General features: G+C 36.7%; 1 protein-coding gene across 1 annotated transcript; it reads right to left on the minus strand.

Annotated features, from left to right (window-relative positions):
• Positions 1–42,027: 42,027 nt before the first annotated feature.
• On the minus strand, positions 42,028–48,387 carry LOC145681535 (uncharacterized). The gene is made up of 2 exons (XM_081753182.1): positions 47,955–48,387; positions 42,028–42,305 (listed from the first exon to the last, which is right to left on the minus strand). Exons 1-2 carry the CDS (start codon positions 48,385–48,387, stop codon positions 42,028–42,030), a joined length of 711 nt encoding a protein of 236 aa, XP_081609308.1.
• Between the last annotated feature and the right edge of the window lie 23,702 nt (positions 48,388–72,089).

Below are 72,089 nucleotides of genomic sequence, written 5' to 3' on the forward strand. Positions count from 1 at the left end.
GCGAAATTTTGGCAGCATTATCAACTTCCACGACATGCTCAAGTTTCATGTCAGATGAGGCCTGTTTTCATCTCAGTTGCATCGTGAATAAACAAAATTTCAGATATTGGACTCTTAAAAACCCACGATTGGTACATGAAGTACGGTTACTCAGTCCAAAATTGACTGTGTCGTGTGCAGTGTCTTTCCGCTATGTCATAGACTTTTTTTTAAAAAAAAATGATAATGGCAACGCAGTGACTGTCAATTCCCAACGTCATGTTGTTATGATCAACAACTTCTTGGCTAAAGAACTAAATCGCTTTCTACATATTCGTAACAGTGTGTTATTTCAGAAGGTTGGCACAATATCACACACAACTCGCCAATCAATTTTGCAACATTTGAGACAGTTGTTTGACAATGGATTGATTGCTCGATTTGGTACTATTTCAATGCCCCCAAGATCCCTAGATCTCACAATCTGTGAGTTTCTTTTTGTGGGATCACTTAAAGACAAAAGTGTACGAACATCGACCTGTACCTGTTAAGGAGACTGAAGACACGAATCATAATGAAAATAATCAGATTCCTGTGGACATGTCACGTCATGGAATGCACAATGTTCGTGGACAACTTCAGAAATTTTTACTTGAAAACGGTGACTTTATCTTCAAGACTTGACGCCATCTTGTAAATGTATATGAATTAATTCTTTATTGGCATACCGTAGACTAACCATGAATACACTTAGTTTGAAATTCATCCTCTTCTTATATTACCCATTTCAAAAAAAAAGTCCGTTATTTTGAAACACTATGTACAATCAATTTATAAATTCTTCAAGTCTCGTGTAAATCAAGTGATCGCATATAAAATCTTTTGTGATTTTCTTTTTAACATTATTACTTATTACTTTCTAGTATTATTACTTTTGTTGTTTATTTAACATTATTACTTTTGTTATTTATTTATTTACTGTATGTACTTTTCAAGTATGTTATAACATAGCGGATCTGCTCGTATGTATCTTCATCCCATTAACGCAATGAACCCAAAAAGTACCCGAGCCTCAGCATCTCCGAAGAGTCTAATTGGTTACTCTCGTTTGTGCCATGACTGTTGGCTCAAAACATTGCTATCTTATTGGGCGAAGCGGGCAATGTGGGGTGATGAAACTGTGACGTATGGCCTCACAGTTTTGTTGTATAGGCAGGTCCTCTATTTTATAACATCCTTGGTGTTTTTAGGAAAAGTATGTTATTAAAAATTATTTTTACTTCTTTCGAGCAACAATAGGAGAGAACTAAGTATGGTGAAAGTACTACACGCAGAACCACAGACGCGTTAGTTGACACAAAAAATGCATAGCTTTTCTGATTTCAGCAAAACGTTTAGATGCATAATTTTTAAGCATGCAACTAAATGTATAATGAAAACTGCGTTAATTGATGCACTTGTGTGCATAAAATTCATTATGCAGGTAAAGTTTTGCTGAAATCACAAAATCTTATGCATTTTTTGTCTCCTACTGAAGCATATACATGCATTAATTAAAACATTGGTTTGTATCGCTGGTTGCATATTTCCTAATAAATATACAGGATTTTCAAGGATGTGGAAACGATTAAATAAATTTAGAATACTACTAAAAATATGTAATCGAGGCTTTTTGGGTGATGCAGGACAGAGTGCAAATATTCCATATTACATGAGAGCCTCTACGGCCATTTTGGAAGTTGCCATACTGGATTTGAGTTAATTCAGTGAAATATGGACTTTACGATACGCTACTATCTTTGAAATAAAGTGTGATTTTTAAAAACATTAATAAGATTGTTTTCTATATTCTTTGTTACCGAAATTTTGATCGCATAGGTCTAAAACATATACAAAAAGTTGTCATTGTAAATTTATGATCATAATTTCGTTCAGGATGCAAACAAGCAGAGAGGTAACTACCATACCATCGTTACAAAATCACACCCAATTTTAACAATAGTACCGGATCGTAAAGTTCCCATTTCACTGAATTAATTAAAATCCAGTATGATACCTTCCAAATGATCGCAGAAGCTCTCATGTAAAGTGGAATATTTTCACTCTGTCATGCATCACACCAATAAAGCTCAATTTCATAGTTTTGGTAGTGTTTTAAATTTATTCCATCGTTTTCACACCCTTGACAACCCTGTATATATGAGATGTGCAATATACAATTTAAACCACTCAATTTATGAGACCAATCTAAACTACGTCCCAACAATTATGAGAAAATAGTTACAAACATAAGGCCTTCAAATAGTATACCTTACAAGTCAAAAAGGAAAAGAACTCAATTTATTATACCTAGGTACATAGCTTTTTGTTTTATAGGTTGCTCTACAAGAGCAGTTTTGCCATTTTCACTAAAGCTTAAAACCCCAATTATCTTTGGTAAAATAAAAGAACTTGGGTCAATGTTAGAAAAATCGTACCGATAGCAAATCTAGCGATGGGAAACACAAAACGTTACAGAGAGAGAGAGAGAGAAAAAAAAATGGAAATTACCAACTCAGATTCTATTTTGTATTATAAGTCAAACTTTGTATGTCTATGTTCTCTGAATCTTTCTATCGCTTTTTATATGAATGTATTTTAGTATGCTAATTTATGCCCATTTGGCCTTTTCCCGTTTCGCCTTATGTCGTCAAAACATTTTGACATACAACCGATAAGGATGTTATCTTAAGGCGGAAAGGGAATTCCCGTTTGGCCTTTTTCTGCTTGACCTTATAACATACAAGGGAATTTTCATTTTGTATCTGTAACAAAGAGGGATTTATCTTATTCTCAACTGCAACGTCTCTTCTATTCCAGACAAATTAAACTCAAATATCTTAGAAGAACATACATTTTATTATCACACCCGAAATAGCATATCAAGTTTCTATGTGGATATAATATGAAATAGCATCAATATATGAAATTACATCAATTTCACTGTTCTTAAGTCTATCTTTAGGCGGTGAATCCTGTCGTCAAACTGTCTTTACTTTAGCTTTCTAAGTGTTCCCTGATTACCCAGTTGAAGAAGTACTCGCAATCTTTCATTTTCACATTGCTTGTCTTTCATTAATTCAATGAAAGAATTTATGTATGTCTAAGTGATCCCTTGATGTCTTTCTTCGTAATTTGACGTGCCACTGTCCTGCATTGTTAGTCATTCGTTCTTGATCGTTTTCAAAGTGATTCCACAAGTCACTGCAAATAGGTAAAAATACATCATTAGCACATTAAACATTCAAAGGATTGCAGGAGAATCTACGTTGGAAAGTCGATAGCAAAATTTTGGGTGAACCTAATTTATTTCTTTTGTAAATCAAAAGAATATGTTCTTTTGATAATTTATAAATCAGTGAATGCAAAATCTTCAATACATGCACGTCGCAAGAAAATCTATATTACAATTTACATGAGGTGTTAATGGAAAAAATGCTATACTGTAGAGTTCTGGGAATAGCTTAATTAATGATTTAACACTTAAAAAAAGCCATCTATTTATGTAGGAAAGAAAACATACTTACAGAGAAAATAACGTGTCACCATCATCCAGACAAGTGTCTACAAGATAATCATGGAACTCCTCCTTATATAGAACGTCAGGTGCATCTGCTTGCAAACGTACAAACACTACATCTAAATGGGAAGTTGGTATCAGAGGTAATGCTGCTGCATGTCGAATCCATCTTTTCCCTTCAGTGTTTTCTTTGTACAATTGAGAAAGTTCTAACTGCTGAACCTTCCTCCAAACAGACTGAGAGAAGTGGAAGGAACAACCTCTGATTTGAACCGGAAATACTTTATTTATAGCATTGATTGCTACTTTCTTAAGATCAATAGAAACTTCTTTCAATTTGAAATGCAGTCCAAATTTCTCAGCTTCTTCCCTGATTACAGCCAGTAATCTTACATGTGTGTCTTGCTTTTTACTGGGAAATATGCAGAAGAGGAGAACAAATACCTGGCCGAAATATTTTCCGTGCAGGGTGTACATTTGGGAGAAAAGGCGAGGTAAAGTCTTAAGTGTCCCATCCATTACAATCCTGTCGCACTGACACAGAATCTCCAAAGTTCCAACAGTGCCGAAAACCTGTTGAAGATAGAAAGTAGAGACCTGCACGGGCGGGCCGGGCTTGGGCGGGCTGACACTGTTATTTCTTTGGGCCGGGCCGGGCTTGGGCTGGCCGACACTGATTTCTCTTCAGGTCGGGCCGGGCTGGGGCCGATCAATTGCAATTCTTTAATAATTATAATTATAATTATTGACTTTCGTTAAACGATAATTGAAATAAAACCAAACGTTGAAGAAGTGTGTCCGTGAAAAATATTACAAAGAATGCAATAGCTATTTACAGTTTGTGTTGCTTAGCGGCTCCCTATCACTATAGAGGATTGCAGGCATTATGCGGTAAATTGATTCTCTGACCTTGACCTTCACTGAACTCAAAATATAAAAAGAACGGGTGGGAATGTTTTGCCTGTTGCTAAACAATATTGCAATCTTCACTTTATGCTAAAAATCAATTAAGTTAGATTTTTGTTACAGGGAATGGTTTTTGTTCTCTCGATGACAGGCAAAGTTCTAGAAGGCAATGGTACCATTCGGGAGGCAAGCGTCAGGTTGTGAACCAAAGTTTAGAAAATGTTTCTGAGGATTAGGTCAAATTTAGTACTAAATTTTGAAAAAGATTCGGGCTCGAGCTAATTTTTTAAAAATTTATCGGGCCGCGGTCGGGCCAAAAACTTTTAAAATTTATCGGGCCGGGCTTGGGCCAAGAATTTTTAAAAACTTATCGGGCCGGGCCGGGTTCGGGCCGAAAATCTCCAAAACTTTTCGGGCCCGGGCTGGGCCGGGCCTAGGTACGTTCGGGCTGGATTGGGCTCGGGCCGAAAAATTCGGCCCGTGCAGGTCTCTAATAGAAAGACTAGAATAAATAACACAGACATTCTAAAGAAAATGTTTTAATATTAATATTCTTACTCCTATTACTATTGTCATATCAGATTTTCACGATTTCAAAAAAAAAAAAAAAAAAAAAAGTAAGAAATGATAAACTATTTTCTTGGTTACTAAAATATAACTTACAAGAATTCTACTGGTATCAGCACCTTCATCCCCCAATAAAAGTTTTTGTCGTTGTGCGTTTCGCTCCACGATCCTTCCACCTTCAATTTACTCAATCTTTGCGATAGTGGTGCCCGGTTCATGCTCGTACGTTATATAGAGCGTGTTTGACGGCGCCAAGAATAAGGACAACAGATGCAGTTTCACTATGGTAATTTCCCTTAGCAATCTTCTTCCTGGAGAGAAGAAAATAAATTCATTTTCAACGTCAACAGAAAAAAAGAATGTCATATTTTCCCTCGAGAAAGAAAGACAGACGGAATATTGCTTAACTACGACCGGTTAATTGTGTTACACTATAATTAAAGAAATGGACTATGTATCTGTGTGCTAGCTAGGATGCCATTTAAGAAAAGTTCCACATCTAAAGTTCTAAAATAACTTTTGGAGAAGTTGCAAGAGTAAATATTCGAAACATGCAGAGAAGCTTCAGTGTCAAAATTACTTATACCTTATTACAACTATTATATATACTTACCTATATTTACCTACATGTCTTAGTAATTGTTGAAGTTCGTTCTTCCGCCGCTCTCTTCTTCATATGTGAGGTACAAATACAAAGCTACATGAGCAATTTTTTAAACAGTGACTCAAATAACACAAAATTCTGAATACTTGCTTTGATTATATGCTGTTCTGTTCGTTCAAACGTAAATACTCCTAGCATTACAAATGTTTTCCAAAATGAAACTATATTTCCCTATCATAACTTGAAAATTCCCTTCGCTGCTGCAAGGGGAAATGGAAAGGGCAAACGAGAATTCCTGTTTCGCCTTACAATCAAATTAGCATATACTATCTTAGCATCATAGCCTGAAGTAATGAAAACAGGCACAAGACGAAACGGAAAAAGGCCAACGGGAAGACACTCAAAGTTTCATTTTAAAATCATCTGAAAGAATTGTTCACTTAAATTTTCCTGTGTTTAATTATTAAAGATATATTTTGCAAACGGACAAATACGTGGAAGTTTCGAATTAAGTTCAAAAATATGAAAACTGCTTTTGTGATGTATAATTACAATGTTCTAAAAAAGTTATACTTCTGGGATAAAAGTCTGTAGGTATATAGTAATTTACCATGTTAAATTCAAATCTCAAATCAGAATTTCGCTATCAGGGTTACTATCTCAGTAATATAGGATGTTACGTAAGTACACGACACATGTTCTGAATTTAAAAAAAAACTAAGAATGGAACAGTAACTAAGACGTTGCTGGTTTCGCCTGTAGCATATTTTCTAGTGTGTGTATCTCTTGTCTCTACTGACACATCATCAGTAGCCTTCTGACATGCTGAGTTATGTTTCGTTCATTTCCCATTCATGAAACTCTGAATTTTAATTAAAAAGAAGTAACAGTCAGTTTAAATCTCATAATCAAATTGAATTCATTGGAAGAACATAACACTAGTGGAAAATCCTGTTAACCTATGAAAAGTTAACCTGATAGTGCTGCCAGAAATTAGACTTGAAATTTCCTTTCCTTATTATACGCTGTGTTAAAACGGTACCATTCACATTTCCTTACCATGTCCCTGAAACGGAAAGTTTGAAGGAAAAAATAAGGCTTTTGGTAGATTTTTTTTCTGTTTTGGGTCCCTCCGGAACACCCTGTGTTAACACACAGATCTCAAAATCTACTGAAAAATACTAAATGGTGTACGAAACGTGTGTACAAAATTTCAAGCTTTTATATTGAACAGTAAGGATAGGAGAAAAAAAATTACCTATCAGCTAAGAACATCCCACAGTGGCCCAGATGACTCAAAAAGATTTGGATGCAATATAAAAATTTTCTGAGACATCCTAGGGTCATATTTTACACTTCATTCTCTTCAGAATAGAACAGTCTTTCAAACGGTACCATTCATATGTTTCCATCATGTATCTGAGGCGGGAAAAATTGCAAAAATGGGATTTTTCTTAAAATATCCTTTTTCCTTAGCACCTCTGGACCTCTCCCCCCTTTGTTAACACACAGATCTCAGAATCAACTGAAAAATGTTAAGAGCATAGTGAATATGTCTACAAAATTTCAAGCTTCTATTTAGAACAGTAAGGTAAAAAAAATATTAACACATGTGCTATGAATATCCCCACAATACCCCAAATTCCCGCATAAAACGGGAAATTTTCTAAGACATCCCTATTTACCCTAGGATAATGGTTTGTACCTCATTCTTTTCAGCATTGAAAGTACTTTCTAACGTTAACAATCACATGTCTTCATCATCTATCTGAGGTGGGAAAATCTCGAAAAAGGGATTTATTAAAATATCCCTTTTTTGAAAAACCTTTTTACCCGTTTGAACACAACTTGGGGTAACCCAGAAATCTGCAAAATACTAATGAAGTACACTGAATGTATGTGCAAAATATCAATCTTCTAGGTACAAAAGTAAGCCCGCCAAAAATTAACATGCCCACAGTACCATAAATTCCCGTTAAAAACAAGATCTCAGTTAAAAATTTCCTGAAACATCCTTATTTATGCTAGGATTATGGTTCGTACCTCATTCTCTTCAGAATAGAACAGCCTTTGAAACGGTACAATTCGCATGTCTCCGTCAAGTATCTGAGCGGGAAAATCGAGAAAAAGGAAATTTTTGTTATAGGTGCAAAAGTAAGTCACCCAAAAAATAGTAAAAGTAGGCCTAACAAAAATTCTTTTGTTTTAAGTTATGAAGCCATCACACCCCATGTTTCGAACCAGAAAGGCGTAAAACCGTACGTAACGTGTTCTACAATGCTTCCACTGTAGAAAATAGAAAGCTTTATTAGACTAGTACTTTTTAAATCGAATAATGAAAATACAACCCTAACGTATAAACATATCGATATTTATATATATAGGGGTTAATGCCATGCTACTCTTTTTAACCTTCAATTTATTTCCTGCTCAATAGTAGGCATACCCTGTTTTGCCAATATTTATTTCAATATCACGAAATCGGGGCTTTTTGGCCCGATACTCTAACCAAAACATCACAATTACATGACCATGTGTGATCTTTAGTAGATACTCTATATACTATTGGTATGTGCAGGACAAGGGCGCCGTTTTCTGTGTAACATTGCAGGGCCCTATGAAAGATATGCATTAATAGAAAGGAAAAAGGAATGACCATGTACTGTAGAAATAGGAGAACCTGTTTCAACTTAGCAATTTGGGCCTATCGTTAGAGGGCTATTCGGAGTTCACGCATGCATTGGATATATTTAATGAGAACCTAGCAGCCGGCACCATTTTTGTTTTAAAGCTGAAATTATTTTCGAAAACATACGTACTTTTATGTAAATTGGTAGCATGAGTCACTTGCATGCACTCGTCACCAATTACTGGTGTGTTGATACTATGATTTTTTCAAGTGATTTTTTTTTCACTTCTTGGAAATGAATCACAAGCAAGTGAGATTCCTTTGAATATACAGTATGTACTGTAGTTACCCTAAATATTTGTTCACTCCTTTGTGGATTTGTGCAGGAAACGAGTTCCTTCTGAGAATCCCTTATTCCCATATGGTTTTGTCTTTTTTATTGTTGCTATTTTTGTTTTGCTAACGGTACTTTTCTTAATAACTACATACTTCCACTACCTAACACAGTAATATCGTATTTTAATATACACTTACATCCGTTTTTCTTAGCAGTTAGCACTAGACAAACGAACACACACAATAACAAGTCAGAATTCGCTCCATAACAACACGAAAACCAGTCAAGCATGCACAGCAAGTGCCGGAGACTAGCTTCAAACAAAACACAACAGGTGACGCTCTCATCAAGAAATGCATCAGACTAGATGCAAAAATCTGCATCAATCGAGTAATCTTAAAGCAGAATGCATTTACATGTCTCAAATGACCCGTTTTTTATTTTCGATCGTTCTCGCGGGTTGAAAATGCTGCGCATCAGTGACAAAAACGAAATTTATACATATTAACGAACCATTTGATGCACGTAAATGTTTCAAATTTCCTATGATGCACTTGTAGTTCTGTGTGGAGGTGTTTTTCAAGAGAACTAAGTATGATCTTGAAAAAGACTAATTCGTGATTCAATAGTTTTAACGTTTCATGGCCCGCACATACTATAAAAGGTAATTTCTGAATACCTATCCATTCATCGTTCGTCTCGATGTAAGTTCATTCCCCTGTATGCAGAGCCGTAGCTAGAGATTTCGGCGCCCGGAGCGAAGTAGAATTCGGCGCCCCTACACTTACCTTACCAAACTTTTTTTTTTTAAATTTTGATTTTACATATAGCAGAAGTAGCTTTTGTTGTTATGCTACTTTTCGTTATACAAGCTGGTTGGACAGACCGTTTAACGAGAAGATCATTACAAATAAGAGCTGTTTTCAAGAGGCTTATTTTGTACTTTCTGTTAAACTTGACAAAACTACCTTTGGTCACGGGCTTCAATCCCACCGGTGACATCCCCCCTCCAATATTTGTAAAATAATTTTCGTTTCCAGCCCCGCATATTTCAAGTGTCTTAGGTTTGTGTCTTCACTGTTTGCCTTTTCCCGTTTTGCCTTATGATTCTTATCCCAGGAAACGTGAATGAAAAATTGATACATAATGATTTGTTATCGTAAGGCAAAGCTGGAATTTCCGTGTCGCCTTACACTAATTTTCATATATTGGTAGTCCTGCTAGAGGAAACATAAATACAATTAAAATATTCAACAGAAAAATACTGAGAAACTGGAAAGAAACAAGTTTCATTGAAAAAGATGGTAACAATGTGATTTATTGGAATCCAGGACTTGGAATTAATGATCAGAGGGCAGAGGTGGACTAGCAAACTTCGGCCGACCATCAAAATTTCAACACACAAATCCGACCATCATGGCTCAGGAATCCGGATTTTCGACTGCAATTCTCTGAAACAGTTATATCTAATCACAAAAATAGAAAAAGAAAAAGAAAAGAAGAAAAGAAGAAAAGAAAAGGAAAACGGGACAAACATAGTCCTACAAGTCCTGGTGCGCATAAGTGCTTTGGTAGGTATAATCTACATGCAGATAATTACAGCATGACATTTTCCTGCTTCGACAAAACCTTTTTCAGAATCAAAAAATTGGTCAATTGATGATGTCATGAGGCACAAATATGTTCTTCTCGTTTCAACTCGCAGATTCAAACAAATGTGTTTGCTTCGAATCTGCTACCACTATCTCAAATTCAAGTTTTCATTTTTCATTTATCGTTACCGAATTTATTTTTTCCTCTCGTTGTATATAAAACCAGTAGAACCACTTTTAACACTATCCCATTACATGTACTTTATTTCTTTTAATCTCAATGACAGTCGTTTATTCTATCTACAAAAATAGAATTGAAACTTCTCGAATGCAACTGAACTCGGATCAGGAGTGCAGAAAAGTTATTTAGCGTGAAAAAATATCCTCGCCGACGCTCACTACTTATGCGTAAAGAAAAACTACGAATTAAAATGATAATTCTCTTAATCAAGTTTCATTTATTGCGTAATGAAAATATTTTTGCAGAAACTTCAACTCACAAAACTTCTCAGGCATCAAACAATCTGAGCCTAATGATCATTAGTAGGGATGCGCACGAGACGAGTCGAGACAGAATTTTCCTGAGAAAATTCGAGTCGAGACACAGCTATTCCAATAGAAAAATATACATTTTTCGAGTCGAGACATCACTTTTACAGCAGATTTTCGAGACGAGACAGCCTCAAATCTTGTCTCGTGCGCATCCCTAATCATTAGTGTGCAAAAAAATTCCAAGTAAAGTACACAACTATATTTAGGTAGGGAAAAAAATAAACTTTTCTACAACGCAAAGGGAGGATAGTTTTATTTAGTACAGTTAACACACACACACACACACACACACACACACACATATATATATATATATATATTTACATGGGAGCAAGAAGGAACTTACAGTAGCGATATATACAGCGTTGCCGAGGAGGGGAATAGAGTTGGTTCTCCAAACCATATCCTGTCAAAAGGGATTCGCTTGTTATATTTTTATTAAACTTGTTTAATATTTACAGCCAGGAACGTAATATCTCATTTCGGGGGGGGGGTCTAAATTCAATGTGAGGTCAAATTGTATTAAAATTTGTAATATCGCCCCTAAAATTATACAAAATTTACAGAAAAATCGGTATTTCTGGGAGCGAAGTTCGGACCCCGAGGAACCACCTCTTGCCTACACCAAATGAAGAATGTTTGTAACATAAAATGAAGTATTTTTTTTTTTAAATGAACAATGCTAATACGTTAAAAAAAATTAAAAATGTAATTAATTATCTGCTGTGATACTCTGCTTTACCTAACTGGATGTACAGTTTCAAATTTATTATACATAATACAAATTATATAATGGTGTATGAGTTTAATCTTACATTTTCTTCGGGTTTTTCTTTCATTTATATTCATAAAAATATAAAGTAAAACAAATTGACTTTCATAAATGATTTTTGGTTCCTTACTAATAGTTTATAGGTATATTTTGCACAACCTATTATTCTAAATTCACGTACTGAGAACAAAGCCTCCATAAGATACGATACCCAACATACAATAATAAATGTATATAAGTAATAAGTATTTAAAATAAATATAAAAAATAATTACTATTCTTATGCATTTTAACATTTTATATAATTATAATCAAAGCAACCCTTCTTTGATTTTTAAAAATAGTATTAAAAAATCAAACATAATAAAATAGATCAAATCAAAGAAATCAAAGACAAGAAAATCAAAGAACAATAGTGTGCAAACAATCTAGCACTAGAAGACGTTGAAAGCACCTGTCGAGCATTAAGCGACTAAGGTTAAATTTTCAAACAAAATATTTTTCCTAGAAATATATACTTTCTTATTCATCATGTTGGAGATTGCCAGGTAGCCAGGTGGGCAAGTTCGCTCTTGTCATTGAGATAAATTATTGAAAAGGCATAAGAACTATTGTATTGTATTTATTTATTTATTGTAATAACGTAACAGGCATTCTGCCCATTTACAGTGTTTGTTTTACATATATGAAGTAATGAAGTTTACATATATCAAGTTTACATGTAATTAAATCATTTGTATGCATTTGAGCAGGGGGGAAAGGAATTTTGAAATTTTTGTGTTACTTCGATTTTTGAAAGATGATTGGTTGTTAGGAGCCAATTATGGAACAGTTTTCCGATTAGATGTCTCATTTCAAGATCTGTATATTGCTCAAGTAGTATCATATTGAATCGGATGAGTTGTATACATATGGAAGATAAATATCATCTCGTACAGATGTTCTGTACTTCTTGTAGCTACTGTACTTATTTTGTTATATGAACAAACATATCTGGAAGTGAGCGCCATGAAAATATCTGGAAGTGAGAATTTTCCTTTTCTGTTTGTTATTTTATGAACAAATATTTTATTTATATCCTCAACACGTGGCACGTCATTCGTGTAAAAAATCTTTAAGAAGTATTTTACTTTCTCGACTGACTTTCGTATAACCAAAGTTTTTGCAAAAAAGTCTTATAATTTTGTTCGTACTACATAGAAACAAAATGTTTTATTAATAAATTCAGCATAACATAATCTAGTTTATAAAAATTGTAGCCCATAGATTAGTACTTTGGTCCGTGCTATTTATTTTAAATTTGTAGTTTGTACTATAGTTATTTTATTTATTTTGTTTCCCCCGACTTCAAATATATGCAAATTTTATTGTTTTGCTGAGTTATTTTTCAAATGTGTTATGAAAGTTGTGAAAATTTAAACTTTTGTTCGAACTTCCGAATGTTAAGGCCAATCCAGCTTTAATAATGAGTAAAGCTTATTCTATATCAATATGTTAATATCGAACTTTAAAATTATTTTATTTCGCTTCCATTTGATTTTAGTGTTCCTTTCAGCAGCGAATTTATATGAAATTAAATCTATAGCTTAACGTGGGTCCGAACCAAATGAGTTCCCGCTGGAAATAGAATGTTAGTCTCCCACGCCAAAGGCACGTACTGTTACCGCTTAGCAACGAGGAGCCCACTTTTAAAATCAAACACGAGGTCTTAATACTTTTAAAATGTTCATGGTATTAATGAACTAAATAGGACAAACTCTAAGAGGGATTTCTTCACATCAAAGAGAGTGAGTATCGTTTCACAGTTTGAAACTAAGATTTCCAAACTATGCGAATTAAAATACCTAAACATGAAGTAATACATCTGTAAGTAGTGGTTGGAATATAGTAATAGAATCGCAGATAAAAACTATTTCTCGCACACTTACTTAATCCATATAAGAAAGCCATTACTTGGTTTCCCATACATTTTTTTTGTTTAATGGTGATAAAAGTTAAAACTAAAAATAGTTTATTTCAACCACTTCCCGTTTGAATAATGGGCTAAGGAAGAAAAAATACAACCTATATTTGGGACACTGAATTGATCGGAAAGAGCTACTTCTTGGTATCTTTTGCACTACAGAAATCATTATTGAAACCGGAAATAATACTAAATTAGAACTACTTCCGATTTTGACAGAATTGTGGGTAGTCATGACGTATGTCTTTAGACGCTGAATTGTTTGCAAAAAACGCATCTTGCTATTTGTTACCATTTTCATTGTATGGTGATAAATGTTGAAGCTCTTATTAAAACTGAAAGTATAATTATAAATTTGAACCACTTCCAGTTTCGATAAAGTGTTGTGGATAGTTATGATGTGTTATTTTGAGACGCTGAATACTTTTCAGAAAATCACTTCTCGCTATTTGTTACCGTTCTCGTTCTTTGTCGATAAATGTTCAAATCGGAAATAGTTAATTTGAAAAATAAAATGAAATGAAATCTTTGAGTTTTACGTCCCACGGTTATGCCGGTTAGGCTAAAGGAGACGGTGATGATGAGAAATGAATGAAATGGTGGAATGAAGAAAGTGGGAGGAAACGGGAGAACCCCGAGAAAACCCACGCACACGGTGTTTGTCCACCACAAAGTTCACTTGGCGGGGGCTGGGATCGAACCCGGAACCTCAAGCACCAGAGGTGAACGCTCTACCACTGAGCCACCGCGGCCCCATAGTTAATTTGAACCACTTAAGCGGCTTGAATACAGATTTAATATAGGAGATAGAACCTATTCTTGAGACGCTGAGTTGACTGCGAAAAAAAAAAAAACATATCTCGATATCTCTCAATGTTTTTGCTCTAATTTTTGGCTATCTGTCAACAAACGGACGGATACTCAAAGCCGTTCTCTGTAAGACTTCCGTCACTTACGCATAGCACAGTTTGGAAGTCTAATAAGAAAAAAATAGTTCAGATAGATCTGTTGTGAAAAGTACACAGTTTGGAAAACAAAAGTGGGGAAAACCTCCACTGCAACACTCATTATTTCGAACGTGAAAAATACTGGAGTGGCGTTTAATAACGTTGTAGGAGAAGTGACACAGAGACCATTAAAAATTCAAATTTCATCAATGTGCAATGTGTGGGCGAGAGATGCCCTTCGAGGCATAATTTTCAGTCATGCTCCAAAGAGAATTTTCAAATTTATGTTAGGGTTATTAATGAAATATTTGTTGTTAATCTCACATAAGTGGTATTTAACAAAATTGTAACAAGAAAGAGTAAACTACCTTATGTATGTAGATATTCTCATGGAAGTTATTTATGCAACATTATAGGAATAATAATGAAACAATTATTTACGAAGTATGACATAAATTGCCCATGTCGTTTTTGACAAAGTAGTCTGAAAAGAAACTGATCCCCCAAAATAAATTTCTCCTCGTAAATTTTTTCCAGCACAAACAAGTTATGCTATATTGTTAGGTGATTCATGAAAGATTTATGAAATATGAACAAAATTGCCAGAGTCCTTTTTGAGAAAATCGACCAAAAAACTCGTGAAGAATAAACTTTCCCTCATATTTTTTTAAAGAACAAATGAATTATACTAAAATACAAGTGAAAGGTTTATTTATGAAATATGAAGAAATTTCCATGAGTTTTTTTTTCGAAAATCGCCCGAAAAAACAAAAGAAAAAAAAAGAAAAATAAATTAACCCCACTTACATTTTTCAGGACAATTAAGTTATGCCATATTGTCATGTTATTGAGGAAAATAATTCTTTGTGATGTGTGTACAAAATCGCCTGAGTCATTTTTGTGAAAATCCTCGGGATAAAAATTCACCCCAAAAATAAAGCCCCTCGTAGATATTTTTTTTGGGGGGGGGCATATGAGTTATACTATATTGTCAGGTTATTAGTGACATTTATTTACAAAATATGATGAAAATCGTCCGAAAATACTCCCTCCAAGTATAAATTCTCCTCGTAGATTTTTAAGGATAAATTTCTTATGCCATATTGTCTGGTTATTAATGATATATTTATTTACGGAATGTGGACAAAATCGATTGAATTATTTTTGAGAAAATCCACACATCGGTCAAAACTCCCACACAAACGGTCATAACTCCCACACAAATGAACAAATCTCCCAAGTGTGGGGGTTTTGGCTGTAGGAGTTATGGCCGTGCATTTGGGAGATGTGTCCGTTTGGGTGGGAGTTATAACTGATCATGTGGGCGTTTTGACATTTCTTGAGTGTTGGAGTTTTGGCTGTGGGAGTTTTGACCGTTCGTGCATTTGGGAGATTTGTCCATTTGTGTGGGAATTATGACCGATTGTGTGGGTGGTTTGACAAGTGCAATCTTTATTGCGAAAGCGAATGATCCGTTTGAAATGAATCTTGGAACATTGTATCTATCTCAAACTGGATTCTTATCCCACACGCCTCTAAGGAGAGAGGGGTAGGAGGTTATGTAATGTGAAAATAATCGAAGTGAGAGATGTTAGTGTCCAATCTATAGTTTTTGGTGTTGCTAAGATGAATAGTGACACTTAAGATGACGTTCAAGTATAGATTCAGCTCCCAGTGGCATGTTAGGTGACAAAGAATGAAAACAAAATGAACAAAATAGATGTTATTTGTTGTTTGGGATCGTGTTACACGCACACACACACATATATATACGCAAAAGATCTGAATAACTTGAAGTTAGATTCTTATCATACTACATTTTGATTAATGGGCGTATCCTAAGTGACTAGAGAGTTTCAAACATTTATGCGAAAATAATTATTTCACCGTTTCTTTTTTTATCATGAAGAATAGGAAAATAATGTCTGCCGTCTTTTCTTCTTTGGAAATTATAAAGTTATGGTGAGGAAGAATAGTAGTAATGTAAATCGGGACCATCGTTAAAAACGATGAGACAGCCTCAACTTGAAGAACGTTTCGTGTTATTTTCCTCATTGACGAAGGTTTATATCACTTGTTTTTGAGTTAAAGAAGGAATCCCGGAGTAAGTCACTGTGACACTCACAAAAGGAACGTCTCCTTACACGAGCATTAATATCATGCAACGATTTTAATTAGCTAATAGTTTAGGTGGAAGATGAAGTAACGTGGTAGGTAACTGGTTGGCGCATTGAATTTGTAATCGACGGACCGGCCAGGTTGAAACTCTTGCAAATGTTTCGATGCATACTCAGTGTGACAAGCAAGATCTTCTCTCCAGAAAAAAAAAAAAAAAAAAAACGTTGGAATGAGAAGAATTGGAGAAGGTCTCCCAATGGAGTCAATCATTTACAAACTTATTTCCAGAAGTTATTCTAGACTTGATATTTTCACCTATTTTCAAGCATTTTTTGATTCATGCGTGATCAATATTTTTATTTCTCTGAACATACAATATATAACGAAAAATACATTACATACACAACAATATTGAGAGTAATATATAATGTTTATCAGGGACGGATCCAGGACGGACTTCTGGGGGTACGGTGGGTTGTGCGTCATCTACTCATAATTTTCCTTGCATAAAGACCTGATTCAGTGCTACCAACTTCTGTCAGTGCCGAGAGAAGTTACGTGTATGTTGGGTTGCAGCTGTCCAGGCGTTCTCACAACTGCAAATTACCTGAATTCCAGGTAATGGAATTGGAGCATTTGAGGGGAGATATTTTTGCTTGTAACTGTACAATATATACGTATATATTGTAATTGATATGCATACTAAGCATGATTGAAATAGGTCCAGGTATTTGAGCTATTTATGTTCCCGCGTAACTCTGGAACGCCAACAGCAATTTCGACGACACTTGGTACACACATGAGTTAAACGCTGAACAAAATAATATGGTGTAAGACAACCCTAGGACTATTAAAACTTGGAATACAAAAGGATGATGTGTTAAATTAATCGAGTACTGAAGTCAGTGTGGATTCCATAGATTTCAGTGTCGCTGAGAAGAAATAGCTAGATTCTTCATGATGTTTAAACTGAGTGGTGATAATCCCGAATAAAGGATGTGTAAAAAAGACCCCTGGATTTGAAGCTACTATAAATCGAATTTATTTATTTGAAAGAAGCAAACAAAGCACTTCTCTTCTGGATGCGTTGAGGTTTAAACGTGAAACAGCATATCACCCGCATCTGCTAACCTTACACGCGATCGCTACACTGAGAGAAATGCATACTCCAGTCGGCATGTAAATGCTGTTTTTACCAGGTTACGCGCGTCACCTCATTAAGTAATGTTGTTTCATCCGTAGTACTGTCTACACCACCGTCCAGCGAAAATTTTGTATTGTAGGACCACCATTTCAAATCTAGAATTAACGCCATACCCATTCCGACGGTGGTAACTTACGTATATAATGTTGTTACCACCTTCCTACGATTGTTCCCTCCTGCTTCTTTCTAAATCTGTGACTCCCTACCTTACGAGAGTAATAGTTTTCAACACGAAACCAATCATGTGAATAAAATTATCCAATCACAGCGAGTCTAGTTCGACGCCGAACTCCAGACTTGGCATGGTGTTCCCACCTGCTGTACTTTTATACATGAAATTACATTACTTAAGGAGCGCACCCGCGTAAATACGATGTATCCACACGGAAATCCTAGTCCTTTTTTTCTCAGTGTAGGGTCATTTCCCGTTCTTACAGTAACTAAATCACGCACAGCAACATCATGGCGTTCGATGGCGTTCAGATCTTTTGATGTCTACTGTTGAACCTGTTTGTTCAAATTTCTTTATCATCCTACGAAGAGTGGATTGATTTGGTGCATTGTTGTGTCAAAGAATCGTACGGAGTTTCCGAACAGTTTCTGCGAAATTTCCACCATTTTTGTAGTGTGATTTAACAATTAACACACACTGTTCCGTTCTGTATCTTTCCCTTACTCCACAAACACTGACCTGCAAAACAAAAGTACAGTATTAAAACATAACGTCAAAGATCACTGATAAGAAAACATGAAAAAATAATGTTGTCAACAAGAATAAATTAAAATTACTGGTTTTTCAAATCCGATGTTATTTTTGAAACATTCAAGCTCAATTTTAGTCAAATAGAAAGTTTTTGCATATTTTTCCGTGCGAAGAACGGACAATGCATATTAGAAATTTACCGCCTTCTGAACCAAAAAAATGTTTTCAATTTATCCATTTTTTGTCTGTGTTAGTGTGGAAATATTCATGGTTTTTAAAGATATCAGAAGTGGCTGAATAGTTTCCCCTATTTCCAGAATCATTTAAAGAAACAGCAGTGATTACAGTAATTGCAATGTATAATTTTTCTTAATAGCTCAAAAATCTTAGCAATCTGTGAAGCTAAGTTTGTCACTAGATGAAGGATAATGACCAGGGACGCCTGTAGGATTTTTGTCCAAGGGGGTTAAAATTCCGTTCCAGAAGGGGCAAAAGGAGCGACAAACCAGAAAAGTCGCGAACACACACACACACACACGTCGATGTACACGTTCACACGATCTTTACAGAAGTCCTGAATGTCGGACTGATCAACGTCAGGCCAAACCGTGTACGCCAGAAACTATAAATTTTGATAGTGAAGCTGATTTCTGACGTACAGTACCATTAAAGTAGGATTTTTGGAAATTCGACCGGGAAATGGAGAAATGCAGATTTTTTTCCTTTTGGGCCAAATATCAGAAAACGGTGAAACAAGGGTCTGAATTGAGATACCATAAACAAAATTTCATGATTTTACCCTTCTGAGATTCAGAGATATTCTTACAGACATCATCTTCTGTAACTATATATCATATAAAAGAAATTGTTCTGAGTGAATGGTTGACTGAGCAACGCCGAAACCAAACTGCTAAAGCTAAAAATGTGAAATTTTGAGTGTGCACATGATTTACGGGAGTTTTTTTTTTTTTTTTGGAAATTTGATAGTGAAGGGGTGTAAATGAGGATGGGAATTATTGTTATAGTAAAATAATCTACCTATCTGTGAATCTCTTAAGGGCACAAGTATTTTTGTGGGATAAATAGAAGCAAAGGCTGAAATGTGAGGTGCGAGGTGTTATTCTCGTTATAAGGATGGGGCGGCAGTGGAAAGGAACTATTTGAAACAAATTTTTGAACACAACACTGGGGCCGACATGATTTTTTTTTTTTTTTATCATTTCACTTCGATAGAAATGGATATCCGGTTTATTTGGTTTATCATAAGGACAAGATTATGTCACGTGATCAGAACAAAAGTCACATTGCATGCTAGATCAAGTCTGGAGTTTCCAAATCTAAATGTGAGATAAGTCAAGCATGTAACCTCCGCGTGGGGAGCCCTGGGTAATTTGCAGAAGATGTATATACTTTATCATTATTATTGATTTTACTCAAACAACTTGATTTTTGACAATGTTCTATCCATATTTACCTTACGTACTATACATTGTTTGTAAGCTTTTCATTATGTCTTTGCAATAGGCTTTCAATTACCTATCTCCTTATTACAGTTTTTAAGGTATATGGACGACTTCACTTTTTAATTGTTTTTCCATTGACGTTAATGTTCATGTTTCGTGATTTTTTTACTACGTTCCATCCATTTTAGGACAATTTGCTTTCGGAATATAGAATCTACATAGCCTTCCCAGCGGAATTGATTCCCAGCGGGAGCTAATGTGGTTCGGATTCCACGTTAATCCGTAGGTCCACGTCTCATATAGCCTCACTGCTGAACGGGACGTTAAACTCAAAATCAACTCAACTCTGAGTTAGCACGGTACAAATAACGGATTCTTACCTCTATTGAAATTAATAACGTCCCAATAATAACGTTCGTCCGTCGGAACTTTACCGAGGTAAACAACACTGCACGGCGTGGCGGTCTCAGGTCTGCCTCCCGGATTATTCATCAAATTGGACTTATCTATGACCGTGGCACATACTGAAGGCATATTCTAGTGGATTTCGTCGGAAACTTCCCAGCACTTCGCGTATTTAGCTGCATTGGTGTATATTCTGCAGTTACCTTATTTGTTTCTCATTGATTTTTCATTGACATTAATAGAAAAATATTTCGTGCTTTTTTTATTTTAGGACAATTTGCTTTTGGAATATAGAATCTACATAGTCTGTTCTACATTTCAGCTGAATTTCAGCCATTTTTCCGAAGTCTGTTCATATCATTGCAACAGGATAGGCCCTTTAAGGTTCAGTGCAAGGGCGTCGATCCTGGGGGGAGCAGGCGGCCCGGACCCCCAAAGCTCATGTGGGCCTCCTATTGTATTTATGAATATACAATATTTGGCATAATTTTAATGCAATTTGTCTTAAAATCCTCATATATATACCTTCTGCAACTGAAGCCCTCCCCAAATTTATATAGAAAACGGCGCCCTTGGTTCAGTGCACGGAGTTCTCAGGAATTCGAAAGCTAGTACACCGTATAAAACAATATTTATTTACAGACATATCTTTATTAATTATAGTAAGTGAACTAAAACTATAATATTAAATAAAAATATATAAAGTATATTAATATGTTAGTGAGAAACTTAGTACGTCTTGATACGTATTTCCAAGATCTGGACGAGCAACCAGGCCTGTATCCAGAGGGGGTCTAGATGGGCCGGCACCCCTAAATTTTTATTGGCCCCCTAAACTTTTCACGGCAGGTTTGCAAATGAACTATAATATGGTTGGTTCGCCCTCCCCCTACATTTTTAGGCTGGCTATGGGTCTGAGAGCAACTCCTCCTCCTTCATTCCCTCTGCAGGCAGCCATGATATTAACCTTAGTCGCAAAATGCACGGAAAGGATTAGGTGGAATGATGGTGACGAACGAGCGTTAAGATAACAGGCATACATTTTTTTTTTTTTTTGTCAGGGTTGGAGGTTTGGTCTAACTAGAAGACCAATAGATGTCAGTTTATTTTGTAACCGTGTTTTAACTCGTGTTATTTAAAAGTGAGGGAATAACAGTAGATTGTAGATTGCAGTTTAAAAGAGAAAATTTGAAGTTTCTCGAAAGCTATCACAAAATTTATTTTTATTCGCGAAATAAAGAAGTCGATTTATAAGAAGTGCTGATATCTCTTGAAAAAGTCAAAGCAGGGTGTCATAAAAGAGGAGAACGGAGGATCTTTGGCGATTATAGAATGGTGCTAGTTTTTTTTATGAAGCAAAGTGAAGATTATAGTTCTGATTTCAGAAGTTCAGAACGTTGGTTGATAATCTTTGAATGTGGGTCTCTCTAATATTGTGAACGGAACTGCCGTTGAACACTAATTACAGACTTGCTTCCATGATAATCAAGCACATAGATCTCTGCTCCCCAGTCAATGATATTTTCCGTAACTACTCGCTTCTGACTTTTACCAGGAAGTGGAAACACTACGTGAAAACTAAACTTTGAAACTTAACCTTACGAAGCATATTTCTCACAAAAACATATGTATCAAAACATATTAATTTCACAAAATAAATTTCTAAAATCAGGTCCATAATTTTGACTTATCCTGTATACAGAAGAGAATGTTAGGTATAAATATTTATACTGCATTTTCTATGCATGATCGTAGCATGGTTCATAATAAAGTTCTCTTGGTTGGGCACTCTGGTGGGAAACGACCTATGATGTAAAGTTGATCATGACTCCCTTTTCTTTATAACCTCGAAGTCACATAAAGACGTAAACACATGAACTCGAGCTGCATATTTGACAATACAAATATAATGTAAATTTCAAAACTGTACAAAACATCTTAGGTCAAATCAGTATGGCGTGAAGCCCTCTTGTAGTACAATCTGCCTGTTTTTTTTTTTTTTTCTTTGAGTTTCACATTCGACGATTAAGCACCGACACTAAGGAAAAAAATGATGATAAAATGGGTGATAATGGTGGAATAAAGAAAGTGAGAGGAAACGGAAGAACTTCGAGAAAACACTCACACGGATTTTGTCCACCATAAAATTGACTTGGCGAAAACTGGAAGCGAATCAGGGATTCCACACGCTTTACCTGTGAGTCACCGAAGCCCCAGACAGTCTCTACTGGTTGCTGCAACGTATCAAATAGGTTTCCACCTTTTTTCAAGGACTCTCCAGCCACATTGCTTGTATGAAAGTCTACAAGACCTCGGTACTCTATGCTCAGAATAGTGATGAAAAGGGTAATGGGAAACTATATTCCTTCTATGTTCTATGTGCAACATGTCAGGCGACCATGGAGGCCAGGGAAGCAACAGCATCTGTTGTCCTAATAGAAGTATTGCACATGCAGGTGTATTGTATTGCTGATAAATTTCGTCCGGTGGGCACCTTAAATGCACTGAGAAAAAAAAAGCGTACGTGGCTACATACAAACGTAGGTTATTGTAAATTCTGTAGTTTTTGGAGTTTACATACAACGTAAAATATAGTTTATACATATTTTCCGTATAACTGTTCCGAATAAACGTACTTTCAGTACTGTAGATTAATATGTGATCCGAACCATGTGAACCACAAGGACTTTACTGGGTCGACTCAAGCTCTACCCTGCTGAAATCGAAATTTTTTGTAGATCCCTATCATGTGTTACAATATAAATTTTGAGCTGTGACACGATCTGTAATTTATTTCTTAATATTGCTATTTTGCACTGACAATAGTATAGACTATTAGATTTGATCTTGCACTTGATCTCTGCTCTGTCTATTTTATAAAAAGAACGTAATTGTATTGTTTTCTAAGAAAATAAGTAAAACGCTTAGAGGATAAAGTTGTTATGTAAGAAATTGAATAGGACGGGAAAATTGACTTTCACAACTTTGTCCGTATCGTTTCTAAATATCTGCATTCAGACGATGACTCACTAAATAATGTGTTAAGCACAATGATTAACATATAACACCTGCATGAACCGGCAGAATGCAACGTCCCACATAGCACAAGTACATCCACGGGATGTCCGAGACTGAGCCCGCAACGGACGACGGGACATCCCGGGATATCCGAATGTGCTCCCGGGACATCCACATGATTTCCGCGGGAGATCCAGATGTCCGCTAATATCTCGGGATACGCGATACTCACTGGAACCACGAAGGCATGTCTATTGGTTTTCCCTCGGACCTCCTGACCCATCTGGGATGTCCCGTGGACATCGTACATGGGAATCCTTCAGGACGTCCCATACAGGAAGTCCATGGGATGTCTTCTCATTGTCCCGATAATCCCGGGAACCGAATGGGATGATTGGGATCAAAATGGGACATCCCAGGGACGTAGTGTGCTATGTGGGATGTAACATATCACCTTTATTCTCTAAGCGCTTCAAATGTAATTCCTTAAAAATTACTTATGGTCTTTTCGAGTCCAGAATAACACAGGGTCAATACTACATAACGTAATGTCTTATAGTATTCCACCCCCCAAAACTTTAGTGCCCTTCCAGCGCGCGCCTGACCCTACACACCACATATAGCACTACACTAGTCTTGGCAAAGAAAGCTGTGTGGATTGTATTATTGTCATGCTGTATGCAAACCCAATACACAACGATTATACTGAGCGCGAGGAATCGTGAAGCTTGACCTATATTTATCAATTTCAGCACCCAACAGAACTTGAGGATGTGTTCCAGTTGTCAACCAATGTCCATGAAATTTTGCCAGTATCCGCTCTCTCTCTCTCTCTCTCCACTAATATCTCCTAAGGATAAAGTGTTGTCGGAATGCCATCTGTATTGGTTTATAAGAATAATTGTTACTGTTCTTTTTTTAGTTTCTTAACCAGGCCCGTATCCAGGGGGGTTCTGCCGCCCCCTAAAATTTTTGCTTCCTCCCTAAAATTTTCACGGTAGGCTTGCAAATGCACTATAATATATTGATGAACTATAAATGGTTGGATCGGGCCCCCTAACTTGAGCTGGGCCCCCTACATTTTTGGGCTGGCTACCGGCCTGTTCGTAACTGCTGTTTTCGGTTGTTCGGTCACCATGTTTTCAAAGTCTGGCACCGCCGTGACACTAAACATTACTGTGATTGGTGTAGAGCCCAAGCTCCACGACTCGTTAGGGCTACTATAATTCAAATGACTGCCTTCAACGAACTAGCAAAGAGAAGCAGGTGAAACTAATACATTATTTCTTCGATAGCTAGCATTATATGCCATAAATGGCTTATCACCAATAGCTTTATATTTAAGGGTCTGGCAGAAAACGTTTGGAAATACTCTTGTACGTACGAATATAGCAAGGGCGCCGATCCTGAGGGACCCGGGGGGCCTGCACTCCTAGTGCTAATGTAGGCCCCATATATTTTTATGAATATGTAGTTTTATTGTTATATGAATTGTAAAAGTATCTTTATGAATACAAACCGGATGTTTAGGCATTAAAAACTTATAAAATAGGCAGGCAATTAGGCACTTAAAATTTAAAAAAATAGGCACTAAAATGTGACTCGAAATAATGAAGATGAATACTCAATACAATTAAAAAATAAATTCAAATCATAGATAATGTTCAAAGAATGAAGAAACATACTTGATCGTTATATTTTCTTTTACTGTATATAAAAACGAAGCTTGACATATATTCCGTGTATATTTGGTAAATACATTCTCTACAGCACTTTATCAGTACACATAAGAGTCCAAATTTTATACACTTATACACAGAACAGTTCCAAGGTTTAAAACACTTTATCTGTACACTAAACAGTCCAACATTTTACATCTTATCATTAAGAAACACTTATAGTTCTCTGAAGATTCAGAATCGTTTCTTGAAATACTAAATTATATATTTTCCCGAATAAAGTCTTAATTTGAAGAAAATCCATAGAACATCCAACATTAGGTACTAAAGCAATTATTTAGGCAGGAATGGGCGAAATAGGCAAAATAAAATTGTCTTAAATTGAAACTATAACCCCAAATAAAAACTTTAAAACATTATTTTTGATCATATCTTCAATATTAAAAAATAGGCATTTTGTCTAACATCCGGTCTCTATTTATGAATATACAATATTTGACATAATTTGAATCAAATTTGTCTGAAAATCCTCACATATGCCTTCTTAGACCCTTGTCTGTAACCAAACACACATCTGAATGAGGTCCTCAAATTTACAGAGAAATCGGCGACCTTGGTATCAGGACCGTCGCGTGGGTTGTAAACGCCCGGGGCGAGAATTCTTTGGCGCCCCCTTCCATTGTGTTATGAAAAACAACCAGAGTTTATTCTGTACTCCTAGATTTAAATATGGAATGTAAGATCATAATGTAAGATAAAAGAAGTTAGTATTATGTCATTTTTTAAAAGTGAATGGCTTTTGTAGTTAAAACACAAAAGTTAATGGAAACAGGTTTTGAATTATTGAAATTGACTCCAATCTTGTTTATTTTGAACTTGATACACATCAACCTAGTAATAGTATAGAATACACAAATAACGATAAAAATATTAAAGAGGAGCCGCGGTGGATCAGTGGTAGAGCGTTCACCTCTGGTGCTATGGGTCCTGGGTTCGATCCCAGCCCCCGCCAACTGAACTTTGTGGTGGACAAACATCGTGTGCGTGGGTGGGTTCTCCCGTTTCCTCCCACTTTCTTCATTCAATCATTTCATTCATTACTCATCATCACCGTCTCCTTTAGCCTAACCGGCATAACCGTGGGACGTAAAACACAAAAATATTAAATTCCAAGATTTAAAAAAAAACTCTTCTCACAGAGGGCTGGAGAGAGTTCCAGTCGAATAATTCTAGATGATGTTTTATATTACCGGTAATTTACAAGTTCAATACTCTATCAGGAATCCCTCAAGGATTTAATATACAGGTGATATACAAAAAAACTAAAAACACTTCATACAGGACACGTAAGTTTCGACCTCCATTGTGCGTGTTGCGGTTGCCCATCGTTTTTTGTTTTCAATGTGTCATGTGGACCTTCCTCTTCCGACAGCAGTAACCAGTTCACCTGTGAGTGTCGTGGTGTGAAAGTGATACTGTAAAATGGGCGACCTGACAGATTTCCAAAGAGGCATGAACGTTGGTGCCCGTCTGGTTGGAGCTTCAGTGGCAACAGTGGCGAGAATTTTGGAGGTATCGAAAGGCACTGTGTCCAATGTCACGAGGGCATACACAATTCATGGGCAAATGACGTCTACAAAACACAACAGTGGTCGAAAGACAATTCTGTCAGATAGGGATCGGAGGGCATTAAAACGGATTGTAGCAGCTAAAAAGAAAACCACTGCAATGAAAATTACGTCTGAACTCAATTCGGCCTACAGAACCCGGTTTAATCGAAAACACTTCCACAGGAAGTTCATAAAATAAAAATTCATGGCAGGGCCGCTATTGCCAAACCCCTGGTCACAGCTGTAAACGCGAAGAAGCGTATCCAGAGGTGGGAGGACCACAAGGCGTGGACTCATGAGCAGTGGAAACACGTAATGTGGCCTGATGAATGGACCTTCACCTTGTTTCCAACAACCGGTCTGTTTACGTATGGAGAACACCATCGCAGGCCTATGATACAGACTGTCTGCTCCCAACTGTAAAACATGGGGGTGGTTCTGTTACAGTATGGGCAGTGATATCGTGGTTTTCTGCAGGTCCCATCATAGCCCTGCATGGAATGATGAATGCTAAGGCGTATGAGGCCATTTTGGGGGACCAGGTTCTACCCATGCCCAAATATTGTTGCCCAAATATTGATGGTGATGGCATCTACCAAGACGATTTGGCACCTATCACGCTGCAAAAACGGTTAAATCACGGTTTGCGGAGCATAACCAGGAGCTATCACATCTCCTCTGGGTTCCATAATCACCAGATCTGAACATCACTGAGCCATTGTGGTCTGAGATAGAAAGGCGTGTTCGGTCTCATTACCCTCCACCAGCATCCCGTAAGGGACTGGAGTATTTTTTGGAGGAACAATGGTACAAAATTCCACACACCACGATTCAGGAGCTGTATACGTCCATTCCACGTCGGATCCAAGCTGTTTTGGACGCAAAAGGAGGCCCCACACCATACTAGGTATGATTTTCAAACTTTTGCAAATGTTTTAGATTTTTTTTTTGTCTCTCACCTGTATATCTGTAAATCTGTATCTTTGACGTGGAAAGAAAATCCAATTGACTTTAACTATGAAATAAGTGGCACTTTCTTGTCTATCCCGAATACTGTCAAAATCCAGGAGTTAATTTGATAGTTAATTAACCTTTGCTCAACACATTGACTCAATAAGTAGTGCATATAGAAACCTAGGTTTAATTTATAGGCTAGGACAGGATTTCCACAAAGAATCAACATTTAAAAGGTTATAATTTTCGTATGTGAGGTCGAAATTAGAATAATGTTGTGTAACGAACCAAATTTTAGATTTGTTTCATTACAGAAAAAATAAACTCTGACATCTCTTTAAGTAGCTCCGTCCCGGAGAAGTAAGAAAAATGTTGAATTTAGTATTTCATGTCAGAGATTATTTATGCTAAGAAATATCATAAGATAACCTTTTGCTTAATGTAAAATTTTAAATATTCGTATCTTACTATATTTTATCTATATGATTTATTAATTATTATAATTTAACGTATGTAATCCACTGAATGTTTACAAAACACGTCTTATCAAAAGTATATAGTTACTTAGAAGGATTTCATATGCACAATATCTTAACTATGTATTGATATCGACAGATTGTAAATCGGAAATCTAATTAGTGTAAAAGAAGAAGAAAAAAGATTGCCTTGATATACATTATTATATAAAAGTTACAAATTAAGTGATACTGCTTTCGGTGATTTCGCAATATTATATGTGATATAGCTGTGTTAAGTTAATTAAAGATAATTAAAACACTTCTCATATCGATTTTGAAGTTGTTGTGAAGAATTTAATGTATAATTTTGCGATGTGTACGACAGAAAATATGTACGACTAAACTAGTTCAGGATCCCCCCAATTGATTCGACCTCACCTCACAAGATGCTATAATCCTTCTTTATTATTGCGATACTAAGTAATTTATTGAGCCATTGATACTTAATCCGCCTGAAAATTAATGCTGATGACGATATGCTTAATAGTTATTCTACTATAATTTGTTCACTAACAAAGTATGAGTAAATGTGCCTTATAAATTCGCATCTGTACACAACCAGATAAATGTATAGTTAATATAGTCATAGTGATGCCATGGAGGGAAACCGCCTTGTGAATGGGTAATTCGAGCGAAGTAAATGCCGAACCCTTTTATATGTAATTGTAAGTGCGTTGAATCCTTCATGAGTAATCACGCTTGTGGCGCCTGTGATAAATGTTACCTGTGTTGCTAATGTGGAATCCTAGATGCCCTAACGATTTATGGTATTTCTCATACTCTAGTCTCCATTGTCTGGATAGCTGTCGGCCTCAGTTTAAGGTGAGATTATTTGTTCCTTGAAGTTCGAAATTACGTCAGTCACAATTAGTTGTATGTATATATTTATGTAAGTATCAAGAGAAGGAAAGAAATTATGAAGCCAGTGATTACCGTTGACACTCAGGAAACCACATCAAGAGAATCTGGAAAAGCGATATCCTGAACATAAAAAAAATATGAGTCTACACTTCATCATTCGAAGACGTAATGCGTGAAGGTGTGACAGAAAATGGCGACCCAGCCAGGATCGTCGCTAGAGGGCGCTGAGACACTTCAGTGACATTCTTTGATGTTGGCTATCCGATGTTGATTGGTAATTTTTACTAAATGGAATTTTCAAGATCTTTAGCAAAATGGTGAGTGAAAAGTCGTTGGGGGACCTGACTTACAAAAGAATGAAGCGTACAAAAGCTAAACAGACTGTTTCTGGGAATATTGAAACCCAGATCCAATACGGATGTAATTGTGATCCTCGTAGATCTGCAAATGAACTCACAGTGAAATGTGATAAGTGTAGTAATATTTACCACCTAGACTGTTTAGATTTGGAACCAGAAGAATATGAACAGTTAGCTAAACATGAATGCCCATGGGTATGTGAGAATTGTCACCTGGTAGTACAGTCTGATGAATCAATGTTGCCAGTACAGGTCATTGATGGTGAAGGTTCCGGAACTGAAACAGCATTAGCTGGAAGTCCGCAAGTGACGGGTGAATTGCGAGTGCTAATGAAATGGCTGGATGAGAAATTTTCCGAATTCGCAGGCATGAAGACCTTAATGGAGAAGATGAAGAGAGACCAGGAAGAAAGCCGGAGAGAAATTAGTGAATGGAAGGAATCGCAAACAGATAAAATAGTACAATTGGAAAATACTATGGTGACAATGAATGGTGATCTCAAGAAGGAAACTGAGGAAGAAGTTAGCAAGTTGAAGACAGCAATAAGTGATCTTCAAATTAGTGGAACCAAACAAAATGACGAAATACATCAGTTGAAAGAGATACAGAAGCAAGATGAAGAGGAAATTAGAACTTTGAAGACCGTCCTGGATAATCAATGTGAAAGGTTAAATCATCTTTATCAACAGATGGAGAAACCTGGCGAGAAGCTATCTGGCGAGAATGGATCATTATCCCAGGAAAAGTTTGGTAAAACCCTTAGTTCTAAGAATGATGTGTCTCTTGTTTGTACCAATAACACTGTTGCTAATTTGCCTTCTTTTACAGCGGTAAGTGGAAATTCTTGTTCTTTTCTTTCAGCGGCGGAAGGAATTAATAGTACTCCTGTTGTCGTTACGTCATGCATGCCATGTTATAACCCGTTAACAACTGTTGTGAATGGATTAGTAGATAATTGCCACTGTAACGCTGGAAGAAATTCACAAAACGCCTATACGACTATGACTCATGTGGGGAGACCAATATCAACATGTAGAGAACATAAGTCTCACGAAGATAGGAGAAACTCTTTAATATTCCCTAATAGTATGCATGAGAGGTTTTCGTTGGCAGATTTAAGCAAAGGAATGATGGATGCGGATGACTGTTATGAGGAGTCATATCATCTGAAGCCTCGTGATATCCGGGATATCCCGAAGTACGGTGGGCAAATTACGCCTGGCGCAGCGCGAGCATTTCTGGAAGCTTTTGAACAATATACTGCGTTACTCAAACTGTCTGGTCGAGATAAGTTACTACTCCTTACTCAATCTCTGGTCAAATCTGCTGGAGCATGGTTAAGAAACATTTCCAGTTCTATTTACACCTACGAGGATTTCGTCTACTACTTCCGACAACAATATCTGTCGCCGCAAATGGAAAGAATGCAGAAGGGACAACTGCTTCAGGAAAGATATGATAAAGCGAAATATGGTTCCTTGGTGGAATTCGCATGGAACCTGGTGGATCGGTATCAAAGAATTGTGGAGAAGTATGATGAAGATGAAGCGCTGGATATAGTGTTGAACTGTCTCCCTCCAGACGAGGCTAGGCTGTTTCGGGCTTCTCCTTGTCGAACGGTGAACGAATTGTTATTTCGTCTAACCGATCTTCAGAGAGTATGTGGTAACACAATAATTAGAAATACACCGACCACTAGGAAAGCCCCAATCATAAATAATGTCCGACGTTCGGAGCCTATTAAACAAGTCAGGGATTCGTCAGTGCAAACAAATAGTTACACATGGCCGAGAAATCAACGAAACGAACGTCATAATAATAATTTCCGACGAAGACGCTTTCCTTGTAGAGATGTAAGCAGAGAAAGAATAGAGTGTTCGTGTCAACATCAATGTCCTCAACACATTACAGATGCGGTTAATAACTCGGGAATGACGAACACAGTAGTTACCACGGTGGAAAGTTCCATACCCGTGAGAGAGACTCCAATAACGACGGGAAACTTAAGGCGCGATCATCTATAACGGGGAACGATGATTGCGCCTATCAAAATTCCCCGGGGAGTGATCCTGACGGTGAAAGAGAAACTGTTGTAAAGGTCTTAACAGGCAATAAGCAGCTATCGGATATTACTTACACTATCTCGTTTGTAATTGAAGAAACTGAAGATTCTGAGATAAAACAAATTGAAGAATATTATTGTCCTTCTCCAAGCGTATTCTGTCAGATTGGAAACTTTGAATTAGTAGGAATTATAGATTCTGGAGCCGAGTTGAGCCTGTTAAGTGAGAGAGTATGGTTACAGCTATTACAAAGATTCCCATCTGCTAAATTAACGCCATGTCCTCATGTTCAACTTAGTGCTTTCGCTGGGAAAGATCGGTATCAAATTAAGGGTATGCAGCTGTTAAATTTGAAAATAAAAGATCACTTATTTGAAGTTCCTATTTTTGTAGTAAGGAATATGCGACCCGACTTATTACTAGGCAGTCCGTTTTTAAGAAAATTTGGTGGAGTTATAGACAGTGGTAAGCAATGTTTGACATTAACGGATATATACGGGAACACAGTTTCGATAGAGCTCACTAAACCAATGCCAATACAAATATTTCCAAATAGTGATATATACAAATTTTCTGTATATTCAGACCTAAACAATAAAAATGAATTCGTTCAAGAGTATTACCGGATTCCTGAACCAAACGTCTCTGAGGAAGAACTAAAAACATGGGTATCAGAAAGGTCGGATTTGAATGAAGAAATAAAGAATAGATTATATAATTTGTTATGTAGATATCGTCACGTATTTACTGAATACCCCAAGAAGATAAAAACTAAACTATACAAGATCCAACTTACAGATGAAACTCCGGTAGTTGGAAAACTTTATTGCATTCCTCAAGCCATGAGGAAAGAATTTGAAGAGGAATTAAAAAAATGGATAGATTATGGAATAGTCGTAGAAATGTCCTCACCTTATAGAAATCCTTTACACTGTGTGAGGAAATCTTCAGGTGGAGTGCGTCCTGTACTCGATTTAAGGGAACTTAACACTAAAGTAGTGGCACCCAAAGTACAAGTGGAACCTATAGCTGAAATTTTGTCTAGGCTAACAGGAGCGACGTTCTTTTCTGCCTTTGATTGTACCTCAGGATACTATGGAGTACGTTTACATCCCTCATCGTATAAATATACTAGTTTTGTATATTTAGGCCGTCAATTTTGTATGTGCGCGCTCCCGATGGGTTTAAAATCTGCTCCAGCAGTATTTCAGGAAACGATGAATACTTTTTTTTCGATGGATACTCGATCTTTTGCTACGGTGTACTTAGATGATGTCCTTTGTTTTTCTTCCTCCATAGAACAACATTTTGAACATTTAGAAACGATTTTTCGCATTTTTAGCGAAGCAAATTTCTCGCTAAATTTTAAGAAATGTAAGTTCTTTCTACAAGAAATCAAATTCTTGGGACATATAGTGAATGGTAAAACCGTGAAAGTAGACCCAAAGGCCAATGAAGCCATACGTTGTTTTCCTGAGCCGCGTACTAAGAAACAAATGAAATCCTTTTTAGGAGTTGTGGGTTGGAGACAAAAATTTATACCGGGATATGCGCAATTAACTGCTCCATTGTATAACTTATTGAAGAAAGAAGTTACCTTTCGATTAACTCCTGACGTACTACAATCATTTAAAAGATTAAGAACACTGGCTAGTGAACCGCCAGCTCTAAGTCAACCCAACTTTGATTTGATTTTTCATGTTTTCAGTGATGCTAGCACCAATAATTTAGCTGGGTATTTGGCGCAATTTCTCGAGAATTCAGATGATCCAGAAGTAATAGCGTATGCCAGTCGAAAAGTAAAATTACACGAACTCTCGCTGAACATTTATCAATTAGAGTTGTTAGCAATCCTTTTCTTATGTGAACACTTTGCCTGTTATATTCTAGGACGGCCGACTATTGTACATTGTGATAACAGTGCCGCTACGCATGCTCTAACTCTTAAACATCTTGATCCTCGTACGACGCGCATTATTTTGAAGCTGCAAAGGTTTGATTTACGTTTTGAGCATATATCAGGAAAGCATAATAAGATAGCAGACATTCTCAGTCGGAATCCACCGGAAGACCCCGAAGAACCCTTCGAGAATTTAAATGTATATTTTGTACGCCCAGAACCTGATTTAATTGATCCTGAGACGTTGTCAATATTTCAACAAGAGGACGATTATTGTCAAACCTTAGAAAAGTTGTTGGAAAAGGATAATAACCATGAGCATGTTATCAAAATGAATGACCTGTTGTTTGTCCGGAAAAGATTAAACCAAGATTGGAGAATGGTAATTCCTAAGGTTCTTGCTCCTGATTTAGTGTCCAAAATTCATTGTCGTGCTCATTTTGGTGTAAAGAAGTGTCTGGCATTTAGCACCTCGTTGTTCTATTGGAAAAATATGAAACGAGATTTTGCCAAGGTTACTAGAGAATGCTTACAATGTGCGACTACAAAGCCTCGGAACCGAGCTATTGTATCGGAAGAATATCATATAACCGCGTCTTGTTCCCATGAGAAACTTTGTATAGACATAGTAGGAAGATTGCTTCAAAGTCGAGGTTATTATTATATCTTATCTATCATAGATATATTTTCCCGTTTTGTAACATTCTATCCGTTACGAAAAGCCAGCTCAACCGAAATTATTAACGTGTTGGAAAAATACTATTTTCATAATTTTCCTTATCCCGCATCTGTACTCACAGATAATGGCTCACAATTTAATTCTAAGATATGGAAAGAGTATTGTAACAAACATCATATAAAACACCATACCACGTCACCATATTCACCGCAATCTAATGGAATAATAGAAAGACGACACAGAGAACTGAACAGATTGTTAAGAGTGAGAAGTGCGCAAGACCATACCAAATGGAGTTATCATCTTAAGGAGATTCAAGAGTTTTTGAATTACTCCATTTGTGAGTCTACAAATATTTGCCCAGCGGAAAGGTTTCTGTCATATTCGGCAGTGGAGGCATTTAAAAAGAAATTTCCTTGGCCGGCTGAGTTAAATGGAATAGAGCCAATGGATAAACATCTGGAATTAAGTAGAAAACGGAATCATAAGGACAAAGGAATAAGCAAGCGAGAGGATCAACTATCTGAAGGAGATTTAGTTATGGTGAAATTACATCCTATGTCCTCTTTGATCAAGTTACAAACTCATAAATATCTACCATCATATGCGGGACCATATATAATTGTAAAATTGCTTCGGAATTGTGCGATTTTGCAAAATCTTAAAGGACAACCGGCGGGTTCGCAAAACTTTCGAAACCTGAAAAAATTTAATTGCTCTGATGAATACAAAACCAAATTAATGCTTCGTTATCAATTTAATAATGTTAATTGAAAAAAGTTAATTGTTTTGTTCAAGTAGGATGTGATACTGTTGAAGTAGTTAACTGCATAGTTTGCTCATATGTGTAATTTGATGTGTTATTGATTCGATGTGTTATTGATCATATTTCTATTTGTTTTTGTGGTACGTGCGCTCTAACTGTTGTACCTCTTGCTTATTTTATTAAGTTAATATTTTGATTTTCAAGGGCTACTGCTGATATTAAAAAAAATTAAATGCCTTAAATTTTTTTTCTAACCGAGCCGGCAATCTGTAACGAACCAAATTTTAGATTTGTTTCATTACAGAAAAAATAAACTCTGACATCTCTTTAAGTAGCTCCGTCCCGGAGAAGTAAGAAAAATGTTGAATTTAGTATTTCATGTCAGAGATTATTTATGCTAAGAAATATCATAAGATAACCTTTTGCTTAATGTAAAATTTTAAATATTCGTATCTTACTATATTTTATCTATATGATTTATTAATTATTATAATTTAACGTATGTAATCCACTGAATGTTTACAAAACACGTCTTATCAAAAGTATATAGTTACTTAGAAGGATTTCATATGCACAATATCTTAACTATGTATTGATATCGACAGATTGTAAATCGGAAATCTAATTAGTGTAAAAGAAGAAGAAAAAAGATTGCCTTGATATACATTATTATATAAAAGTTACAAATTAAGTGATACTGCTTTCGGTGATTTCGCAATATTATATGTGATATAGCTGTGTTAAGTTAATTAAAGATAATTAAAACACTTCTCATATCGATTTTGAAGTTGTTGTGAAGAATTTAATGTATAATTTTGCGATGTGTACGACAGAAAATATGTACGACTAAACTAGTTCAGGATCCCCCCAATTGATTCGACCTCACCTCACAAGATGCTATAATCCTTCTTTATTATTGCGATACTAAGTAATTTATTGAGCCATTGATACTTAATCCGCCTGAAAATTAATGCTGATGACGATATGCTTAATAGTTATTCTACTATAATTTGTTCACTAACAAAGTATGAGTAAATGTGCCTTATAAATTCGCATCTGTACACAACCAGGTAAATGTATAGTTAATATAGTCATAGTGATGCCATGGAGGGAAACCGCCTTGTGAATGGGTAATTCGAGCGAAGTAAATGCCGAACCCTTTTATATGTAATTGTAAGTGCGTTGAATCCTTCATGAGTAATCACGCTTGTGGCGCCTGTGATAAATGTTACCTGTGTTGCTAATGTGGAATCCTAGATGCCCTAACGATTTATGGTATTTCTCATACTCTAGTCTCCATTGTCTGGATAGCTGTCGGCCTCAGTTTAAGGTGAGATTATTTGTTCCTTGAAGTTCGAAATTACGTCAGTCACAATTAGTTGTATGTATATATTTATGTAAGTATCAAGAGAAGGAAAGAAATTATGAAGCCAGTGATTACCGTTGACACTCAGGAAACCACATCAAGAGAATCTGGAAAAGCGATATCCTGAACATAAAAAAAAATATGAGTCTACACTTCATCATTCGAAGACGTAATGCGTGAAGGTGTGACAGTTGTACTGTTTGGACACCACATGTCACTAAATACTCTGATGCAATAGAAAATATACAGTTTAATTTTTTTTTAAAATGTTTGCATACAAGAAAACCGGTTTCTACCCAATGTTCCGTATGAAGACATAATGATGCATCTTAGTTTTCAAACATTAGAAAAAAAAGGAGATGGGTGTTTGATCTGTTGTTCTTACATAAATTATTAACCCTTTTGGGATCTTGGCTTTTTGGGCTATTGTTTAGACTTTCAGTCAAGCAGCTACTGAATCGTCACTATTTATGCTAGGATCATGGTTCATACCTCATTCTCTTCAGAATAGAGCTGGCTTTCAAATGGTACCACCTGCTTGCTCATACCATATACCAGAAGCGGGAAAAAATGACAAAGTGAAAATTTCAGAGGGAAATTTTTTCTCGAACTTGCCCCCCCCCTGGACCCCCCCCTGTGTGAACGTAGCCATCTAAAAAAATCTGAGAAATAGTACTTGGTATACTGAATGTGTGTACCAAATTTCAAGTTTCTATCTTGAATAGTAAGGACGGGAGAAATTTTATCAGGAATTCCCACCATGCCCAAAACTACCTCAAAACACCATGATCTCAGGGAAAAAAATTCCTGAGAAATCCCTAATTACCCTAGGATCATGTTTCGCCCATCATCCTCTTCAGAATAGAACTGCCTTTCAGACGGTATGACTCACGTGTCTCTATCATGTATGTAAGGCGGGCAAATCCCGACCAAAGGGATTTTTTTGGTCTAAAAAGCCCTTTTTTCAACTTTTGCCCCTCTGGACCCCCCGTTTTTACGCAGAAATCGGAAAAAAATTCTGGTAAATACTACTCGGTGGACTGAATGTTTGTGCAAAATTTCAATCTTCTACGTGAAAAAATAGGCCCGCCAGAAAAAGTTCTCCGACTATGCCCCACTTTTACCCTATACAGAAGTATATTTGGATAAAAATTCACTGAGACGGCCCTAATTAAACTAGAATAATAATTCGAACGTTATTCTCTTCAGAATGGAACTGCCTTTCAGACGGTATGACTCACGTGTCTCCATCATCTATGTGAGACGGGAAAATTACGAAAAACGGGATTTTTGGGGTAAAAATATCCCTTTTTTAACCGCTTGCCCCTCTGGTTCCCCCCCTGTTTTAACACTGACATCGAAAGAAAAAATCTGGTAAATACTACTTGGTGGACTGAATGTTTGTGCAAAATTTCAATCTTCTACGTTCAAAAATAAGCCCGCCAAAAATAATGAACATAGGCTTAAAAAGGGAAAAAATAGATTTTAAGATTATGACGTCATCACCTCCTATGTCTGGACGCAGGACGGTCTGAAACCATACGTAATGTCTTCTACAATGTCTCTGGACTTGAAAAAAAACGGACGAAAAAGCTCAAATAGAAGAGAAATAACGCAATGTACCATGAAAAACGCGTATGGTACAAAATGTACCATAAGATCCCCTAAGGGTTAAACGGTAAAATTGACTGTCCAGAATTAGTTTCAGAAGTATTATTAGTTGTCCCAATAGATAAGACTAGAACAGCAAACACTGGGACATGCTATTGTAGAAAAGCAAGAACTAACATATTTCATAAATTACTTCTGAGGAGAATGTGCGCTTCATATAACGAAATGATTAGATTTCATGTAGTAGATGTATTTAGTATGTCCGAAAACAAGTTCAAAACAAGTGTCAAGCAGTAACTTTCACATAATTAAACCAGATATATTTGTGTATGTATAATAGTGTATGTTACATAATTATGCACACGACACTATAACTGGGCATTAACTCTGTTCTGTTGTCTTTATGAAATAAATAAATAAATTTTACTTGCCGTGGCCTGGTCATTATCTGAATTAACATTAACTTTTTTTAAAAAATAATTTTTCAACAATCTGAATTCCTTGAATTTTGTTGATTTGTCATTCCGGCGCCCCCTCTGGTCGCTTCGCCCTGGCAATTGCCCCGGCCGTCCCACCCACGCGACGGCCCTGCTTGATAGAGTATATAGCCGTTCTTTAAGACTTCCTGATGATAATAAAAAGTATGGCTTGAAAATATAAAATCATTAGGGAAAGACTTAAAATTCATTGTAAAGTTAAGAATATTGAAGATTCTTACCTCCAATTTTAAAAACAATGAAAAACTTCGTTTATTATCGCAAGTGAAAAACTTCGCAAAGTATATTAAATCTTCTCTTAAATACTGATTTTGTAGGTTGTTGCATTAAATAAGTTCTCACAAAAATATTATATATGTTTTAAATTTTAATTTAAATAATGATTACATGATATTTTAAACATATAAATATTTACATAGTAAATATCTATGTATTTACATAGATGGAAGTTTAAGAATTTCGATACACACAGATGAGCTATGGCAGTGAAGAAGTTTGAAATTTATGCAGCGGAAGGAAGTTCATTGAATCTGCAAAGAGAAGAAAAAATGGTTTAACAATAACAAAGTATATATACGATATAAGTTAAACTCCATTACTGTTTTTTTAACACTTATTTTTTCATAGTACAAGCAAACCTCTTGAGTGCTAAAAGAACATTTTTAGATGTGATCAAATAAATAGCGTGAATAAATGGCGCGTTCAGTGCGCAAGAGAATCAAATCCACTTTTTTGCTCATTTTGGGACATATTTCGTCTTTACGAGTTCTATGGGAAGGTTCTTTCACAGATTAAGAAAGAGCCCAAATGTTGTAAATAACTCAACATTTACAGTGTTAACTTTTACATGTACTTAAGCGTACTGTACAAATTTTGTCTCTCTTTTTTCCATGTATTTAAGCGTACCGTACAAACTTTGTCTTTTTTCCATGTACTTAAGCGTACCGTACAAACATTGTCTCCTTTTCTCACAGCTTTCTTAGTTGGATTTGAATCTCTTCTAAATTGAACGTCTCGAATATTCTTTATTTTGTGACCGATTATCGGTAGACGTACATTTTTCAAGCATTTGACAAAACACAGGGAGGAAACTTAATAGCTATTTACAATAAGAAATACTGAACTCCAGTGAAGCTAAAGCCGAAACCGGTAGCATAGTCCGGTGATTCAGCTCTGTTGCAGGCGAAATTGTATGGTGGAGAAGATAGCATTAAGGGCGCATACTGTGAGAGTTAATCCTGCCTAGTAGCTTGTTCATCCATCAAATGCAACAGATTTAAGTCCTGGTTGTGAGTCGGAGCCCACGTTAATATAGTACGTTCTTTTGTTCATAATTTCGATATCGCATAATGATGTATAACGCAAAAGCTGAAAACTGAAGCGAAGACAGTTGTATGTAATGGTACAAAAGAAAGTACGAAAAAAAATATACAAAAACATAATTAGGAGTGTTTCTTTAATGCAGTGATCACTAAACTATCGATCGTTAGCTATTAGTTGGTAGACTCCATTCGGTTAACTCTCCGGTTGGCTAACCTTGATTCCTCCACTGAGCTGACGCTAACGACAAAAAGCTGGCCGACGACAAAAAGTTGGTCGCTGACGACAAAAAGTTGGTATAGTGCTGTCAAAATGTCTTGAGCCGTGGCAAAAATGCGAACTAAAGCTCACCCTCGACATAACCACGCGTTCAGCCAATAAGGGTTCAGCTGTTGCTAAGCAGGAGAGAATTAGCGAAAGGGAGTGGAATTCCTTCAGTCGACAGCAGCGCTCAGAACGGAAGACTAGGTGTCAACTGAATGTGGTATATCTATAGTTCTTTTGATTGGTAGCTCACAGTAGGATTTAACAACGGTACGGTAGCTCATGAATTTGGCGAAGACTGCTCTAATGTTTCCTTCGTAAGACAAGACAATTTGGAGATTTCTGTAGCAAAAAAGAAAGAAAAGAAAAAGAAAGAAACAAAGAAAGAAAAGAAAAGCAAAAGAAAAAACAAAAAAGAAAAGAAAATTAAAAGAAAGCATGAGTAGCAGCACCTAAAGTTGCTAGTCATGATTGTGCAGTTCACTGATGACCAATTACGAGTGAGATTGTATAACACACTGAGACCTGAAAGAAAATAATGATTTTGGGAGCCATTTTCCTTGCATCAATTGAGGTGATGGTTCGCTGAATGTCTAAATCATTTTTTCTATTTAATATTGCTTTTTGTTTCATGTGCTTTTGCCATTAGAAGGATTTTCAAATATTCCGAGACAACTATGCAATCTGGATTTTTCTAAAAGTCTACCAAGCAGCAATACTATACTGAAGAATTGGCTTTTCTAAATTTTCTGTTCAATTTCTTTTCTTAGCCCCTTTCTCTTTCCCTATCTGCTAGTGTTATTTGCTCTTTAATGTACCTTTTCTAATACCCGGTTATCCATTCTTCTTTAGGTACCCCATCCGTGAATTTCTAGTTATTTTAAAATCATATTATTGGTGAAGCAAAACGTTTAATACTCTTTAATCTACGATTTGTTGTTGCATGGGAGACAAAATGGCGGATAAAAGTCAACAAGGAGAGCTCGTTTGATAGACAACTACCAAACTGGAAGAAAATAACAAAATTGTAGTGAGCAAGTGCCCTATTTTGCCTCTTTTGCAGAGCAAGTGCCCTATTTTGCTCTAACTGCCTGATATCTTCGTGATACCATACTATAATCCTGGTGAGTGAATAGAAATTTCGCCATCTTGTACAACTAGAGTAAAAAAAAAAAAAAAAAAGACTTCCATTACAAAGTAATGTACTAAATACGAGTAGTTCAGACAGTTTTGCTGGTCTACTGCTGAATTAACTGTTCAATAGTAGTACTGTAGAGTGTGGACTGCTCGTGGAATCGTGCTATCACAGCATAACTCGAGGGGAATGAGTTGAGTTGATTTTAGTTTAGCGTCCCTTTCAGCAGCGAGGCTATATGAGACGTGGACCTACTGATTGACGTGGAATCCGAACCACATGAGCTCCCGCCGGGAATCGAACCCGGGTCTCCCACGCCAAAGGCGCGTACGCTAACCGCTTAGCCACGGAGGAGCTCAACTCGAGGGAAATGTCATCGCAATCAACACTGGTTTCATTTTAGACAATATTGCATATAATTAAACTAGTATATATCCGAGTCATGTAGAAGGTGATACAAGGAACTCTTGTTGCGTGTAGTGTGAATATGAAACATATCGGGGACATGGTTGTTCAGTGGCCCACAACATCGTGTACGTTTTTTTTTTCTCGGTTTCCTCATATCCTTCCACACTCTCATTCTCGCTACATAAACATTCAATTTTACTACTCATTTGTCTCCTTTACCCTAGGTATTACTTGAAGCACATAAAGACAGTCATTCTCGAGGAAAATCAATACTTCCTTGAAAACAACCTCGCCTATTACTGAATAACTATGGAGGGCCCGTTCGGGTATTTGAGTTTCACTGTCAGATATCCACGCAAAGAATTAAGTAAGAATATCCAGATCGTAAAAGGCTCAAGCAAATTTTGGGAAGAGGACCTCCGGGATCGGTACTCATGTTTAGAAAACAATCTGGAAATCCCCCTCCCTTCTGATGCTTATCATGAGATTCGTTACTTTGAAGCTGTCCATCTAGTATATGCTATAAGCACTGGAGTGAATATCGGTTTGAACTATCATGGTTAAAGTCAGCTACCATTAATTCTTGTGTAAACGTTTTGAACCATAAACCTCATGTTTAAGTTGCTTTATTAATATTATTAATGTTATTTCAACTCCTACTATCATTCAGAAGGGAAAGGATAACCATTATATAACATTCTATGAGATTACCATACCTTTAATGGCCCGGTGATGGAGATTCTTCCCAAGCATATGGACTTTGAGGAACAGTATAATCGAAGCGATCGTAGTGTCCAAATCCTCCAAGACCAAACTTGTTTTGGCTAAAGACCTTCTGAAGTGAAGTTATCGCTGCAAGAACTAAAGCAACTTTGCCCACGAATAGTGATTTGAAAGAGAGAAACTTTGCTAAAATCAATCCAGCCGTTAGAAGAAGTGTGTAGAATCCACCAAATAGTACCAATGACAACATTGCCTTCTTTTTCTTTTTGTTACCTGAAACAAGAAGAAAAGCTTAAATGTTAAAATATCTTCGATTGAACCAAGGATGTTATAAAATAGAGGATCTGCCCATAAAACAAAATCGTGAAGCCATACGTCACAGCTTCGCCACACCTACTCTGCCAGCTCCGCGCCACTAAGATCGCAATGTTTCGAGCCAACACACATGGCAAAAACGAGAGTAGCCAATCAGACGTGCCGGCTCAGACGATGCTAAGTTGTTTGTTTTGCTTCACTGAGTTCATAGAATGAAGATACGTATGAGTAGATCCTCTATTTTATAACATCCTTGGGTTGAACAGTACGATCTCAGTTTATGTTGCCCGTACAATTTAGTAAAAGATAAAAATGTTACTTTAAATACATTTAAATGTATTGATATCTTTTTTTGCAAGGAAAGGTTTATTCAAAACCAAATTAGTTTCGTTTCGCATTCTGAAACTACAGTAGACTTCCAAACCTACATGAATTGAATACCTGAACCGGGAGTCATATATCTCTAACTTCGGCTTGCAATAGAGGGATAACATCAGGAGAACCTGTTCTTCGAATACTTTATACATATGAAATAAATCTTTTACTCGTTATTTCTTACAATTATCGCTGTGTACGAATCAATATTGAACCTCGAAGTTATGCTAGTGTTTACTAAGTCATGTTTCAGTGGAAGAATAGCAGCTGAAATTAAATCTATTCTTCAAAACTTAAATCCATATTTAGAAACAGTTTGTCGTCGGCAATCAACAGGTCGTTTACGACAAATATGGTTGCAATAGAGTAATAAAATAAGAGATGGAACTTATTTTGCAGTACTGAATGAATATTTAAGAAATACTTCTCGGTGTCTACTTGGATCACGGTGGTTCAGTAGTAGAGCGCTTAACTCTGGTGTGTGCGGTCCCTGGTTCGATTCCACGCCAAGTAAGCCGTAATGGACAACATCAGTCCGTACATTTTCTTAGGGTACTCCCGTTTTCTCCCTCGTTCTCATTCCACCAATTCTTCCATAATTTGCATGCCTTAATCATCCATCTCCCTTAGCCTAAAGGGTATAGTTGTGGGACGTTAAGCTCAAAAATTTCATTTCATTTTCGCTGTCTATTATCGTTATTACATTATCTCCAGCAGTTTTTAAACCAGAAATCGTAAATCTTCACCATTTCCAGTTTAAAAACAAGGATTATACTAGGTGCATTCAAGTTATAACACCTATTGTTTCTCACTACCTAATCACACGAAAACTACGAAACTTGTGTCACTTGGCTCTCCACAGTCATACAAATTTTCCACAACGTCGACGCAATGATTCCATGATCACAGCGAACACTTATTTAGGGGTCTGTTTTGACCACTGGAAAATCACTGGTGCAATAGCGGCGCGGCTAGTAAATGTGTGACCATGGAGTGTGTCTTTCGTCGTTAGAAAAGCCAAAAGTCGCTAGGAAAAACACTCCAACATTGCCTGATAACATGCTAACGCGCGCAGCGTTGTAGTAGTCCGTCAGCATTCGTGACACTTTTTTCGCATTATAAGGTCTTCATGCAGGATTGTGTGTACAGATCCAACGGAAATGCCAACTTAAAAGGCGATGTATTCCACACTAATTTGCCGATCATCCGAAACAACATTCTCCACACGTTCGATCATGTCGTCAAATCGGCTTATGCGAGGCTGAGATTGTCTTGTTTTCTTTTTTCTTTCTTTTTTTTTCACACGACGTCCTGGCTTCTTTGAACTGTCTCTCCCACGAACGCACATCCATGACACCATGACATGTTTGACAGTTGGCGATGAAATTCAAGCGATGTCACGCCACACAAATCGAGAAAACGACGAGTATGGTATCAAAAACAGTTATTACTCTCTGCACTGCGGCTAGAGTTTTATGTGCTGTTCGGTGTTGCCATCTTTGTTACGCATTGACAACGAGCCCTCGCGTACACCACATTTGTATTTGTCACCAGTCCTGAGAAAAAACTGGAGGTGTTACAACTTGAATGCAAATCGTAGTTGAGATAGAACTTTATCTTGTGATACTGAATTCATACAAAAACCATTCCTCGCAATTATTATTTTCGCACTATAGTGACCAATATTAAAACCGGAAGTGGTGGTGCAGTTCTGCCATTTCAATAAATTAGAACTGAATCCGAAAATGGAAGTAGATTTCCAGCACTTCCGGTTTTAATAGATAAAGCAGAGTGAAGGTGCAATATACTTGGACGCTTAATTTATTGCAGAACGGAACGACTACGTTAAAACCGGAAGTAGTTGATTTGTGCCACTTCGCATTTGAATGTAAATCGATATTGAAAACAAGTTGTAGTGGCTATTATAACTCTTCCGGTTCTAGTAGGGAGCTAAACATGGAGATGAAGTATATCAACGAACCATTTTGTTGTTGTTGTTGTTGTTTAATTTTTGACCCTCTATCGCCTTCCTAAAATTGATAGTGATCTATCAAGAAGTTGTTGAGAATTCTTGTCTGCCGAACGGGCAAACATACGTCTTTTGTTTCCTCAACGTACGGACGATCACACGGACTGAGAGGGTAAATATTTAAAGAATTTTTGGCAAACTGAACTCAAAATCAATTTAATTCGGGTTTCTCGTCTCTTCTTGTTCAAGATAGGCAAAATATAAGTATATAAGGTTATGTGATCTTGACACTCGTAATATTTGTGTGTGTGTGTAATTTGAGGAATAATTGTAATTTCTTTTTGTTTCTTTCTTCACCAGGCACTTCTGTAAATTCTTTGGTTATCCTATGGTAAGACATCGCTATGTTTTTAAATGCGTTACTATAAAAATGTTCGATAAATTGACCACAAAGTTATCTATTCAATGGACGATTTAAACTATACTGATGTTGCTATTTGGAGAATTATGATTAAGAATGAGATTTCTGGGCTTTAGACATCTATGGTCAAGTTATCCCGTTACCTATGAGGGATTTCTTCCCTCGGCGATCGCACTATCAGACGAAAGGGAAGAAAGGAACCAGTCTGGGACCTATATGTTAAGTACCATCCCGGTATTTACCTAATGTGAATGAGAAAAACTCAGGTAAACCTCATTTAGGATGGCTGGACTTCAAAAGCTTGTACACTTTTTCGACCGAGTATTCCCTCCGGGAATCAAACCCAGGGCCGCTCATACCAAAGAGGAGTGCGTTAGCGAGTACGCTAAGAGGGGTTACAATGTTGCTATTTAAAATCATTTCCTATTTGTCTGTTATTATTGCATTTTGATGAAGATAAACATTGAAATTATCGCATTTCTCTGTTGGACTCATGTACTATTACCTTCTATGCTAGAAGATGTATATAATCTAATTGATTCCATTAACATTGGCATCTAACAGGCTTCTTTCTCAAGTAGAACTAATTACATATGACTCTAAACCTCTACGTCAAATTTCACTCTGACCCGCTGCTCACTAGGTTTCTGCAGTGAGTCTATGCATGCTCTCTGTATCACTAAAATATTCTAGAGCTGAGAAATCCTTAAGCACGTATGCAAGTGATAGCCAACTCATAATCATCATCAGGTATTCTGCATTATTGACAGGTCACTTACTGCAACTGAGAAGCTTCCATGCTCCACGGTCTTCCGCTAACCTATTCGTTTTTACTTACAATTTTTTTGTTTTGATATCATCCATTAATTGTAGTCTCCTTCGCCCCCTCCCTCTCTTTTCTGCCACTGTATCCTCTACCACGTCATTCATGATACAGTTCTCCTAGCATTCGTTTTCTGCTCGACCCAGCTAATTCTCTCCATTCTTCTCCACACCCACATTTCGAAAGCTTCCAGTCGCGTTTCATCATTTTTGCGTAACATCCATGTTTTTGACCCATACAGCACAATCTTCCACACGAAGCATTGTATGAGACTTTTTTTTCAACTCTTTGCTTAAAGTTTCACAAAATAACATTTTCTTCCTCCTAAAAGCTTCTTTCGCCATTTCTATCCTTCCTTTTATTTCACGTTTACATTTCATATCATTACTAACAGGCACGTAGCCAGGATTTTATGAAGGGGGTGGTCCGTGACCTTAAATATTATGGTCACCACACGAGGGGCTCACCACAAAATAACATTTCTAAACTATTTTACTGGAACATATATTGGTTCTTTTAGCCAAGATTTCGTAACGGAGGAAGGGGGGGGGGATGCGTGACATGAAATTTTGAAGCTCGGTCAATCTAAACTACTTTACTATCAACATTTATTGGTTTCTTAAGACAATAAAATGAGGATATGTTGGTAAGTATTTTAATAACACACTATGAAGAAATCTCGAGTGAAAGAATAAAAAAGTATTGAAAAAGATTTTACAATATTTAAGTTGTTCCTCTGTTCACTCAAATATAACAATTTTCCTTTCATTATGACCTCAACTATTATGAAAAGTACATACTCAATAATGTCTTCTACAATATCTGCGTTCCTTTCTGTGTTTAATCAAATGTTAACAGAACTTTCTTTCCACATAATTGTTTTGTTTTTATTATTCCTTCAACTACTGTCTGTTCCAAATGACAGGTTAGTAAAAGAGCAGTACAAAATTGTTTTTGAAATAACATGTTTAATACTGCAAGGATGCGATGAGGAAAAATTATGATAAAAATTGTCCATACTGTTACACAACGGCACTATGCTTTTGGACTCTTGAAATCTCCCAGACTAGTAGCAGGAATTCTGAGAATTCCATAACTTTTCTTGAAATTTCAATTTCCCTGACTCTTCCAGGATATCTTGCTCACCTCGCCACCATGCATGTCAAATAATACAGATCTTCTCATAAGAAAGAGTAACTAAAAGCTTCCTGCATTTTTAAAAAAGAAAACTTAACTCTATCTTCCTTTTTCTCACTTCATTTTGTTTCATCCTTCCTTAATTTCTTTTTCATTTCTGGTCCCGTGGGGGGGGGGTCCGGACCTCCCCCTTGGCTAGTTCCTGTTACTAATAATACTACCCAGGTATTTAAAACTAGTCAGTTTTATTTCCTCTTCACCTACTTCTATATTTGACACTGACCCTTTTGTTCCAATCTTGTCTTACGAACATTTATTTTCACCCCGTATTCTTCACAATCCATCTTCAAGTTTTCTAACATCATATTGATTTTTTCTTCAGATTCTGGAACAAGCGCCGCCGTATCATCTGCAAACCGTATACACCTGATCATTCTACTTCGTACTGAAATGCCGTCTTCAATTTTTACTATTTCCTCTAGGTAGATATTGAATCATGTAGGCGAGAGATAGCATCCCTATCGAACTCCCCTTACAATTGTATTTGCACATGATAATCTACTAAACATTTACAATACTCATTATGAAAACTATAATTTAATCAGTAGATTAAGATCCATTGCTTAATTTTCAATAAAATTGATATATTTAATATTTCATCACCTTTCATTTAAGGAGTTGTTGTTATTTCATTAATAAAAAATAAAATACTAAGAATAGTTGCTTGTACCTTTCATAAACAGGACATTTTCCACCCATTTTCTGCCCGGAAAAGAGGAAATGCTAGTGCAAAATAAAGAATAGTGTGATAGTGCATCCTCCTTACACGAACAACAGAGTTGTCTAAAATAACAATTAAATAATTAAATATTTTAAACTTACGTCCTTCAACAAGGGCATCGTCACTTTCCATACCAATATTCAGAAGTCCATTTTCATTATTACTTCTTGACACTACCAGAGTTGTTCCAGGGAAAATGTTTACTCTAAGCGATAAATGTCTCAACATTCTGGGAACATAATTAAAGAGCAGATCGCTGAAACTTTTACCCTCCAGAGCACGTCCACTTTCAACGTTAGATTCGCTTCCACCACCTGAATATTCCAGTTTAATTCCATGACCCAACTCTAAAGATTTCGTTTCCAGTAGTTGCTTTATATCCTTCACAATCTCCTGTTTTAAACAGTCAGCGTCCTCTGGACAATCTGCTTTTTCAGTATTGATATCATTTTCTGTTGCTTTCACATTTGCCACGATAGATGTCAGTGCGATCGTTAGAAGATAAGACGCTAAGCCAAGCCTTATTGGACCCATTCTGACAGACAAATGATAGTGGTTTTCACCTTTGCCTATGCTTTTATACAACCACTTAAGAAACAATTATGTCTTTCAAGTAACGGCCAAAAACATAAGAGAAAACAGTAATACTTATACATTTCTATAATTAAGTACATAGTAAATTAAATAATAGCTGTGATTACATTAATATTTGAAGTTAAAAGGGTTCAATTTATAAATAAAACATCAAGATGAATAAACCAGTACATTTCGTCACGTACATGAACAAAGTACAAGTAATATACAATAACCTCTGTGTATTTTACGGTTGGGATACAAAGTTAGAATTGTATAAAAGGTTTAATACATAAAACATCCGTTAGTTTAAAGTACGGACATTAGAATAATAATAATGCACATTAAAAATGTATCAGGTCAATGTTAGTTAATTTGACATTTGGTGACTTTATTTTTAATATAACGGTCTTACAACTAGTGCAAAGTCTTTCAACTAACAAATTATGAAAACCATTTTTCCACCCATTAAACTGAATGATGTTTTAATAATAGTGTGTTTTAGATTTTGTCAAATTGATTTTAATTACCATAACTAACTGTATGGTCTATGGAATCCGAAGGCTTAATACTGCGTTCACAAAAGCTCTCCATTTACTTCTATCCTTAGCCAATTGGATCTAGTTTCTACTTTGTATTTCTATTTCTGCGAGATTTATCTTAATATTGTTCTCCCTTCTGTCGCAAGTCTTACTAATGCACAGTTTCCGATTGCATTTTCCACTCAAAACTTTGAAAGCGTTCCTACTTTCTTTCTTCTGGCTACATGACCTGTCCACCTGAGCCTCCTAGACTTGATGACCCCAGCAAAGTTTAGTAAACGGTATAAACTACGCAGTCCTCGTTGTGAAGTTTCCGCCATTCCCCATTCCCATTTCTCTTGAGTCCGAATATTCGTCTCAAGATATTATTGTCAAATAATTTCAATTTGAGTACTTTTCTCAGAGTAAGCGACCGATACAGCACATCATTGGTATACATATTGTTTTATATATTTTAAGCTTCAAATTCCTTAACGACAAAGGATTTTTGAACTGAACGAATTCCCTGCTCTCAGTCGAATTTAACTTTTTTGAATATGATTTTGGTCTGCTAATATTAATCTCAGATATTTGAAAGTATCAACTTTGACGAAGATATTATTTGGTAATTTGACACATCCATAATTTCAAGTATTATGATCCCGACTAACATCCATGTGCTTATTTAGTTTTCTCTGCATTTACTTCTAAGCCATGTCCTTGCAAACTTTTAAATAAAACCTCTGCATTGAACTTATTTATTTTTGTTAATCCTTTCAGCAGATATCCTCAAAAATGCCAATCAAAAGAATTTAGTACACAAATTAGCTACAAGCACATTTGCGAGTGTCTGAATGACAAGTTGTTAGGTACTGAATTGCCATCTGTTGAGTATATTAGAAATCACAACGTTTATAAATAGTGTGTGTTCTGCACTCACTATTGTGAAAGTATCTGCTGAAAGGGTTAAAATGGTTATTGTTCTTTAAAAGATTATGTCGTTTCTTTGGTAGATCACTGAATGGAATTCTCAGTTCTGTGTCGGGTACAACAAAGTAGTAAGCTCTAACGATTTATTTTGTTATTGCTAGAAATGTTGTGCAGGAGGCGACACGAGGCAAAAAATAGTTTTCTCAGGTCCAGTGGCGGAGCCAGGGGAGCGATCGAGGCCATTGCCCCCCCCAGAAGAGGAAACTTTCTTATTTTATATATATAAATAAAACATATCCCAGAGCTTGGAGTTCTTAAAAGTAGCTCTAAATAGCAGTATTACAACCCCCCCAGAAGTCCGTCCTGGATCCGCCCCTGCTCAGGTCGGTTCGTAAATTTGATAGAACTCGTGTCGTATCGATTCTTGAAGAGTTTTTTTCTTTCTCGCCTCGTCTTCTTTTACAAATTTACGTACAAAATGTATGTCTTATATTTTCCTTAATATCATCTAAATGTTACCTTAATGCTTCCGCGTCAGGAAAGCACCACAAAAAGTGTGATATAACAATATTTGAGCCATAGCTATTATTGGAGTAAACACTGTCTTGTGCAATAATAAGAATATCTCTAAATGGCAAAAAAATGTTCTTCACTGTATTCGCATTATCAATTTATAGTATTTATACTGTGAATCATATAATACCAAGAGAGTGTTCTTGATCTAACTTTTGAATGATGTAGGGACAGTGTCGGCTTACTGGTAGAACATTCACCTCTGGTGCATGGGGTCCTTGGTTCGATCCCAGTTCAGGCCGGTAGCCAGCCCAAAAATGTAGGGGGCGGGCGGTCCAACCATATTATAGTTCATCACCATATTATAATTCATTTGCAAGTCTACTGTGAAAATTTTAGGGGACCCGCAAAAATGTAGGAGGGGCGGCCCCCCTACATCCCCTGGATACGGGCCTGTCCCATTTCTTCCCAATTGAGCTTTGTGGTGGACAAATTCCGTGTGCGTAGGTTTTCTCGGGGTTCTCTCGTTTGCTTCCACTTTCTCCATTTCACCATTTTATTCATTCTCATCATCACCGTCTCCTTTAGCCTAGCCAGCATATCTGTGTGACGTAAAACTTAAAGATTTCATTTCATTGAGTGAACTAATGTTACACATGAGACTCGTGACACTTCTCGTCTTGTCTGGAATTCATAATGCATCTTCTCATCTCGAGAGCAGTGGCGGCTTTTACATAGGGCGAACCCTTAAACTGCCCGGAGTCCTGCTCATGAAAGGAATCCACGCCTCTTGATTTTTTGAAAGCATTTATAGGCAACAGATTATGCATCATTGAATAAAACTCTGAAGGATAGAAAATTCCAAATATTCAAACTAGTTACAGTTCTAGAATGCGAGTGGCATTCATTGTCTTCATCTAAATGTTTTAACAAAAGACACACTGACCAAAGCTTAAAACCCACTTTATTTTAAATTATAATTTGTAACGGTTTCGGATATCTAACATATTCTTCTTCAGACATTATCGACAATAAAAGAAAATACAGCCATATATCTAAATGATTCTTTTGTTAAAATAATCAATGCAAAGCCATGGATAGTTTTACTATCTAAATGTTCAGCGTATTAGAGAGTTCCATTCTCATTCTATTCATTCTGTAGTATTCATGTAGGTCAGTACTAGTCAGGGAAGTGTAATGTCATCAATACAAACTTTTTAAATCCGAGGAAGCTTCGAAATTTATTTAGAGCATCCAGCTGCCGGAAGAATCTAGTGTGAGATTTATAAAGTTTTATTAACCGAATGCAGGAACTACGCATATCAAAATAATCGCGACCTTATATATTAAAGGTTTTGCATAGTATACGCGTTTCTCTGTTTCTTGAGAGATAATATTGGCAAAATCTTGGTGCATTACTTTCTTAATTTTCATAACTTGCAACCTACTTAGTTGAGTGTTTCATATGTTGACTGATGAATGCAAGATAAAATTGCTACTGCGAGTTCTGTTTGTTAAAAAGGGGCATTCCTATAATATAGTGTTATATATACTATTATTGTGATTATCGTTTCTTATTTTCCTATTTATCTTACATTACTATTTCCTGGCTTATTGCGGGAGACTGGGTTCGACTCCCTCGGGAAGTGACGTGGATCGGATCTCATACCAGGCTGTAGGTGTACTATAATAGAGTTGCAGTACTGATAGGAATGTAAAACTTTAAACCAATTAATCAACTCATTTATCCTATAAAGACGAGCTGCTAAACATAATAAAGAACTAACTAGTCAAAGTAACAACAATTCTGAGTAGACTGGGTTTTGTCAAAGATGAATTCAAAAGCATAGAGTAACTTTTAACATCTCATTATATTCTGTAAACAAAGTACACGAAACAGAATGAACCGTATCTCATTATATTCTAAAAACAAAGTATACGAAACAGAATGAACCATATCTCATTATAATCTGAAAACAACGTATACGAAACAGAATGAACCATATCTTAATATAATCTGAAAACAACGTATACGAAACAGAATGAACCATATCTCATTATAATCTGAAAACAACGTATACGAAACAGAATGAACCATATCTCATTATAATCTGAAAACAACGTATACGGAACAGAATGAACCATATCTCATTATAATCTGAAAACAAAGTGTACGGAACAGAATCAACCATATCTCATTATACTCTGAAAACAAAGTGTACGGAACAGAATCAACCATATCTCATTATATTCTGAAAACAAAGTGTACGGAACAGAATGAACCATATCTCATTATATTCTGAAAACAACATATACGAAACAGAATGAACCATATCTCATTATATTCTGAAAACAACATATACGAAACAGAATGAAAAATATTTCATTATAATCTGAATACAAAGTATACGAAACAGAATGAACCATATCTTAATATAATCTGAAAACAACGTATACGAAACAGAATGAACCATATCTTAATATAATCTGAAAACAACGTATACGAAACAGAATGAACCATATCTCATTATAATCTGAAAACAACGTATACGAAACAGAATGAACCATATCTCATTATAATCTGAAAACAACGTATACGGAACAGAATGAACCATATCTCATTATATTCTGAAAACAACGTATACGGAACAGAATGAACCATATCTCATTATATTCTGAAAACAAAGTGTACGGAACAGAATGAACCATATCTCATTATATTCTGAAAACAAAGTGTACGGAACAGAATGAACCATATCTCATTATATTCTGAAAACAACATATACGAAACAGAATGAACCATATCTCATTATATTCTGAAAACAACATATACGAAACAGAATGAACCATATCTCATTATAATCTGAATACAAAGTATACGAAACAGAATGAACCATATCTTAATATAATCTGAAAACAACGTATACGAAACAGAATGAACCATATCTCATTATAATCTGAAAACAAAGTGTACGGAACAGAATGAACCATATCTCATTATATTCTGAAAACAAAGTGTACGGAACAGAATGAACCATATCTCATTATATTCCAAAAACAAAGTGTACGGAACAGAATGAACCATATCTCATTATATTCTGAAAACAAAGTGTACGGAACAGAGTGAACCATATCTCATTATATTCCGAAAACAAAGTGTACGGAACAGAGTGAACCATATCTCATTATATTCCGAAAACAAAGTGTACGGAACAGAATGAACCATATCTCATTATATTCCGAAAACAAAGTGTACGGAACAGAATGAACCATATCTCATTATATTCCGAAAACAAAGGGTACGGAACAGAATGAACCATATCTCATTATATTTTGAAAACAAAGTGTACGGAACAGAATGAACCATATCTCATTATATTCTGAAAACAAAGTATACGAAACAGAATGAACCATATCTCATTATATTCTGAAAACAAAGTATACGAAACAGAATGAACCATACCTCATTATATTCTGAAAACAAAGTATACGAAACAGAATGAACCATATCTCATTATATTCTGAAAACAACATATACGAAACAGAATGAACCATATCTCATTATATTTTGAAAACAAAGTGTACGGAACAGAATCAACCATATCTCATTATATTCTGAAAACAAAGTATACGAAACAGAATGAACCATATCTCATTATATTCTGAAAACAAAGTATACGAAACAGAATGAACCATATCTCATTATATTCTGGAAACAAAGTATACGAAATAGAATGAACCATATCTCATTATATTTTGAAAACAAAGTATACGAAACAGAATGAACCATTGGCAATCCACTGCTCAAAAGATGTCACTGGGAGTCTTCTCTAAAAGCATCTATCTTTGGTAGCTCTTTCCCTCACTATTCCAGTGGTTTTTGATTTCATCACACCATCTTTCATAAGTATGGTTTCTCTTAGGTTTCTCTTTGTTCTTTAATATCTAATCAAGTATTGTTTTTCTCCATTTGTCATTAAATATCCTTACAATATGATCTACTCACTGTCATTGAAATGCCTTTATTTTCATGCTGCTCGTAATATGTAAGTGTTAGAATAAAGGAGGAAATGACAGAGGGGATAGTGCAATTGAAAGGGGAGCTAAACAAAGATGCTGTGTCTCGCTTAAATTATTTAAGATCTATCTAGAAGACGTAGAAAAAAAGGACCAACATTTCGGTATGCAGTAGAATAATTAGGTGTGTATGGTTTGCAGAATTTGAACAGAAAATAATAAGATGTTAGAAGACTTAAGGAAGGACTGTGAAGAATATGATATGAAAATAAACGTTGGAAAGACAAAAGCCTTGGTGATTGGAACGAAACGATCAGTGTCAAGTTTGAAAGAAGTAGAGTGATTTTGAGTTTAACGTCCCTTTCGGCAGCGAGGCTATATGAGACGGGACCTACTGATTAACGTGCAATCCGAATCACATGAACTCCCACCGTGGAAGTAAGAGGGGAGAAAATACAACAGATGACAAAGTTTCGATAGCTGGGAAGTAGTATTGGCGATAATATGAAGTGTGAATGTCAAATAGAAACAAGGATATGAATAGCGAAAGAAGCTTTTAAAATAAAGAAAATACTATGTTGTGGGACCTTGAACAAGGAGTTCAGAAAAGAAAATATAAAATGTTTCGTGTACAGTATTATAGTGTATGGATCAGAAGCATGGACATTATGCAAAAATTATGAAAAACGATTGAAAGCCTTCTAAATGTGAATGTGGAGAAGAATTGAGAAAATTAGTTAGGTCAAGCGGAAAAGGAATAAGAGGGTGTTATAAATGACGGGGGAGAAAAGAACGATTTTAGACGTTATTAAAAGAGGAAACTAAACTGGTTGGAACATTGGCTAAGAAGGAACTGTATTATGAGCGACGTTCTGGAGTATTTGGTGGCAGTAAAAAGATGGAGGGGCGAAGAATACCATAATTAATGGACAATATCAAAACAGAAAAGTTATACGTGAAGATGAAGAGGTTAATAGATTACCATAGAGCACGAAAGCTTCTCAATTGCAGTAAGTGACCTGCCAACAACGGCAGAGCACCTATTATGATGATGATGACTCATAATATCCTTCAATTTCATCATAATTTTATTCCATGTTATTATTTTCCTGTATTTGAGAGTGATTCCTAGCATACATCTATTCGTGGTTGTTCTGTGTCTTCAGATGATGAATGTCTGAGTTTGTTAAATTGATCTTTTGTTCATTCCTATCTTAAAATTTAGCGTTCCTATATGAAATATAACATGGAACTACAATTGAAGGTAGACTCTGAACCACCATAATTGTGCAAATTGTAATATTCTTCTATCAGGAGTTGAATCCAAGATCAAAAGTAAACACAATGGTCAACAAGTGTCGTCACAAGGAGTGTCGGTTTGACCTCGAAAAAGGGCTGAAAGGTGGATATCGACTGCATATCTGAGATCCAAATTCGGTCAAACAACAGTGCTGGAATTATATTTTAGATATGCTATTTATATCAGGTATTGTTCAGTTTGTAACTTCATACAGGGTTGATTCATTAGTTGGGTCCACTTGAAAGCCATGAGTACATTTGTTGCCTTACGATTACCAGGTGGGTCCATTGGACTCATGGATTCTTTTGTCAGTGATTGTATTGATATTCTCTGACTTCTTCCAGTTTCCATTCTTGGTATAAATTACTTCAGTATTATTTTATTTTTGTAAGTTATATGGTAGGTTTACTAATTTATAGCATTAAGTCCCAAGTAGGTCTATTAGACCCTGACTCTTATTGAATGCAAATACATTTGTCAAACTTCAGCTCCGTTTGAAATGGTGCATTGTATTTGGCTGCATTAGCATTTTAATGTTCTAGCTATCATTGGGAAGATAGAAATAAATACGAGGGTTGGAAAGAAATAAGTAGCAACATTGTTTTATCCACGCGCGTGGAGTTTTGTTCGATCTGCCTTTGGCAACACATGTAGAGGGTGGGTGGGCTATACAACGCGGTTGAGGCGCTAGTGTAGGTGGTGCAGTGATAGTAGTGGTGTGTGTTCAATGTAGGTTGTCAAATCACTCCGCTCTAAAGGGGATGTTTTCCAATTTAGAACAACGTGCATTGATTAAAAAGGTAGCATCCACACTTGGTAAACACCATACACCAAATATATACAGATGGTGATCAGAAAAATGGAAACACCTGTAGTTGGCAACACTCAGATGTATGGGTTGGCAGTGGTATCGTGGCGCCCGCAGCGCCTGACCGCTGGTGGTGGTGTGTTAGGTCGGTCTCCATACTACGTCATGCGCAGTGGAACAGTCGTGTCCAGTGGCTGCAGCAGACGGAGGTAGTGTAAAATGGGAGACCTCTCACATTTTCAAAGAGGGCAAATTGTTGGTGCGCGGTTATGTGGAGTGAGTGTGACGGCAGTGGCTACTGTGTTAGGTGTGTCACGTGGGACAGTGTCGAAGGTGATAACGGCCTACACAACACACGGGAAAACCACATCGGGGAAGCGGAACAGTGGGCGGAAGTAAATCATGAGTGACAGGTCACGCCGGGTATTAAAGCCCATTGTCACGCAGAACCGTCGTGCCACTGCGGAGCAAGTGACGGAGGAACTCAATCAGCACCTCCCCCACCCTGTTTCGACAGCCACAGTCCGCCGCGAACTACATGACATGAACTTACGGGGTGGTGTTGAACGGGCCAAACCGCTCATCAGGAACCATAACGCTTTCGCACGCCGCAAATGGTGCCGCGACCATGCAACTTGGACCGTTAAGGACTGGAAATGTGTGATATGGTCGGATGAGTCATTCTTCACCCTATTCCCAACCACGGGCCGTGTTTATGTGTGGAGAACGCCCAAAGAAGCTTATGATCTGCAGTGTCTCCGCCCAACTGTGAAACATGGCGGCGGCTCGGTGATGCTGAGGTGCGCCATATCATGGTTTTCATTGGGTCCTGTGGTCACACTTAGCGGACGAATCACTGCCACCTATAGTCCGGATGTTGTTCCCGGACAATGACGCCATCTTCCAGGATGATAATGCACCCATTCACACAGCTGGCGTTTTGCAGCGTGGTTTGAGGAACATCGGGATGAAGTTCAACACCTGCCCTGGCCCGCCCAATCCTCAGATCTCAACATAATTGAACATCTGTGGTCCGTCTTGGAAACACAACTCTGGCGACGATTTCCACCTCCATCCTCTCTCACAGAACTGGCCGATGCCCTGCAGGAGGAATGGTGTAAAATTCCACTTGCTACCATTCACGACCTCTATGACTCCATCCCACGTCGCGTCAAGGCTGTTCTGAAGGCGAAAGGTGGCCCGACACCATATTAATCTGGTAAGTTGCAATTTCGTTCAGGTGTTTCCACTTTTCTGATCACCATCTGTATACGTAAAAAATAATATGTTACATTATGGCACTATGTAACAGACATGAAACTTTAGAAATGAGAAAAATTACTTTGAATAATTTGAAAATGATAGATGGTTGTAATGAATTGCATATCAAAATGTAACATTTGAAGTGTTTCTGTGACAATTCTTAAAGATTCTGGTTGAAATGAAATGCGATCTATGATACGTAATTAACACTGATTATGGTTGGTCTTTCGAAGTTACGAAAAGGGATAAAATTTTGCCAGTTTCAAACATTTTTGCAATAAATTTTATTAGTTAGATCAATATGTTACAGTTAGTAAAAACTTCTGTTAATTATTGATAGACTAGTAGGTACGTTACAGAATTAACCGATCACAAAAAAAAAAAAAAAAAAAAGAATTTATTCCAAATCTGAAGTGCCTTTGAACACCAAGGCTAAATGAGCTGTAGGCAGAATTAATGCAATGGTGTAATACTAGAGTTTTTAGTACATACGCTCACCTTTAAAAAAGTAGCATATGTGCACTGGAAAAAAACTAAGTCATTTTTATATAGTTTACGCCATTCCTTACACTTCTATATATTTTAGTTAAATATCTGGGAGTGGAGACACTGATAATGACAAAAAAAATAAAATCTTTAAGTTTTACGTCCCACGATTATGTCAGTTGGGCTAAAGAAGACGCTGATGATGAAAGATGAATGAAATGGTGGAATGAAGAAAGTGAGAGGAAACGGGAGAACCCCGAGAAAACCCACGAGCACGGTGTTTGTCTTCCACAAAGTCCACACGGCGCGAGCTGGAACCGAATCAGGGACCTCAAGCACCGGAAGTGAACGCTCTATCACTGAGCCAGCGCCCCCTGATAGTGGCGGAACGAAGCATATGGGAGAATATGGTGAATCTCGGGTAATCCTATGCACACGGTGCACCAAAAATTATTCTACCCACTTTTTCCAATGCTTTACATTTTTATATACAAATAATAACTTATTGACTATGTCTCATCATGTCCGAAAGTCGAACGAGTGTGCTTTCTGTATGTGCAGTACCGAGTTCGATTCAGGGTTAGGTACTCATCGGCAAGTTTTAGGATGCTGTTTGCGCGCATGAGATTATTTGTAAAGATACAATTTTTCGTTGAAAGTGATACAATCGAAATGAAGAGTGTTAAAGTTGGGGAAAGAGTGGTGGAAAATTTTAGGAGTTGCACCTACGTCTTTTAGTGTATGGGGGATGGGCATCCCTCCCCGATGATATAAGAGGTGCGGCAGTGAAACGGGCGATTTTGGAACCCTGGAAATAGTGTTAGGAAATCGAAAACGAGAGTGGTGCCCATCTGGACAACAAACCTTTGCTAATGACCCTGATCTCAGTGTTCAGTTGAGATGGCGTCGTGGACCGGTGAACAAGGCGCTTTTGCTGTGAAGGCGTTTTACAAAAACGACAGTTACGTGGCCGTGCAACGTGAATTTTGTGCTCATTACAATCTCCCACGTCATGCTCCAGTTCCTACGGCACATGCTATCAAATTGTGGGTACGGAACTTTGAGGACACGGGTAATATGATGAGAAAGAGGGGTGGAAGTGCAAAACTCGTGTGCACACCAGAGAATGTTGCAAAAGTGTAAAAAGCTTTCAGCCCAAGTCGCAGACGTTCTGCACGCAATCATGCCCTGGGACTTGACATACTGGATCGCAGTGCACAGCAAATATTGCACAAGGAACTGCAATATCACCCACACAAAATAGAGATAATGCAACACCTGTATGCGGATGACCTCTCAAAGAGAGTACGCTTTTCCCGGGTGTTTTTGGAACTCATGAACGACAACCCAGGCCTGTGGGGCAATCTGATCATGAGCGATGAGGCCAATTTTTATGTGTCAGGCTTTATTAACAAGCAAACTTTTAGATACTGGTCGTGAAAATCCTAAAATGCTTCATGAAAAGCCACTTCATGGAAAGTGGTACTGTAGTGTGGCGTATCATCATTTAGAGTCATTGGGCCTTATTTTTTTTATTTTTTTTTTTTTTTTAAGACGATCGGGGTAATGGTCTTCCTGTGAATACAGGACGTTATGTTCACATGTTGAACTATTTCCTAGTGCCACAGCTTGCTGATCTTCCTGTAACTGCAAACACATTTTTTCTACAAGACGGGGCAACATGCCATATCTCGCGCATTCCATTAACGCGCTACAGCACACTTTAGGAAAAAATCGTCAGGGATAAAATCTATATTATAAAATTGAAACTTACTATGTTTGTGACTCTTAATCTCTTGAGCCATCCGAACAATATCGATGAAATTTTCAATATTTATGATGTTCGGGCCTGGGAGTGTATTTATCGTTTCACTTGACCGTAGATCTTAGGGGAGCGGGAGGAGAGGGAATCATAAAAATATAAATAAAACATAACTCTTGAACCAAACGACCAATCTCGATCAAATTTTCATCATAGATGTGGTTCGTGCATGGGATATCGTTTATCATTTTACTTTGACTGAGCAACGCAGGGGAGGGGAGGGGGAGAAAAAAACAATATATATATATATAATGACTATGTTCGAGAGTAAATAACTCTTGAACCACCCAATCGAACTCAATCGAATTTTTAACATAGACGAGGTTTGAACCTGGGAAGTTTTCCATTATTTCGTTTCGACACTAAATCTTAAGAGAGGGGAGGGAAGAAGGGGAAATATATGAAAATGAATGAAACTTAATTACTCTTGAACCGCCCGACTGATCTCGATCAAACTTTTAACATAGATAAAGTTCAGGCCTGGGATGTTTTTGTCATTTCACGTTTTACGGTGCAACGTTGGTGGGGGGAGAGGAGAGATCGTATACGCAAAAACAATAAAAATGACTGTCTTTGTGACTTCATCACGCTTAAACCAAACGACTGATCTTAATCACATTTTCAACATAGATGAGGTTCGGATCTCAGATGGTTTCTATCATATCACTTTGACGGTAGATCTTAGGGAAGGAGGAGGAGAGGGCGAGAGATTTATAAAAATAAATAAAACTTTATATAACTCTCGAAACACAGGACCGATCTCGATCAAATTTCCAACATAGATGACGTTCAGACCTATAATAATTTTTATCATTCAACTTTGAGGTAGCAACATAGGGGAGGGGGAGGTGAGATATATATATGTAAAAAATAAACATCAAAGTGACTGTCGTCGTAAATTCATCACTCTGGAACCACTGGACCGATCTCCGTCAAAGTGTAAACATAAATGAGGTTCGGGCCTGGGATGGATTTTGCCATATCACTTTGACAGTAATTTCAAGTAGGGTAAGACATTTAAAATGATCGAAAATGACCAATATTAACGTCGAATCTAGAGTTTGGGGTCGCTGAGGTAAACAGTGACACCTCCGATACTGTTTAAATCCAAATTCTGCCCTGTAGTTTAGGAGGGAGAGGGGAGATATATATAAAAATGTTAGAAAATGACCCATATTAGTGCCGAATCTATAGATTTTTTATTCGCTTAGTGAACAGTGACATTTCTGATGCCGTTTAGATCCAAATTCAGCCCCACAACTTTGGAGGGGAGGGGGATATATATATAAATGATCGAAATGACCGATATCAGGTCCCATTCATAGTTTTCGGGGTCGCTAAGATGAAAAGTGACCCTTCCGATGCCGTGTTCCGCAAAATGAGGAGGGAAGGGGAATATATAAAAATCATCGAAAATGGCCGATATCAAAGAGAGCTTTAGTAATATCACGAAGTGACTAACGGAATATATCACTATTTTTTCTTAATTTAACTCCGCGAAGCGGGTAATTAAAGCTAGTAATATATAAGAATAACCGAATGCAGATGGTCGTGTTGGTCTCTTCGCGATTTCTGCGACGAATCGAAGAATCGCGAACCAAAAGGAAGTCCTCCCTGCTATATAGTGGTAACTTAAACACCCCGACTCCAGATATCTGTGTCGACTCGTCGAAACCCTGCTGCCAGTGGCACACTAGCGACAATCCTACGACGTGTCTCTATATCGACGATCGACATTTACCTGCAAGTGGGCCACTAGGTGATGGCGACGTTTACGCCATGGGATCTGTTCGGGAACCTAGTATGTTAAAAAATTAAAGAATACTCTGAGTAGTCGGACAATTGGACATTTTAACACTCGTATTAGAGAGAGTAAAACTGTCGATGTAAATCTTAAACATGCATAGGCTAAGAATCATTTCTTCAAAACCGCTAAATGGCGTACATGGAACGATATAGGACGTGCATAAAATACTAACAACAATATTAAAGAAATCCGAATAGATTACCTGGATGCTGAATATTTATTATGTATATCCAGCAACTATATGTGAAAATATACACGAACACTTACGGTAAATTCCACTCCTTGCGGATTCCTATCATCCAAACGGCTTGAAAATAAGTTGCTAGGCTATTCCATTTGTCTTCAAAGTCCGGCAGCGATTTCATTCCATGCAGCTGTTTTCTGCAAATAACGTAAGAAACGATTCAACTTCTCTAGCAATGGAGAAACCATTAATCGTCATTTCATCATAATGACAAAGCAAGCACAAACCAAAGACAAACGCTAAACATTATTGCATTATAGTCTTTGGGCGAACATGAGGACTGACCTAACGACGTTGTATTGACAAACTATACGACTATACTGTGACCCTGAGAAAAATACAAAGTTTTTCAGCGTTGGTTTTTGGCGTTACCAGCAAACTGGAAAATCCTGATGTTGGTAGTAGCCTTCTTCAGGAAAAAACAATCAATAAGTACTTCTCACGTTTCACAATCTCCAGATTTCCAGCTAACTTCGATGGAAAATGTAAGAACTTGATAGATGTTTTAGGTTAAGAATACAAAAAAAAAAAAAAAAAAAAAAGCGATTCAAAAAAATAGTAAAAATTGGCAATTCTGAATTTCAGTTTCCATCGAAGTAAGTTGGGAATACGGAAATTGTGAATCGTGAGAAGTATTTCTTTATTTTGCCCTAGATGTTCTGTGAAAAAGTTTTTTTTTTTCGGTTTAATAAAACTTAAAGAACTGAACAAAGAAAGAGTTTGGAGTTACTAGTGTAATGAAAAATAAAACAGAGGCTATAAATCTACAAATTGCAGTACATAGAGTAACAGCTTCATCAGTAGCCTAACATAATTGTGCACACTAACTATATCATGCAGCAAGTTGTATTAACCGTAGCGTCTGGTAGTTCGCAAATACTTATTTTTCGCAAATAGGTAAGTGGAATAAAATGTTTAAATCTTCAGTGAGAGAAAAAAGAAACATGACAGGTTGGAACGTCATTCGTTACATTGGGAAGAGTATGACTGGAACTCCGAATACTGTAAAATATAACTGCTATAGTTTTAATTACATTTTCTAGAGCTTAATATTCCTCGATTTATTTACAGAAGGTAAGGGAGGCGGTGATATTGATAGAGTGATTAACATAGTTGGAATGGGAGAACCCACAGAATCCCACACACGATGTTTGTCCACCATAAAGTCAACTTGGTGTGTGCTGGTATCGAACCAGGGATTCCAAACGCCATAGATGAGCACTTTACTATTACATCATCGTGATAAGATTGTAGGCTTCTATAATTAAAGATGTGTGAGGATCTTATACAGGACAAGAAATAATTTTATAGGGTCATTTAGGGACATTTCCACATGTTAAGAAACAACTCGACACTACTCTGTGAAAGTAACGATAATTTTATTTTGTAAAAGCGATAATACTTAAAAATAATCCTTGGTCTAGCTATGAAACACAATGTTCCCCGTGAATGCAGTACTTGCAAATGTAAGAACACACAAACGGAATGGTGCGGAGTAGTAGATCTTGGAAGTCTTGCGAGAGAACTCGACACTTACTACGGGAGATGTCCACACTATATAAACAATGAAATTCTTAACATCTTTGAAAACAGTGTTCTTTTCAACAAACATAAAACGCAATGAAATATTAGATGTAACGTTTCTACTACCTACATATGATTCATTTGCAAACTTTGATGCAATTCATTACAATTCAGTTGAAATACAATAACACTGAAAGAATGTAAGCTCGTTAGTAACAAACTTTTGTTTTCAACCTGTTTTGCAACATATTGCTTTCAATATTTCACTACGCATAATAATCAATAATCACAAATCTCAATTTAACACACTCATTTTCAGAATCCATATGTGAAGAATCCAGCAGAGGCTGATTTCTTCCAATTGAAACTGACTTTCACATGGTCTTTGACAACATTTTGCCAGGGTTCCTACGGATAAAGTTGCCATAAGATAAGTTGAAATTGGTTTTCAAATTACGGAAGAAAGATACATTAAGGATTGACAATTTTGAGTACTGTGTAGTGGGAGCACTAGAGGCTTTCTTTAATATATCAAGATCTTTGACACATGTACTGTGCTAATCTAAAATCAAAGGCACTTTACCATTAGGCTTATACCGGACTATATGACCCAGAAGCTGAGAAAGCGTGTTTGTTATGTAACCGAAACCTATTATGTATACACTAACATGAACCATACGGTAGTCGTTTTGTCTGATGACTTTCTTTATAACAAAGGAACTACATGTCGAAACATCTCTATAATTACTGTCGATTTATCCCCTAAATGCATTGATCAACAAAAACTGGCACGAGTTTTCTCTGTAACAAGCAATGTGTGTCAGCCTGACACACATGCATACAGAGGGAGTGGACACACATACAGACTATATCATAATACCAATCCTTTACCTCCTTTTATCAATATATGTTACCGCTATACCTTATTTTTGACTTACTGAAACTTATAACATGGACATTTCTTTTCTTAAATAAAGTTTTATCTACCTATTTTGCAACAGAAAAATTAAGTTTTCTGGAAATGCAAGCTGTCACTGAGAACTGACACTAATCTTCCACGTATTGAATGTTTCTTCTCGCGTCCTCCGTGTATGATCACCAGCTTTGCCAGACCTTAAAAGTGTCCATATCTCTTGAGTGTCGATTCTCCCTAAATGATCCGAGTGTCGATTCTCCCTTAATAGCAAATTGCGATTATGTTGAATGCATAAAATTAAACTTTGAACGTTCCTCTATGATGCATTTAATGTATCGTACTATGTCTATCTATTGTTGTTCATTAGAAAATAAATATTTTTAATCTGTTTCTTCTTCTAAAATAACATTGTCTATGTATTATTTGGTCTCCAAAGCACTCAAAGAATACAGCTTCAAAATTCGCTTTTTGTGTTTTTAGTGCAGAGAAATGCCCATATCCATGGGCAATTCAGACTTGTGAATCCAATTGTTACTCTATCGAGTTAAGATTGAAACTGAAAGTACTTGTAGATTTCCATCCTTTCGTGTGAATCCAATTATTGCTCTATCAGGATCAATATAGAAAGCAAAAGTACTAGTAGATTTCTATCATTTCGTGTGAATCCAACTATTACTTTATCGATATTAATATTGAAACTGAAAGTACAAGTAGATTTCTATCCTTTTGTGTGAATCCAATTATTACTCTATCGAGATTAATATAGAAACTGAAAGTACTAGCAGATTTCTATCCTTTCGTCTGAATCCAATATTATTCTATCAAGATTAATATAGAACGTGAAAGTACTTGTAAATTTTTATCCTTTCGTCTGAATCAATTTATTAATCGACATTACTCTGTCGAAATTATTATTGAAACCGAAAGTAGGCCTACTTGTAAATTTCTATCCTTTCCGTTTGCAATAGGGAACTAAATTCGAAGGGAGAGCCTGTTCTTGAGATTTTGTATTCCTATCAGAAAAACTGCTTCTCCTCACACTAACAATCACTATTTTTTCACTATGGCGAAACTATTAAAACCGGATATCGTAGATCTTTTGTCACTTCCTGCTGGAAAAAATTAAAATCTTTCAAGTTTTACGTCCCACGATTATGTCGGCTGGGGAAAAAAGTGGGTGGAAACGGGAAAACTCCGAGAGAACCCACGCACACGGTGTTTGTCCATCACAAATTTCACTTTGCGATAGCTAGGATCGAACGAAGGACCCCATGCACCAGAGACGAACGCTCTACCACTTAACAACCGGAACTCACCTCTAGCTGGAGTAGATGGGTAAAGGTCGAGATGAAACTTATATTTGAGTCACTAGATTCGCTTCAAAAGGCAATTTTTCCCTATATCGAACAGTTTTTACTCTGTGAAGCTCACTGTTCAAACCGGAAAATCCCGTTTTTCACCATTTCCAGTTTTAATAGAATTATAAGACGTTTTGAGTAAAATATATTCTTGGAACGCAGAATCGATTGCAGAGAGCCGTTTCAGTTCATCTATAAACGTTTTTGCTCTTTGCAAATCAACGTTAAAATCGGAAATGGTATATTTCTTTTATTTTCGGTTTTAAGAGTTTTAAGGGAATATATAGAACCTTTTATTGATGTGATGAATCAATTCCAAAACAATATTTCTCGCTCTGTTTTTATTGTCTTGAGGCCGCGGTGGCTCACTGGTAGAGCGTTCACCTCTGGTTCATGGGGTCCTTGGTTCGATTAGAGCCTCCGTCAAGTGAGCTTTGTGGTTGACAAACATCGTGTGCTTGGGTTTTCTCGGGGTTTTCCCGTTTCCTCCCACTTTCTTCATTCCAATATTTCATTAATTTCTCATCATCACCATCTCCTTTAGGCTAACCGGCATATGCGTGGGACATAAAACTTAAAGATTTCATTTCGTTTTATTTATTTATTTTTATCGTTTTTTCTCCGTTGCATGACAGCAGATGGGTAGGTGGTTATAGCTTTCTATAAATTGAAGACTTCTTATACTTAGAAATCTAAGAGGAAAAATTATTATAATAAAGGAAATATATGAACCAGGGCATTATTTGGAGAGGGCAAGAAAAATTGCAATCCAATGAGTTTGAAATCAATGTCTTTTAATCGATTATAAGCTAATATAGTCTGTTAAAACGTGTTGGTGGAACATCTTGAACCATTCCTTGGGAAAATCGGAACTGAAGCTACTGGTTTCTAGACCCAGGAATGTTCACAGATTTTTCCCAACTGGGGACAGAAGGCTGTAAAAACAAGCACAGTTGCAAATACGCACACATAGGCTACTCTGATGCACGCGTGCACATAATACATTATATTAACACAGACGCATATATGTATCCTTAGGTCTATTAACTACAGTAAATAATCAATACTGCTATAGTATTTAATATAAATGTATTAATTACTACATCAAGTGAGTAAGCAAATTAATGTGTCAAATTAATGTATCTTCAAGAACTGTATATCCTTCGAAAATGCAGGAAGGCCACTATTACCTACATCTTCGCAATTCATTTAATAGCTCGAGATTTTTTAAAATCATTTCACAGGTGGCTGTAACAAATTGCAAAATAGAATTAAAATACAACATACTTTTAATCAAATTTCTGAAAGTCTGAATCTACCAAAACAAAATTTGAAAACAACAACTTAAAATTCATGTAATTAGTATTTCATGCTTCACCCAAACGGAAAATTGTTTTGTTTAACTACTAACTTCCATACTTCCATTACTTCTATAGAGGGTTGATTAATTCGTGTGTCAATTTCATTTGTTCACTGTGCAAAAGTTGTAGGAGAAGCCGTTCAATTTGGTGTAACTTTAGACGAAGGACATAAGTTTTGTTTCGCCATAGAAGCATGTCACTTCTACTAAAGATTGAAGAGATGTAGGGTCAAAGGTCAAATTTCGATTTTCTCCTTATGGGACTGCAATGGTAAGTTCTGAAGGAGTCAAAAAAAAAAAAGTAAATCGAAGTGATAACAAAGAAAAATCTGTATGGTATCATTCTACGTCGCAAGTCGGCAAAATGTGCGTCAGTCAAGGTCAGATTAAGGTGACAGGTCACCTTTAGAACACATTTGAATACACCAGAAACAACGCACTCTCCGTATCAAATCATGTTAAACATCAAAATGCAGCAACGGAACAAGCAAGAAACACTCAATAGTAGTATGAGGTCAAAGGTCACAGGCCAATTCAAGCTCAAAGGTCAATCACAAAAATCAAATAGTCGCTGGGAAATCAGCAGTTGTTGACCTCATACTATTAGTGAGCGTTCCTTGCTTGTTCCGCTGCTGCATTTTGATGTTTAACATTATTTGGTACGGACATTGCGTTGTTTCCAGTGTATTCAAACGGGTTCTCAAGGTGACCTGTCAGCTTGATCTGACCGTGACCTCTGACCTTGACACTTGATTGACATATTTTGTCGGCTTGCGACGTAGAATCATACCATACAGCTTTTTCTTTGTTATCACTTCGATTTAAGTTTTCTTTTCAAGTTCTTTCAGAATTTACAACTGCAGTCCCATAAGGAAAAAAATCGAAATTTGACCTTTGACCCTATATCTCATCAATCTCTAGTACAAGTGACATGCTTCTATAGCGAAATAAAACTTATGTCCTTCGTCTAAAGTTACACCAAGTTGCACGGCTTTACCTCCTACCACTTTTGCATAGTGAACAAATGAAATTGACACACGAATTAATCAACCCTCTGTATATAAAGTCGCTTTTAATCTAATTTCCTACCGAATTGGTCTAAATAGAGTAACCAGACGAAGAGTGTTCTGGGAGAAGGCAGCAGTTCTCCAGTAGCCAAGTTGGCGGAAATCATAGTGATTGGTACGGCAACTTGGACATTAGTCCCAGGCGTGGTCAGAGTGACTTTAACGGCTGGGATACTGCGGGGTGGAACGCAACGGTAAACCACCACTTTATTTTCCCTAGTTTGCTGGCAGCAAAAAGAGAACATATGAACAATGGTCTTTCACAGGTCAAAATGTAGTTCCGGAGGTAAAATATCCCCCCATTCGGATCTCCGGGAGGGGGGTGGCTTGGGAAGGACTATTGGACGAGAAAGTAATAATGGGGGGAAGACAAATAGAGAGAGAAAGACAAGGAAGAGCAAAAGGTTTAGGATAGGGACATGGAACGTACGTACTATGTTACAGGGAGGAAAATTAGAAAATCTTAAAGAAGAAATGAAACAAAATAATTTAGATTTGGTAGGCGTTTGTGAAGTTAGATGGGAAGGTAATGGGGTATTGAACAGCGAAGGATATAGAATGTTTTACTCAGGTAATGAAAAGGGTGGTCATAATGGCGTAGGAATAATTCTTGGAAAGCGCTTAAAGGAGAAGAAGGTAGTGAAAGTAGAATTTATTGATGATAGAGTTATGATGTTAAGACTTAAAGGGAAAACGAAGGAACACTTGGTTCAATCAGCACAAGAGAAGAAGATATACATGGAAATCACCAATAGACGGCGGAAGATATCAGATAGACTATGTTATGATTCAGGACAGGTATCGGAATAGCTTAAAGAACGCCAAGACCCTTCTCGGGGCTGATATTTTCTCTTATCATAATCTTGTGCTGGCCGAAGTAGATATTCAACTGAAAAATGTAGGCAGAAGAAAAAAAGGTAACAAAGTGTTGAATACTGAAAAGTTGAAAAACGAGGAAATAAGAAATCTTTTCGCTAAAAAAATCGAAGAAAAATGTTCAAACGAGGAAAGGATAGTAATGCACGGTGGGAACATATTAAACGTTGCTTACAGCAGGCTGCAGAAGAAACAGTAGGTTACCGCGAACACAAAACTGCTAAGAAAAAATGGGTTACAGAGCAGATGTTGCAGAAATTGAGGAAGATGTGGAAACAGGTTGATACAAAAGAGGGCAGAAAGATGTACAGAAAGTTAAATAATGAATTACGAAGAAAATTCAGACAGAGCGAGGGAAGAGTTTTACAAAAGAAAATGCGAGGACATAGAAGAATTAGAAAGAGTTGGGAAATATGAGGAAATGTACAAGGAGGTGAAATCTATGGAATTTTGGAGGAAACAAGGGAGTATTACGATGGCAGTAGAAAATAAGAATGGGAAGGTAGTCAGCGAGAGAAATGAGGTCATAGGAAGGTGGAAAGAATACGTTGAAGACTTATATGAGAGAAGGGATAGACCGTGTAGCCTAACTGTTGAAGTGGAAAATGAAGTAGGTGAGGATGATAAAGGATTTAGTATTCTTCGGGATGAGTTTGAAAAGGCTAAATCGGAGATTAGGAATGGAAAGACAACAGGAATAGATAACATACCAATCGAATTCATCAAAAATATAGGAGACAAGGGAAAGAAAGAATTGTGGCGACTATGCAATGAAATATATGAAACAGGAGAATGGCCAAGAGACGTTCTGAAAACGATCATGATACCGATGGCTAAGAAATCGAACCCAAAGAGATGTGAGGATTATAGAACTATTAGTCTCATATCTCATGCAGCTAAAATTCTGCTCCGAATACTGAACAGAAGGTTATATGGAAGAACAAATAAAGATGTTGAGAAAGAGCAGGTCGGGTTCAGAAGAGGCAAGGGCACAAGAGATGCTATTGGATTATTAAGGGTGATCGGTGAAAGATTTATAGAAAAAGGGAAAGAGATGTATGTTGTATTTATTGATCTAGAAAAGGCTTTTGACCGCGTGAATTGGGAATTGTTGTTGGGAGTTCTAACAAAGATAGGGTTGGAATGGAAAGATAGAAGACTCATAAGGAACTTATACATGAACCAAAAAGTAAGTGTTAGGATAGGGGAAGAACTGACGGAAGAGAGTGCAATTGGAAGGGGAGTTCGACAAGGATGCTGCCTCTCGCCAACACTATTTAATGTCTATCTAGAAGAGATAGTGAAAAAGAGCCTACATGATGATGATGGCATTTCGGTAGGAGGTAGAATGATTAGATGCATAAGATTTGCAGACGATATGGCGCTTGTTGCAGAATCTGAAAAGAAAATCAATAAAATGTTAGAAAAATGAGAAAGGGCTTTGAAGAATATGGGATGAAAATAAATGTTAGAAAGACAAAAGCCATGGTGATTGGAACGAAGGGGTCTGTGTCAAATATAAAAGTAGGAGGGGAGAAAATAGAACAAGTGAATAGTTTTCGATACCTGGGTAGTATTCTTAGTAATGACATGAAATGCGAACGTGAAATAAAAGCTAGGATAGGAATGGCGAAAGAAGCCTTTAAAAGAAAGAAAAGTCTGTTTTGTGGGACCTTGAACAAAGAGTTGAGAAAGAGACTCATAAAATGCTTCGTGTGGAGCGTTATACTGTATGGGGCGGAAACATGGACATTACGTAAAGGTGACGAAAATCGACTGGAAGCCTTCGAAATGTGGGTGTGGAGAAGAATGGAAAAAATTAGCTGGGTCGAGCGGATAACGAATGAGAGAGTGTTAGAAATGGTGGGTGAGAAAAGAACACTTTTAGATATTATTAGGAAGAGGAAGATAAACTAGTTGGGACATTGCCTAAGAAGAGATTGTATCATGAAGGACGTCCTAGAGGGTATGGTGGCGGGAAAGAGAGGGAGGGGGCGAAGGAGACTACAATTAATGGATGATATTACCACAGAAATATCATATGCGAAGACGAAAAGGTTAGCAGAGGACCGTGGAGCATGGAAGCTTCTCAGCTGCGGCAAGTGACCTGCCAATAAAGGCGGCAGAATAATTATGATTATGATGATAATCTAATTTATAAAAATACAGTATGGCACATTGGAATCTCTAATGCAGAGGAGTGCGTATTTATATTGTGTTCTCGACTAAAAGTTAGAAATGTTTTAAAGGTATTCGTTGTATGCCATGCGTAGGGTTAAGGAAAACATTTTAAATGCATCTTTAAACCCTTGTCTCCGTACAATACGCATTTCAGTCAAAGTGTATGCTAAGCTATAAAATGCATTTGCAGCGGTTCAATTGTTGAACAATTTGAGGATGAGATGTTCTATGAAATTTTGGATCTTCTCCACCCTTTTAGGATACACGTTAAATGGAAGTGAGATGATAAAACCCTCGTTCGAGGTGTGTACTTACTGTATTGCCGAAGTTATTCATTACATGCAGTTAAGCCGTGCTACGAAAATAACTTTCAGCAATTTATACGGGATTAGGAAAAGTATTGAAATTACCTCCGTTTCACCATTAAAGACGGAATTTTCGGAAACGCTGAAACGTGTATACTTATTTTTAATGAGAAGTTTATATTCCTACCCAATTTGAGGGGCTCGTAAGATATACCGTTTTTAGCGTAAACGTCGGATCCCCTCTTTAGGTACTCGTTGTAATTAAAGTGGAGTGGTTCGATTAGGGTTAGGAATTAAATTTTTGGGCTTTCGGGGACACGCCTATTGATCCCGTTGTCAAGAGAATTGGAGAAAAAAAAAGGAAT

This window comes from Thermobia domestica, chromosome 1, assembly GCF_964235325.1.
Source record: "Thermobia domestica chromosome 1, izTheDome1.hap1.1, whole genome shotgun sequence".
NCBI lineage: Eukaryota > Metazoa > Arthropoda > Insecta > Zygentoma > Lepismatidae > Thermobia > Thermobia domestica.

Coding starts and splice junctions, on each gene's coding strand:
- LOC145681535 (XM_081753182.1), bottom strand. CDS start 48,387: ATGGGTCCAATAAGGCTTGGCTTAGCGTCTTATCTTCTAACGATCGCA. Junction 42,306..47,954: donor CGATGCCCTTGTTGAAGGAC/GTAAGTTTAAAA, acceptor TTCTTGTTTCAG/GTAACAAAAAGAAAAAGAAG.